Consider the following 72089-nt stretch of genomic DNA (forward strand, 5'->3'; position numbering starts at 1 on the left):
GGTGCAAGGACAATCCATTTGGTTAGAGTTGAACAGCAAAAAGATCATGATCATGACACTGGGGGTGTTCTATAGGTCTCCAAATATTGAGAACAAGATGGAGAAGAGAATCTGCAGGGAAATCACAGAGATGTGCAAGAACTATAGAGTGGTGATATTGTGGGACTTCAATTACCCATATATCGATTTGGATAATTTTACAGTAATGGGTAAGGAGGCAGAGGAATTTTGGAAATGTGTTCAGGAGAACTTCCTTGACTAGTTTGTTCTCGGCTCAATAAGGAAGAAGGCATTGCCGGATCTGGTGCTGGGAAAGAGGTGGGCTAAGTGGAAAAGTGCCCGTCGGATACACTTGGGTAAGAATGATCATCATGTCATAAGTTTTAGAAGAGTAATGAAGAGCAAGGGACAATCTAAAGTAGAACTTCTAAATTTAAAGAGGGCTAACTTCAATGGGATGAGAGGGGATCCAGTCAGGGTAAAATAGAACCAAAGATCGACAGGAAAAACTGTAATGGAACATAGAGCATAGAACAGTACAGCACAGTGCAGGCCCTTCGGCCCACGATGTTGTGCCGACCCTTTAACCTACTCTAAGATCAAACTAACTGCCTACCCGTCATTCTACTATCATCCATGTACCTATCCAAGAGTCGCTTAAATGTCCCTAATGTATCTGCTTCTGCTACCACTGCTGGCAGCGCATTCCACGCACCCACCACTCTCTGTGGAAAGAACCTACCTCTGACATCTCCCCGAAACCTTCCTCCAGTCACCTTAAAATTATGCCCCCTGATGATAGCCCTTTCCGCCCTGGGAAAAAGTCTCTGGCTATCCACTCTATCTATGCCTCTCATCATCTTGTACCCCTCTATCAAGTCATCTCTCATCATTCTTCGCTCCAATGAGAAAAGCTCTAGCTCCCTCAATCTTTCTTCGTAAGACATGCCCTCCAGTCCAGGCAGCATCCTGGTAAATCTCCTCTGCACCCTCTCTAAAGCTTCCACATCCTTCCTATAATGAGGCGACCAGAACTGAACACAATATTCCAAATGTGGTCGAACCAGGGCCTTATCGAGCCGCAGCATAACCTCGCGGCTCTTAAACTCAAACCCCCTGTTAATGAAAGCCAACACACCATACGCCTTCTTAACAACCGTATCAACTTGGGTGGCAACTTTGAGCAATCTATGGACATGGACCCCAAGATCCCTCTGTTCCTCCACACTGCCAAGAATCCTGTCTTTAAGCCTGTATTCTGCATTCAAATTCGACCTTCCAAAATGAATCACTTCACACTTTTCCAGGTTGAACTCCATCTGCCACTTCTCAGCCCAGCTCTGCATCCTGTCAATGTCCTGTTGCAACCTACAATCCACAACTCCAGCAACCTTTGTGTCATCGGCAAACTTGCTAACCCAGCCTTCCACTTCCTCATCCAAGTCATTTATAAAAATCACAAAGAGCAGAGGTCCCAGAACAGATCCCTGCGGAACACCACTGGTCACTGAGCTCCATGCTGAATACTTTCCATCTACTACCATCCTCTGTCTTCTATGGGCCAGCCAATTTTGTATCCAGACAGCCAACTTTCCATCTATCCCATGCCTCCTCACTTTCTGAATGAGCCTACCATGGGGAACCTTATCAAACGCCTTGCTAAAATCCATATACACCACATCCACTGCTCTTCCTTCATCAATGTGTTTTATCACATCTTCAAAGAATTCAATAAGGCTTGTGAGGCATGACCTGGCCCTCACAAAGCCATGCTGACTGTCTCTAATCAAACCATGCTTTTCCAAATAATCATAAATCCTGTCTCTCAGAATCCTCTCCAATAATTTGCCCACTACTGACGTAAGACTGACTGGTCTATAATTCCCAGGGTTATCCCTATTCCCTTTCTTGAACAAGGGAATAACATTTGCCACCCTCCAATCATCCGGTACTACTCCAGTGGACAGTGAGGATGCAAAGATCATCGCCAAAGGCACAGCAATCTCTTCCCTCGCTTCCCATAAAATCCTTGGGTATATCCCATCTGGCCCCGGGGACTTATCTGTCCTCATGTCATTCAAAATTTCCAGCATATCCTCCCTCTTAACCTCAACCTGTTCGAGCATATCAGCCTGTTTCACGCTGTCCTCACAAACGACCAGGTCCCTCTCACTAGTAAATACTGAAGCAAAGTATTCATTTAGGACCTCCCCTACCTCCTCCGACTCCAGGCACAAGTTCCCTCCACTATCCCTGATCGGCCCTACCCTCACTCTGGCCATCCTCTTGTTCCTCACATAAGTGTAGAACGCCTTGGGATTTTCCTTAATCCTACCCGCCAAGACTTTTTCATGTCCCCTTCTAGCTCTCCTAAGTCCATTCTTCAGTTCCTTCCTGGCTACCTTGTAACCCTCTAGAGCCCTGTCTGATCCTTGCTTCCTCAACCTTAAGTAAGCTTCCTTCTTCCTCTTGACTAGCTGTTCCACATCTCTTGTCATCCAAGGTTCCTTCACCCTACCATCCCTTCCTTGCCTCATCGGGACAAACCGATCCAGCAGTCGCAGCAAGTGCTCCCTAAACAACCTCCACATTTCTGTCGTGCATTTCCCTGAGAACATCTGTTCCCAGTTTATGCTCCCCAGTTCCTGCCTAATCGCATTGTAATTCCCCCTGCCCCAATTAAATATTTTCCCATCCCGTCTGCTCCTGTCCCTCTCCATGACTATAGTAAAGGTCAGGGAGTTGTGATCACTATCACCGAAATGCTCTCCCACCGAGAGATCTGCCACCTGGCCTGGTTCGTTGCCAAGCACCAAGTCCAACATAGCCACCCCTCCAGTCAGCCTATCTACATATTGAGTCAGGAAACCTTCCTGGACACACCTGACAAAAACTGCTCCATCCAAACTATTTGCACTAAGGAGGTTTCAAACAATATTAGGGAAGTTGAAGTCACCCATGACAACAACCCTGTTACTTCTGCACCTTTCCAAATCTGCCTCCCAATCTGTTCCTCCATGTCTCTGTTGCTATTGGGGGTTCTATAGAAAACTCCCAACAAAGTGATTGTTCCTTTCCTGTTTCTGATTTCCACCCATAATGACTCAGTAGCAAACCCTCCTCGACGACCTCCCTTTCTGCAACTCTGATGCTATCCCTGATTAGCAATGCCACTCCCCCACCTCTTTCAACTCCCTCCCTATTCCTTTTGAAACATCTAAACCCCGTAACATCCAACATCCATTCCTGCCCCTGTGATAGCCAAGTCTCCGTAATGGCCACAACATCGTAGCTCCAAGTACTGATCCATGCTCTCAGTTCATCACCCTTATTTCTGACACTTCTTGCGTTAAAATGGACACACTTCAACCCATCACACTGGCTGAAACTTTGTCGTGTCAATTGTCTAACCTGCCTCACAGACTCTCTGCACTCGGTATCTGCCTGTTCAACAGCTACCCCATCCACTGATCCATAGCTCCGGTTCCCATCCCCCTGCCAAACTAGTTTAAACCCTCCCGAAGAGCTCCAGCAAACCTCCTGCCCAGGATATTGGTGCCCCTCCAGTTCAGATGCAACCCGTCCTTCTTGTACAGGTCCCACCTTCCCCAGAAGGTATCCCAATGATCCACATATCTGAATCCTTCCCTGCTACACCAGTTCTGTAGCCATGTATTCAGCTGCACTCGCTCCCTGTTTCTATCCTCACGAGCACGTGGCACCGGTAACAATTACTACTCTGCTCATCCTGCCTTTCAGCTTCCAACCGAACTCTCTATATTCGCTTTTCAGGTCCTCATCCCTTTTCCTAGCTATGTCATTGGTACCGATATGTACCACGACCTCTGGCTGCTCCCCCTCCCACTTAAGAATCCTGTAGACTCGATCCGAGACATCCCTGACCCTGGCACCCGGGAGGCAACATACCATCCGGGAGTCTCGTTCGCGACCACAGAATCTCCTGTCTGTTCCTCTAACCATTGAATCTCCTATCACTATCTCTCTCCTTTTCTCCCCCCTTCCCTTCTGAGCCACAGAGCCGGCTCAGTGCCAGAGACCTGGCCACTGTGGCTTTCCTCTGGTAGGTCCCCCCATCACAACCGTATCCAAAACGGTATACGTATTATTGAGGGGAACGGCCACAGGGGATCCCTGCACTGTGCGACTATTCCCTTTCCCTCCCCTGACGGTCACCCAGCTACCTTTATCCTGTAACTTCAGGGTCACTACTTCCCTATAACTGCTCTCTATCACACCCTCAGCATCCTGAATGATCCGAAGTTCATCCAGCTCCAGTTCCCTAACGCGGTCTGCGAGGAGCTGGAGTTGGGTGCACTTCTCACAGGTGAAGTCAGCAGGGACACAAGTGTTGAACCTCACCTCCCACATCCTGCAAGAGGAGCATGCAACAGCCCTAGCTTCCATCCCCTCTGCTCTAAATTGACAACAGAGATTTAAAAAAAAAGGAAAACCTTACCTTACCAAACCCTCCACACAAGAGTCCTTTTTTTTTGGTTAGAGGAGGAGGATGGGTGGGAGACACTACACGTGCAGTGTTTCAGGTTTAGCCACTGCCCGAATATATAGGTTTACTTACCCAGCTATCCCCGTGACCGCCGAATCACGAGATAAGTTAACTTAAACTGAAACTCACCTTCCCAGCTGCCACCTCGCTCGCACGATCGCTGCTTCAAAAAAAAGCTGCCGAAACAAAAGGTAAGTTAATTTAACAATGGGAGATCTTTAAGGAAATGTTTCAGGTGCAGGCTTGGTACATTCCAACAGGAAGGAAAGGTAGGGGAACCAAAGCCAGACCTCCTTGGGTGACGAGGGAGGTAGACAAGATGATGACATAAACAAAGAGGTTGTGTGATACATGCCAGGTGAATTCTTCAACCGAGAAGCAGGCCAAATTCAGTAAGTTGAGAAGAGAAGTGAAGAGGAAAACAAGATTGGCAAAGAGAGAACATGAGAATAGAATAGCAGTCAACATAAAAGGGAATCCAAAAATACTCGACTGGCATGTCAATTGTAAGCAGGTGGTAAGAGGCAGGGTAGGGCCTATTAGGGACAAAGAGGGTGATATATACTCAGAGGCACAGGGCAAGGTGAGAATACTCAATGAGTACTTTGCATCGTGTTTACTAAGGAAGAGGATGCTGACAAAATATCGGTAGATGCGGAGATGGTAGTGGCAATGTGTGGGGTGAGAATTGAACAGCAGGATGTACTGGAAAGGTTGGCGTCAGTGTGGTGCATCCCTGAGGTTGAGAGCTTCATGGAGAGCATGTTTATAGATGTGGTCACCCCACAGCTTAAGAGTATGCAGAAAGAGAGGGAATGGATGAACACCAGACAGTCAAGAAAAAACAGGCTGGAGACCCCTGAGTGCATCTCACTGTCCAGTTCTGAATAATGAGGAAAGTGATGGATTATCTGGGGAGTGCAACCAGAGGCAAGGCCAGTGTACCACAGGTGGCTCAGCTACACAGGGGGGCAGGAAGATGACTGCAAGAGCAATAGCGATAGAAGATTTGATAGTTAGGGGAATAGACAGGCATTTCTGCAGCCGCAGACGTGAATCCAGGATGGTAAGTTACCTCCCTGGTGCCAGGGTAAAGGATGTCAATGAACAGCTGCAGAGAGGGCAGGAAGAACAGCCATGAGTTATGGTCCACATCGGTACCAAGGGCATCGTCAAAATTTAGGGATCTAGGTGGGAAATTAGCGAGCAGGACTTCAAAAGTAGCAATGTCCAGATTACTCCCGGTACCACACACAAGTGAGTATAGAAATTGAAGGATAAAGCAGATGACTGTATGGCTGGAAAGATGGTGCAGGAGGGAGGGCTTTAGATTCCTGGAACATTAGACCAGCTCTGTGGTAGATGGGTTTTGTACAGGTCAGATGGGTTGCACCTAAACACAGCCAGGACCAATTTCCTTGTGGGGCAATTTGCTGGTGCTATTGGGGAGGGTTTGAACTCACTTCACAGGAATGTAGCAACCAGGAGGTAATACCAGAGAGGAATACCAAGGTGCAGAGAATACTGGGAGAGACAGATAGCACTAGAGTAGGGAATAGTAAGTTATTAGGTGGGTTCAGAGTAAGGAGGAAAATAATAACATCGAAATTAGGGTTATTGTGCATGTATGTGAATGTGCAGAGTGTGGTAAACAAGGTTGGTGAGTTGCAGATACAGGTAACCACGTGGAAATATAATGTTATAGCTATAATGGAGATTTGGCTCAAAGAAGGGCATGTTGGGTATGTCGAACATTTCTGAACATTCCTTGTTCCTGTCCTACTCAGGCCCCCTCCCCCAACTCTTTTTCCAGTACATTGATGACTGTATCGGTGCCGTTTCCTGCTCTTGCCCCGAACTGGAAAATTTCATCAACTTTGCTCCCAATTTTCACCCTTCTCTCACCTTCATATGGTCCATCTCAGACACTTCCCTTCACTTCCTCAACTGCACTGTCTCCATCTCTGGGGATAGACTGTCTACTAATATTCATTATAAGCCCACCGACTCCCACAGCTACATCAAATACACTTTCTCACACCCTGCTTCCTGTGAGGACTCCATTCCATTCTCCCAGTTTCTCCGTCTCCGACGCATCTATTCTATGATGCAACGTTCCACAACAGCGCTTCTGATATGTCTTCCTTTTTCCTCAACCGTGGATTCCCTCCACTGTGGTTGACAGGGCCCTCAACCATGTTCGGCCCATTTCACACACTTCTGCTCTTACCCCTTCCCCTCCCTCCCAGAGCTGTGACAGGATTCCCCTTGTCCTCACTTTCCACCCCATTAGCCTCCACATCCAGAGGATCATCCTCTGCCGTTTCCACCACCTCCAGCGTGATGCAACTTGCAAACGCATCTTCCCCTCCCCGTCAGCATTCCAAAGGGATCGTTCCCTCCACGACACCCTGTGCACTCCTCCATTATCCCGAACACCTCGTCCCCTCCCCACGGCACCTTCCCATGCAATCGCAGGAGGTGTAATACCTGCCCTTTTACCTACTCTCTCCTCACTATCCAAGGCCCCCAAACACTCCATTCAGGTGAAGCAGCAATTTACTTGTACTTCTTTCAAAGTAGTATACTGTATTCACTGCTCACAGTGTGGTCTCCTCTACAGTGGGGAGACCAAACGCAGATTGGTGATCGCTTTGCGGAACACCTCCACTCAGTCGGCAGGCATGACCCCGAGCTTCCGGTCGCCGGCCATTTCAACACACCCCCCCTGCTCTCATGCCCACATGTCTGTCCTTGCCCTGTTGCACTGATCCAGTGAACATCAACACAAGCTCAAGCAACAGCACCTCATTTTACAATTAGGCATTCTACAGCCTTCCAGACTGAACGTTGAGTTCAATAATTTCATAGCATGACTACACCCTTCTTTATTGGTTTTTTTTGTTTTATCTTTTTTTAACCATTTGCCTGTATTAAACTGGGTTTTTTATGTTTGTCCTTTTGGCCAGAGCTCTTCATTATTCTGTCATTAACACTCTTTCTGCACGAATGCTTTGTCTTTTACCACACCATTAGCACACTCTCTTTGCCTTTGCTCCATGTCCTTCTTGTCAGTTCATCTCTCCGGCCTTCTGTCCTTTCACACACCTTCCCTTTTGTACACTTTTTCCCTCCACCCTCACTTAACTTGCTTAAAACCTATTACATTTCTAACCTTTGCCAGTTCTGATGAAAGGTCACTGACCTGAAATGTTAACTCTGCTTCTCTCTCCAACAACACTCAAGAAGCCCGACACCATCCAGGACAAAGCTGCCCGCTTGATTGGCACCCCATCTACAAACATTCACTCCCTCCACCACCGGCGCACATTGGCAGCAGTGTGTTCTAGCTACAAGATGCACTGCAGCAATGCACCAAGGCACCTTAAACAGCACCTTCCAAACCTGCGACCTCGACCAACAAGAAGGACAAGGGCAGCAGATGCATGGGAACACCACCACCAGAAAGTTTCACTCCAAGTCACATGCCATCCTGACTTGAAACTATATCGCTGTTCCTTCACTGTCACTGGGTCAAAATCCTGGAACTCCTTTCTTAACAGCACTGTGGGTGTACCCACCCCACATGGACTGCAGCGGTTCAAGAAGACAGCTCACCACGACCTTCTCACGGGCAATTCGGGATGGGCAATAAATGCTGGCCTGGCCAGCGATGCCCACATCCCATGAATGAATTACAAAAAAGATGCTGCCAGACCGACTGAGTATTTCCAGCACTTTCTGTCTTTATATCAAAGATGGGCAGGACTGGTTATAAATATTCCTGGGTATAAGGTGCTCAGAAAAGATAGGAAAGGAAGGAAAGGGGTAGGAGTGGCAATATTGATTAAGGAGAACATTGCAGTGCTGGAAAGAGAGAGAGAGGATGTCCCAGAGAGGTCAAGGACATAATCTATTTGGCCAGAGCTAAGGAATGAAAAAGGTGTGATTACATTGCTCGGTGTAGCCTATAGGCTAGAGACCTGCTTTAGATCGGGAAAAAGAACCCGACCCGAACCCAAGCGAACCACAGTGGACCCGCGCATGACCTGGCCCGAGTCCCTCCGATTTTGCCTCAAGCCCGACCCGAACCGAACCTGCCACGACTCAACCTGACCTGACCATCCCTTTACTTACCTTCCTGACACCGAACCTGCAAGAAGCTGCAGCACATGCGCAAGGACGTCATAGTGACTCTCAGCTCAGGTAAGTTTTTTCATTTTTAATACTTACCAGCAGAGGACTTACCGTGTGTGTCCGGCCCGACCCCACCCAACTCGACCTGGACTCGGCCCGACCCGAGCCAAGCCCGAAAGCTGCCCCGGAAGATGTGCAGGCTGAAAAGGGAACCCTGGACACCTTTCTCACCTGTTTGTAACAGGTGGCATATAAATAGTTAAAGGGTCAATTAGGGACCAAAAAGCGGGATTCATGCATGGAGGCAGGAGGCATAGCTGAGGTATTAAATGAATACTTTGCATCTGTCTTTACCAAGGAAGAAAATGCTATCAAGGTCACGGTGAAAGAGGAGGTAATTAATATACTAGAAGTATTTAAAATTGATAAGGAGGAGGTATTGAATAGGCTGTCTGTACTTAAAGTTGATAAGGCACCAGGACCGGATGAGATGCAAGGCTACTAAAGGGTGGCACAGTGGTGCAGTGGTTATCACTGCAGGCTCACAGCTCCAGCGATCCAGGTTCAGTTCTGTGTACTGCCTGTGTGGAGTTTGCAAGTTCTCCCTGTGACTGTGTGGGTTTCCACCGGGTGCTCTGGTTTCCTGCCACAGCCAAAGACTTGAAAGTTGGTAGTTAAATTGGCTATTGTAAATTACCCCTAGTGTAGGAAGATGGGAGGGAATATGGGATTAATGTTGGATTAGGATAAATGGGTGGTTGTTGGTTGGCACAGACTCGGCGGGCCGAAGGGCCTGTTTCAGTGCTGTATCTCAAAAAAAAAAGTGAGAGTGGAGATTGTGCAGGCACTGGTCATAATTTTACAATCATCCTTAGGCTCGGGGGTGGTGTCAGAGGATTAGATAATTGCAAATGTAACACCTTGGTTCAAAAAAGATAAGCTCAGCAAATACAGGCCAGTTAGTTTAAGACAGTGGGTCAGCCCCTGGACACCATGGGTCACCGGGGGGGGGGGTAAAATTCTGCTGGGAGAGGCCCTCCTCGACTCCCAATGTTGAAAAGGGCCCACTGCATATTACCGATGGCAGGGGGACCTCGGTGTGGCCCACCCCCACCCCGCCACTGCTCAGTGGAAGCACCCCAATTATCATATGTAATGCACTACTTACCTCTCCTGGTTATACATCCTGCCACCTCTCACTCCACACTTCCGCATTTTATGGTAAACAGGCGACCGTCACGTGCCATCCTGTTCATGGACAGAAAAGCTGACGGGACATGGAAAGCAGGAGTACTCGACAGTAATGGTAAGTCCAAATATACAGGGATCTCAAATCTTCTTAAAGGGAGGAGGGAGGGATGGGATTAAATGGGTTCGGTCTGCAGACATGTAGGGAGCCACTGCGATTCTGCCCTCCGTAATGACTGGCAGCATTGTGCCATTGATTGGCTCAGTGAAGGAGCAATGGTACTCGAGTCACCCTGTATGTGGGGAGAGTGCCAGAAACAGTAGGCGTGTGAAGCTTATATGTCTGGTCAGCCAATCGATGCAGCCTGTGCAACCTTTATGTGGTCATGCAGTGCCACTCTTAGAGGGAGGTAAGACGGGCAATGCCATAGCTGTTGCATGATGTCCCACTCGACATCAATCTGTGCCCTGTCAGGAACATTGGAAGAAGTGAATGAACCCAGTTTGGAGATGGGGATGGTTCACCCTATATTAGTTGATCCACTTCTTGTAAGGACATATATGGCGCAGTGGCACAGTGGTTAGCACCGCAGCCTCACAGCTCCAGCAATCTGGGTTCAATTCTGGGTACTGCCTGTGCAGAGTTTGCAAGTTCTCCCTGTGTCTGCGTGGGTTTTCGCCGGGTGCTCCGGTTTCCTCCCACAGCCAAAGACTTGCAGTTTGATAGGTAAATTGGCCATTATCAATTGCCGCTAGTATCGGTAGATGGTAGGGAAATTGTGGGGATGTGGTAGAAATATGGGATTACTGTAGGATTAGTATAAATGGGTGGTTGATGGTCAGCACAATGGGCCGCCACCTCCTCAATGAATGACTCCAGGTGCCCATATGCCTGGGACATGGCAGCAGTCATGGCCTGGATGGACTCTCCGCTCAAGGCTGTGCATGGCCTGTGGAATCTCTGCCTGCAGTTGCCATAACTTATTCAACAGCTCTGGCCTGCCCTGGTCTGTCAACAGCAGAAGAACATCAGTAGCCTGGGGCTGAGCATGGACCCAGCCATTCACAGGCCTCCGACTGTCAGGGTCTATGTCTGTCTTAGCCTCAGTCAGCTGATCGGGTGTGTGTGCTGTGCTCTCACCAGATTCTAACCCACACTCTTAGGCCGGACGGATACCCACCAAAGTGACAGTATTTGCACTGGTGGAAGGTGCGTCAGTGTCCGAGGGTGTTACTTCCTCGGAGTCTGGCTCTTCCTCCGAGGTGGTGGAAGTCAACCGTGCAGCCGGGGTCGGCTCTGTTCTTGCACCTGGAAGACACACTGGGAAGAGGACATTGTCAGTCTTGATGTAGCACATTTCACAATGTCAGCAGCATTGCATTACAGAACATTCCATAGTGCCCATCTTTAATATTAATTGGACGTCTGCTCACCTTGGACCCCGATGTCAATTTGGCGAAATGAATGGAGCTGCTGTTGTGATGCCAGCTGTAGAACCTCCTCTTCAGCATAGTTCATAGAACATAGAACATGGAACAGTACAGCACAGTACAGGCCCTTCGGCCCACGATGTTGTGCCGAACCTTTAACCTACTCTAAGATCAAACTACCTACATACCCTTCATTCTACTATCATCCATGTACCTATCGAAGAGTCACTTAAATGTCCCTAATGTATCTGCTTCTACTACCACCGCTGGCAGTGCATTCCACGCACCCACCACTCTCTGTGTAAAGAACCTACCTCTGACATCTCCCCTAAACCTTCCTCCAATCACCTTAAAATTATGCCCCCTAGTGATAGCCCTTTCCGCCCTGGGAAAAAGTCTCTGGCTATGCCTCTCATGATATTGTACACCTCTATCAAGTCACCTCTCATCCTTCTTTGCTCCAGTGAGAAAAGCCCTAGCTCCCTCAACCTTTCTTCATAAGACATGCCCTCCAGTCCAGGCAGCATCCTGGTAAATCTCCTCTGCACCCTCTCGAAAGCTTCCACATCCTTCCTATAATGAGGCGACCAGAACTGAACACAATATTCCAAGTGTGGTCTAACCAGGGCTTTATAGAGCTGCAGCATAACCTCGCGGCTCTTAAACTCAATCCCCCTGTTAATGAAAGCTGGGATCTGTCAGCGTTTACATCTGTGGAGGACCTCCACCGGTGCGGGATGACTCCTTCGAATTGTGGGCCCTCTTCTCCTGGAGGGGCAAGGAGGCAGATATTCACAATGACATGTGAACAGGACTATATGTCAAAAAAGGGTTGCTGGCTACAAAGGTGGGGGGGGCTTGGTGTGCACTACTGAGTGAGCTACTCATGTAGGTGCCATTCCCAGAGCACCGGACAAGTGTAAGCTCTGTCATACATTGCACCATTCATGTCGCTTCTTCCCTGCCTGCCCAACCTCCCATTCTTCAGCACGGCAGTGGCACACATATGCCACTCTGTGTGGATGCACACAGTTTCAGTGGAGCCCTGATAGACATTGGCTCTTACTCTCGCGCTTCTTAGCAGGTCATTCATCCGTGTGCAGCACTGCACCCAGTTGCGGTGGATGGCATCACAGCTACTGACCTCCTGTGCCACCTCCAGCCAGGCTGCCTTGGTCATGTGAGAGGGCCTCGTCCTACCCTTGCTGGGGAAGAGGACGCCCTGCCTTGCTCGGACAGCCTGAAGGAGTGTGGTCAGGGAGGCATCACTAAACCATGGTCCCACACTGGTACACCCCTCTCTCTCCAATCAGATAGATGTCTTGATAGAAAACAGTTTCACTTCCAGGGATCCTCGTGGGTGCAAGCATAGCTGCTGTACTGGCTTCCCTTTTAATAGGGCCCCAGCACATGATTCTCAGCTGTGTTGGCTTCCAACACGGCACCGGATGTCCCCACCATACCCAACCCCCCCCCCCCAAAAACGTAACATGGGGGGAGCTGCCTGTAGCCTCTGTGATAATGAGCCCCTGCATGTAATATCACAGGGGCTCTGAAGCAGACGCTGAGTGCGGGCACACTGCCGAGTTCAATGCACACCACAGTGAAGTGCAGCGCATTAATAAAATTCAGCCCCATGATTGAAGGAAGGTCATTGATGAAGCAGTTGAAGATGGTTGGGCCTAGGACACTACCCAGAGGAACTCCTGCAGTGATATCCTGGAGCTGAGATGATTGACCTCCAACAAACACAATCATTTTCCTTTGTGATAGGTACGGCTCCAACCAGCAGAGAGATTTCCCCCTGATTCCCATTGACTCCAGTTTAGCTTGGACTCCTTGATGCTGTAATTGATGAAATGCTGCCTTGATGTCAAGGGCCGTCACTCTCACCTCACCTCTGGAATTCAGCTCTCTTTATCCATGTTTGAACCAAGGCTTGAAAATTTAAAGAGAGAGGAGAAGGCAAGACAACAAGGCTGAAATAAAGAAATTGATAATCTGAGCGTGGCAGGAAGGGACACAGCATACAAACCTAAGAGTATGTCAGCAGATAGGTCTAAAGGTTGTGAATATAATAAAAGGACAGAATTAAAGGCACTCTTTCGAAATGCATGCAGCATTTGCAACAGGGAGATGAATTGACAGCCTTGCAGGTTATGGCACTTGAGGTGCGTATCCAGGCTCCTTTTAGATGAGTTGAGGATGTCTGTCTCGACTACCCTTTTAGGCAGTGAGTTCCAGACCCCCACCACCCCTGGGTGCAAAAAATATTTCCTCATCTCCCCTCTAATCTTCCTACCAATCACTTGAAATATCTGTCCCCTATTCACTGACGTCTCAGCGATGGTAAATAAGCCCTTCACCTCCACTCTATCCAGGCCCTGCACAATTTTGCACATTTCAATCAGATCTCCCCTCAGCCTTCTCTATTCCAAGGTGAATGACCCCAGACTATCCAATCTTTCCTCATAGCCGTATTTTCCCAATCCTAACAACACCCTCATAAATCTCCTCTCTACCCTCCCTCGTGTAATTATATATTTTCTATTAGGAGATGACCAGAACTGCACACAGTTATAAAGTTGTGGCCTCACCAATGAGTTGTACAGTTCCAGAATAAACTCCCTGTTCTTATATTCTATACCTTGACTAATAAAGGAAATGATTCAATATGCCGTCTTAACCACCTTATCAACCTATCCTGTTACCTTCAGGGATCTGTGGACATTCACGCCAGTTTAAACACTGTCTCTCCAATTTAAACCTCTCAGTTCAAACTCTGCGATAGCCAGTTAGTCATGTGACTACTGGTCTGACTACGTCGGTTTGTGGATTGTATTGGAGCAGTGGATAGCTCCTTTGTTCCCAAAGCACATTCTGATAATATGCAAAAATGTCTTTCTAGCCAGGGGCCTCGCAACCCCTTGTAATAGGCCTTCTCTTCTTCCCAGCAACAATTTGAAATTTAATGTCCATGTCATGGAATTCTTGTGCCTCATCCTTGGCAGGTTGCCTGCTTGTTACACTTCCCTGCATTCCATAAGCTTTTATTTTTTAGACCAGTCTACCAGGTGGGACCTTGTCAAAACCTTTGCTAAAATCCATATAGATCACATCAACTGCACTACCCTTGTCAATCCTCTTTGTTACTTCTTCAAAAAATGCAATCAAATTAGTCAAACAAGATCCTCTCTTAACAAATCCATGCTGATTATCCTTGATTAAAATGTGCCCTTTGAAGTGACAGTTTATCCTGTTTCTCAGAATTGATTCCCATAATTTGCCCACTACTGAGGTTAGACTGACTGGCCTGAAATTATTCAGTCTTTCCTTTGCTCCCTTTGTAAACAAAGGTACAACATTAGCAATCCTCCAATCCTCCAGCACCACACCTGTATCCAGTGAGGACTGAAAAATGATGGACAGACCTTCCACTACATCCTCCCTGGCCTGAGGTACATTTCATCCATCCCTGGTGATTTATCTATTTTCAAGGATGCTAATCCCATGAATAATTCTTCTCTCCCTATGTTTATCACATCCAATACTTCACACTCCTTTATAACCTCAACACCTGCATCAACCCTCTCTTTTGTGAGGACAGATGCAATGCATTCATTAAGAACCATACCAACACTTTCCGTCCCTACACATAGGGCTTTTATGTCTCCTACTCTTTCCTTAGTTATCCTCTTATTCTTAATGTATTGATAAAATATCTTTGGATTCACCTTGATTTTGCATGCCAATATTCTTTCATGCCCTCTCTTTGCTTTCCTAACTTCATTTTCATTTCACCCTCCACTTTCTACACTCCTCTCGGCTTTCTGTCGCATTGAGTTCTCAGTGTTGGACATAAGCTTTTCTCTTCAGCCTTACCTGAGCCTGTAAACACCTTGACACCCATGAGGCTCTAGATTTGGCCATACCATCTTTTTTCTTTGTGGGAACATGTTTACTCTGAACCCCTTGAATCTCCCCTTTGAATGCCTCCCACTGCTCTGACACTGATTTACCTTCAAGTAGCTGTTTCCAGTCCACTTTCACTAAATCAATCCTCAGCTGAGTAAAATTTGCCTTACTCCAATTGGGAACTCGAACTCTTGTTCTATCCTTGTCCTCTTCCATAATTATGTTAAAACTGACTGAATTATAATCACTAGAACCAAAATGCTCTCCCATTGCCACTCCTTCCACCTGCCCAGCCTCATTTCCTTAAAATAAGTCCAAAACTGCACTCTCTCTTGTTGAACTTGCTACATACTGACCAAAAGGTTCTCCTGAACGCACCTCAAGAATTCTGTCCCCTTAATTCCTTTCACAAAAGAACTATCCCAGTTAATGTTGGGGTAGTTAAAATCCCATAATATTACTGCCCTCTTTTTATAGGCCACCAACTGTACTGCTAATGTAGGGCACAGTATAAATCAGGAAATTAGAGGTGTATGTAACAAGGGTAATACAGTAATCATGGGGGAACTCAGTCTACATATAGACAGGGTAAACCTATTAGGACTAACGCTATGGAGGATGAAATCCTGGAATGCATACAAGTTGCTTTTCGAGGCGAGGCCAGCATTTATCACCCATCCATAATTACCCTTAGGATGTGGTGGTGATCTACCTTCTTGAATCGCTGGAGTCCATGTGGGGTAGGTACACCTACAGAACTGTTAAGAAGGGAGTTCCAGAATTTTGAACCAGTGACAGTGAAGGAATGGCGATATAGTTCCAAGTCAGGATGCTGTGTGGCTTGGAGGGGAACTTGCAGGTGTTGGTGTTCCCATGAATCTGCTGCCCTTGTCCTTCGAAGTGGTAGAGGTCGTGGGTTTGGAAGGTGCTGTCGAAGAACACTTGGTGCATTGCTACAGTGCATCTTGTAGATGGTACACACTGCTGCCACTGTGCATCAGTGGTGGAGGGAATGAATGTTTGTTGATGGGGTTCCAATCAAGCGGGCTGCTTTGTCCTGGATGGTGTCGAGCTTCTTGAGTGTTGTTAAAGCTGCACTCATCCAGGCAAGTGGAGAGTATTCCATCACACTCCTGCCTTGTGCATTGTAGATGGTGGACAGGCTTTGGGGAGTCAGGACGTGTGTCACTCACCGCTGGATTCCTAGCCTCTGACCTGCTCTTGTAGCCATGGTATTTATATGGCTGCTCCAGTTCAGTTTCAGGTCAATAGCAATTCCAGCATGTTGATAGTGGGAGATTCAGCAATCTTAATGCCATAGAATGTCAAGGGGAGATGGTTCGATTTTCTCTTGTTAGAGATGATCATTGCCAGGCACTTATGTGGCATGAATGTTACTTGCCACTTATCAGCCCAAGCTGATATCCAAGTCTTGCTGCATTTCAACACAGACTGCTTCAGTATCTGAAGAGTCACGAATGGTGCTGAACATTGTGCAATCATCAGCAACATCCCCACTTCTGACCTTATGATTGAAGGACAGTCATTGATGAAGCAGCTGAAGATGGGTGGGCCTGGGACACTACCCTGAGGAACTCCTGCAGTGATGTTCTGAAGCTGAAATGATTGACCTCCAACAACCACAACCATCTCCCTTTGCGACACCAACCAGCAGAGAGATTTTCCCCCTGATTCCCATTGACTTCAGTCTTGCTAGTGCCCTTGATGCCAAAATCGGTCAAATGCTGCCTTGATGTCAAGGGCACTCACTCTTACCTCACCTCTTGAGTTCAGCTCTTTTCTCCATGTTTGAACCAAGGCTGTAATGAGGTCAGGAGCTGAGTGGCCCTGGCGGAACCCAAATTGAGCGTCACTGAGCAGGTTATTCCTAAGCAAGTGCTGCTTGATAGCATTGTCGATGACACCTTCCATCACTGTACTCATGATTGAGAGTAGACTGATGGGGCGGTAATTGACACAAAACTAGGTGGAAGGGTGAGTTGTGAGGTGGATCCAAAGACAGTTCAAGGGGATTTGGAGAGTCGAAGTGAGTGGGCAAAAATGTGGCAGATGAAATACAATGTTGAGAAATATGAGGTTATCCACTTTCGTCGGAAAAACAGAAACACGGAGTATTTCTTGAACGGTGATTGGCTGGGAAGTGTTGAACTTCAAAAGGACTTGGGTGTCCTTGTTCGTGAGGCACTGAAAGCTAACATGCAGGTGCAGCAAGCAATGAAGAATGAAAATGGTATGTTGGCCTTTATTACAAGAGGATTTGCGGATAGGAGTAAAGATGTCTTACTGCAATTATATAGAGCCCTGGTGAGGCTGCACCTGGAGTAATGTGTGTAGTTTTGGTCTCCTTACCCAAAAAAATATATACTTGCCATGGAGGGAGTGCAATGATGGATCATAAAACTAATTCCTGGGATGGAGAAATTTTCATATGAGAAAAGATTAAATAGACTGGGCCTTTATTCTCTAGAGTTCAGAAATCATTGCAGTGTCATCTGTGTATCTCAAGTTGTTAATGTTCAACCCACCAATATTACAACCTGGTAGATATTCTATGTCTCTGAAGATAGTTTCAGTGTAAAGTTTGAAAAGTTTTGGTAGCATAACACATCCTGACACACTCCTCTTTTATTTGGGAAACTGTCTGACGAGCCGCTATCAATTCTCATCACTGCTGATTGCTTCTAATATAGATTCTGAATTATCCTTTTATCATTTCTGTCAATTTCTAGTTTGTTTTTGCACTCCATTATTTTCTGATAGTAGACTCTATCAAATGCCACCTCATTGTCTATCAAGCATACATACACAGTTTTTTGTCCTTCCAGGTATCTTTCGATCATTACTCTCAAGTTAAAGATGCCCTCTCTTGTTCCTTTCTTTGGTCTGAATCCTGACTGAATGTCTTCTATCTCTGCTTCTGTTGACTAGTCATTTCTTTCCAAAGTGATTATTAAAATCATTTTCATCACATGGCTCATGAGGCTTATTGTCCTGTGTTCTGACTACTCTCGGCTTTTGGTTTCTTTGGGAGTTTAATAGACACTGACTGCATAAGATCCACAGATATAAATCTGTTCTGTAAATTTTGTTACAGGAGGTCTGTCAGTTTCCCAATGTCAACAGGATTTCAGGCATTCTGTTGGTATCTCATCAATTCCAGGTGCTTTCTTTGCTTTCATCTTTTTGATCGCTGCACTGACTTCTGCCTCTGACTATGAACAAACCAAAACTGCAATTCTAAATGCAGATGAGTTCATACCCAAAGCCTATTAACAGAAACTTTGACACACTGGGAAAAGATCCACCAGAGTTCCATTGAATTTGAAAGAATTAAACATATGGATTTCAATTGCTGGATAAGATCTCTCAAGCTGGAACACTCAGATGAAAATTTGAGAGAAGTGATGTTGCTGGAAGAGTTTAAAAATAGCATCCCAGTTAATATAAGAACCCATATTGAAGAGCAAAGAGTAAGAGAATCAGCAGAAATGGCCGACTATGGGTTAACACACAGACACCTAACTCAGAATAAATTTGAGTCTAATAATTCTTACAGGCTAGGGAGAGATAGGAGGGATGCAGATGAAGCAGAAATGAGCTCGAGAGAACAGAAGAGTAAGGAAGGAAAACCAGATAAGTCTGCAACTTTTAAAAGAAAGAACCCAGATAATAAACTAGTAGGGGCATGCCCGATGTGTTTCAAGTGAGGAAATCGGGGCATGTCAAGGAAGATTGTTGACAAATAAACAGTGTCTGTAGCTATGAATGTAGTGAGCATGTGCTCCAACATAACACAGGATCAGAATACCTGCAAAAACATTGTCCAGAAGGGAAACTGACTCCTTTTGTATCCCAGGCACCAGACAAGGAGATAGCCATCCTCAGTGATATTGTTTTTTTTTCAAACACTACTCGTAGCAAACTTTACAGAAATGCCTCCCGAAAGCAGAACAAATACCACAGTATTCGTAAAAGAGCTTACTGGAAAATGCTTAAAGCTTCCCTTAGTTGAAATTTATTTGCAAAGTAAGTTGGTCACCAAGGTAATGATGGTCGGGGCCATTCCAAGCTTACCAGTGCAGGGAGTCAGCCTATTGTTGGGCAATGACTCAGCAGGAGCAGAGTATTGCATCCAGAGGGTCCAGAACAGTCCATGGAGACTGGAGAAACTGAGGGGGACAAACAAAATTCTGCACAGCTGCAGAGGGCTGAGGAAGTCCATAAAATCCTACATGGGACGATAGGGCCAGTAAAGATTAAAGAGCATAAAGGAAAGTCAGTAGAATTTTAAAAAAACAAAATGGAGCCAGTAGAATTTAAAAAGGCCAAGATATCACCTGTGAGCAGTAATGCCCCAGAGGACATGGGGCAGATTGGGGGAGGAAATCATCTCCGAAGTAAAGGAAATAGGGAAGGTAAAATATCCTCAGGTAAACAACACTTGTGAAAGCCACAAGAAAAATAAAAGTGAGGTCAATGCGGATGTGCCCACTGAAGAATCAAAGGCTCAGGTTCTAAATCCAAAGCTAACTTAACAGAGCAAAACAGATACAGTACCCACTAAGGACAAAGTGCAGAAGGAGAACCCAGATGCCTCACAGGTGTGAAAAAAACCAATTTATCATGCACTGTGTTACGACCGAGCAACGCACTGTCAATTCAGTCCCATCACGTCACAGGTAATAGCATATTATTAAAGTTTTTCTGCCTACCAGAAAACAGCTAAATTAAACGCTTTATTAACCCTCAGAATTAAATACACCAAACCAGGTATCTTTAAACAACAACACATTAACTATTTATTAATAAACTAAATCTTAAACACGATTTTGATCAATTTATATCTAAAGACCTTATAACTTCATATTATCCTAACCTCCATGCACACACAAATACATTTAAAAACCTATGGTTATCCAGTTTGAAAAAATGACATTTCTTAGGAATAAATAAGTAGCTGGGTTGTTAGTCCTGGAGATTTATGTTCCCTGTTGATGAGATGTCCCAGAGTAGAATAAGGAAATGCCACTCGTAGTCTCCAGGCGATTTTGATAGGATCTTTAAGGGATAGACATTCAAAGCACTTCAGTTGCAACAGGCATCACACAGTTCTTTCAACAAGGAGTATAACAACAGAACTATTTGTATTCTAAAATTGGTAGTCTTTCAGCAGAAACTTTACTGAAAATTCCAGCAAACACAAAAGACAACAGATAGTCACTCCTGAAGCAGAGATTTCTTAGCATTTGGAAGTGACAGAGGAATTTACTACTTCCAACAATGCAAATGTCCTTTTCCAGGGTTTTTCTCTCCTTAGCCAGTACACAGCCTGGAGATAAATGCAGATGTTTCTGCTAAGGGAGAAGGATCCTTCCTTTCAGTCAGCACACTTCACTGAACTCTAGATCAGACTGGTTTTAGCTAGTCTTTGCACACAGTCAAAGTGATACATTACAGAACGTGGCTTTCTCTCTCCTGCTGTTTCCTAGGAAACAAGCTTGCTGCTAGCACACTGTTTTTAAACAGAGTCTTAAAGGCACAATGTTTTATACAGAGGGAAAAAAAACAATAAAATAAAAGCAAAATACTGCGAATGCTGGAAATCACAAATAAAAACAAAAAGTGCTGGAATTACTCAGCAGGTCAGGCAGCATCTGTGGAGATAGAAACGGAGTTAACGGTTCAGGTCTGTGATCTTTCATCAGAACTGGAAAAAGTTAGAAAAAAATTAGGTTCTGAGCATGTGGCAGCAGTGCGGGGGGTGGGGTGGGGGCGGGGGGAAGATATGGGGGGAGTGGTGCAGCAACATGGGGAAGAGAACAAAGGGAAAGGTGTTTGATAGGGAAGAGGGCAGGAAAGATTAAACAACAAAGCTGTCCTGCGACAAAGGCAAAGAGAAAGAAAAAATAGTTCCATGACAACTGTCACCCTAGAGTTAAGAATTATCAAGGTACCAGAACCTGAACGATTAAATCCACGTGCGGTTGAAGCAGCTATAAAGAGGCTGAACTTGTTCTCACATTGAACAACTTCTCCTTCAACACCACTCACCTCCTTCAAGTAAAATGTGTTGCTATTGGTACCCACATGGGCCCTAGTTATAGCTGACTTTTTGTCGGATATGTCGAACATTCCTTGTTCCAGTCCTCCTCAGGCCCCCTGCCCCAACTCTTTTTCTGGTGCATTGATGACTGCATCAGTGTCATTCCCTCCCCTCACCCCAAACTGGAAAACTTTATCAACTTTGTTTCCAAAATCCACCCTTATCTCACCTTCACATGGTCCATCTCCAACACTTCTCTTCCCTTCCTTCACTTGGCTGTCTCCAGCTCCGGGGATAGGCTATCTATTAATATTCATTATAAGCCCACCACCTCCCAGAGCTACCTCGACTACACTTCTTCACACCCTGCCTCCTGTAAGGACTCCATTCCATTCTCCCACTTTCTCCGTCTCCGATGCATCTCCTCTGATGATGCAACCTTCCACAACAGCACCTCTGATATGTCTTCCTTTTCCCTCAACTGGGGATTCCCCTCCACTGTGGTTGACAGGGCCGTCAATCATGTCTGGCCCCTTTCCCGCATTTTTGCCCTCACACTTTCCTCTCCCTCCCAGAACTGCGACAGGTTTCCCCTTGTCCTCACATTCTCCCCCACCAGGCATCACATCCAAAGGATCATCTTCCACCATTTCCGCCATGTCCAGTGTGATGTCACCACAAAATGCATCTTCCCCTCCCCTCCCCTGTCAGCATTCCAAAGGGACTGTTCCCTCCGTGACACCCTAGTCCATTCCTCTATTACCCTTGACACCTCGTTCCCTTCCCATGGCACCTTCCCTTGCTATCACAAGATGTTCCAGGTCCCGTTTACTGCACGTTGGAAGCACCCCTCCACCGCCTTTGTTCGGTAGAGAGTTTCATCTGTTGACTATTTTTTATTAAAACAGAACCATCCAGTTTGTATATTTGTCCGTTTACCTCCTCTCTCCTCACTATTGAAGGCCCAAAACACTCCTTTCAGATGAAGCGGTGATTTACTTGTACTTCCTTCAATTTAGTATTCTGTATTCGCTGCTCACAATGTGGTCTCCTCTGCATTGGGCAGATTGGTTGACCACTTTGCTGAACTCCGAAAGCACGACAATGAGCTTCTTGTTGCTTGTCATTTCAACACAGCTCCCTGCTCTCATGCTCCAGTGTTCCGGTGAACATCAATGCAAGCTCGAGGAGCAGCCCCTGATCTTTTGATTAGGCATTCTACAGCCTTCCAGACTGAACATTGAGTTCAATAACTTCAGAGCATGACTGGCTTGTTTTAAAATATTTTATTTTTTAACCATGTGCCTGTTTTTCATGCAGTCAGAGTTGCTCATTATTCCGCAAGTAACATTCCCTCTGGACTAATTCTTTGTCTTTCACCACAAGCATTAACACATTCTTTGCCTTTGTTTCAGGACAGCTTTGTTATTTAATCTCTCCTGCCCTTTCAAACACCTTTCCCTTTGTTCTCTACCCCACCCCCTCCCCTTCACTTGCTTAAAACTGATTCTTTTCTAACCTTTGTTAGTTCTGATGAAAGGTCACAGACCTGAAACATTAACTTTGCTTCTCTCTCCACAGATGCTGCCTGACCTGCTGGGTATTTCCAGCACTTTTGTTTTTGTTTCAGATTTGCAGCATCTGCAGTATTTTGCTTTTATTAAAGGGGTTAAGGTTGAACAAGCAGTGAAATTTGCCCATAGCCTAATGGTCAACAGGCAGAAACAATGCAGTAACGGAAATTCTCATTTTGCAAATCTTGGAACAGAAAAGTTGTCTCTCCAGGTATCTTGTGAAGTATTGCAAATAGATGAAATAGAAAACCAACCCCATTCAACACCACATGACTGGGATTTAAAAGTGGGAAATGAATAGAAAACACCAAATTTTCAAAACAGAAGTTTTACTGGGGCAAAACTTCAACACCCAAAAAAGAAATCCAATTATAACTCTGCCTCATCGAAAGAAAGGATGATGAAAATCTCAAACTTGAACAAAAAATGTTTGTTAACAGACAATTCCAGCTTTAGCAGTTGTAAGATTGAGGTGTGTGTATCAGGAGTACAGAATATGTCCAGTGGTGTGACCTTGTCACTTTCTGAACCAAAAAAAACATAAAAATGAAATCCAAGGAACATCTTTTTTCCCCTTTTGGGGGAGGTGTCATGCTCACGAGAAGTGCAGCAATGTAAATACAGAACCACACTAAAAAAAAATACAAAAGTATCTTTTCCTTTTAAAACGTGGACAATGTGCTGCAAAGTGGTTGCCGGTGGTCAGGCTGACTGGGTCTGTATACACAAACTGTCTCACTGCCTGTTAAGGACAAAAGCATGCATTCCAAGTTAAGAGGTGTCAATTACACCCATCCTGAAACCATCAAGAGGCATTCCTTAAATCATTGGGTTCTTCTGCAACAAAGAAGGTGTGAAGCAACCACATCCTGGTTTACTGTTGGTCAACATATGAAGGGAGCCACGTGTCTCCTAACAGAGGCAACATGTGAGAGATTTCTACCTTTAAAAGTATCTCTCTGGAGAGAGAGGGTAGAGATCACAACAACATCACAAAAAGCCTGTCCAGCTGAGAGCTGTAAGGGATCCAGCAAAAACCAAAGACGAACTCTGCTGCAAATTTTACCCATCTTGCTGCCTCAGAGAACTAAAAGTGACCACCACCTCCAGACTGAAGTCCAACCACCAGAAAATTTATAAACAACCCAGGCCTGAAACGTTAAAAAAGAAACTCTCCTCTGAGAAGATTCAACAGGTTTCCTGTGAATGCTGCACATCTACCTCACTTCAAACAACCTACCCTATTTCTCTTTATCTGATTTTGGGCATGTGCATGTGAGTGAATACAAGCTTGGGTGAGCTTGTGACCATTTCAGGAATGAATATTGTTCAATAAATAGTTAATTTTATGGTTTAAGCCTACAAGAAAGTCTATCACTGTCTGTTTATTTGACAAGTAAAACATAAAGGGGTTAAAACCCGAGTAACAAAAAGACCTTCAAAAGTATCTCTCTGGAGAGAGACGGTAGAGATCACAACAACATCACAAAAAGCCTGTCCAGCTTACCACAAAGAACAAAGAACAGTATAGCACAGGAACAGGCCATTCGGCCCGCCAAGCCTGCGCCGATCCTGATGCCCTTCTAAACTAAAACCTTCTGCACTTCCAGGGTCCGTATTCCTCTATTCCCATCCGATTCATGTATCTGTCAAGATGCCTCTTGAACATCACTATCGTACCAGTTTCCACCACCTCCCCCGGCAGCAGGTTCCAGGCACTCACCACCCTCTGTCTAAAAACGTGCATCGCACATCCCCTCTAAACTTTGCCCCTCGTACCTTAAACTTATGTCCCCTCATAACTGACTCTTCCACCCCGGGAAAAAGCTTCTGACTATCCACTCTGTCCATGATGCTCATAACTTTGTAAACCTCTATCATGTCACCCCTCCACCTCTGTCATTCCAGTGAAAACAATCCGAGTTTATCCAACGTCTCCTCATGGGTCATACCCTCCAGACCTGGCAACATCCTGGTCAATTTCTTCTGTACCCTCTCCAAAGCCTCCACATCCTTCTGGTACTGTGGCGACCAGAATTGTACGCAATATTCCACGTGTGGCCTAACTAAGGTTCTGTACAGCTGTAGCATGACTTACCAATTTTTATACTCTATTCCCAGACATAATCATTGGTTTATGCAAGGTTCGGTTAATGTCCTTGCTTTTGGACTCTATATAGAATGCCAAGATCCGTTTTTGCATCCTTATCAGCTTACCCTACGATCTTCAAATATATGAGCATGTCAGTCTCCAGATCTCTCTATTTCAGCACCACCTTTAAAATTGCACATTTTGTTCATATTGTGTCTCCTTATTCTAATTCTAAAAATCCATTGCTTTATTGTGCTGATGTTACCAGTCTGCCTATGTTCCCCTGAAGTCTGCTGCTATAATCCATGTATTACATTTCTGAACTTTGTTTCATCTAAAGGTTTTGAAATTATGTCCTGTGGACTCAGATGTATTTCATTAATATACATCAAAAACAGCAGGAATGCTAATTCCACCCTGGGGGTATACACCTGTCAACTTCTCTTCAGCCTGAAAAACAAACATTCTATACTACTATTTGCTTTTTACCACACCACCTGTTTCCTCTGCACACTGCCACTTTAATGCTATTGGCTGCAAATTCAGTAATAGGTCTAATATGAAGCATTTTATCAAAAGCCTTTTCAAAGTCAATTTCCACAACATTAACTGCATTACTCTCATCTTCCATGTCCTTACTTTTTTAACTAACTGAGTAAAGTTTATCAAACACCATTTGCCTTTAACAAATCAGCTCTTGTTTTTATTTTTGAACACATAATTTCCAAGTGATCATATATATTATTATGGATTATTATTGCTATAACTTTTCCCTGCCATCTCGATTCGGTTCACTGGCCTTGCTTTCTGGGTTTAGCCCTCTGTCTTTTTCTGAGCAGGGGTATGACATTTAAATCCATCCTGTCCTCTGCCACTACTCTCGGATCTAAGAAGGACTGGGAGATTTTGGCTAGAGCCTCCATTATTTCCACACTCACTTATCTCAACAACTTCAGATGCATCCCATCCAGACGACGAGCAATCTCTACTGTCAGTTGCCAACCTTTTAAACACTTCCCTTTCATTTAGTTTATTTTGTGACATTAGCAGCAGCAGCTTCTTATTTTGTGAGGACAGGTCCAAAGTACTAATTATAAGTGATCATAACATGATAGATGTTCACATTCAGTTTGCGGGTGAGAAATGTGGGTACAAACCTTGTGCCTTAAACTTAAATAAAGACAATTACAAGTGTATTGTCACGCTGGCGCAATGACAAATTATGAACTATAAAATGAACTGATGAGTTGAACTCAAAACGGACACCTTTTGCTGCAAAACAAGATGAATTAAGAGGTCAGGTGACCTCTCATGTACTGCAAGTATGCCTGGTAACTGCTGGAACTCTGAATCAATTGTCATGTCTGATCAAGTGTTGAAGAAAGCATTAGAAATGTAAATGGTCCATTCAGTGTTAATGGATACCCCTCTTCTACAAAATGATCTAACAATGACTTGGCAGAGATAAAGACTCCAGACTCAAACTCAAGATAAAGGTTCTGAAAAAACACCACTTTATCAAGATGGCATAGAGATGAGCAATGTCCAAGCCCATTGTCTCACAATGGACACACCATCAAACACCATTTATGAAGAAACAACAGGAGAGAAACTTTAGTCACCTGACAGAAACCAAGGGCTGTATTTTGTGCAGGAGGCGGGGCTCCTATCTACATGTTTTCAGCCCCCTGGAGTGATCTTCCAGTCATTTGGGGTCAAAGTTTAAGGAGGCGGATTTCCCATCCCTGTGAAGAGGTAATAGAAACTTAGAAACATCGAAAATAGGATCAGGAGAAGGCCATTCAGCCCTTCAAACCAGCTCCGCCATTCAAAAAAGACCATGGCTGATTGCGTAATTCAGTACCTCGCTCCTGCTTTCTCCCCAAATCCCTTGATCCCTTTGACATTAAGAAATATATCTATATCCTTCTTGAATATATTTAATGACTTGGCCTCCACTGTCTTCTGCGGTAGAGAATTCCACAGGTTCACCACCCTCTGAGTGAAGAAATTTCTCCTCATCTCGGTTCTAAATGGCATACCCCATATCCTGAGACTGTGCCCCTGGTTCTGGACTCCCCAGCCATCGGGAACATCCTCCCTGCATCTAGCCTGTCTAGTCCTGTTCGGATTTTATAGGTTTCCATGAGATCCCCTCTCATTCTTTTAAACTCTGGTGAATATAGGCCCAGTCGACCCAATCTCTCCTCATACATCAATCCTGCCATCCCAGCCTAGTAAATCTTCTTTGCACTCCCTCCATGGCAAGAACATCCTTCCTCAGATAAGGAGAGCAAAACTGCACACAATATTCCGGGCGTGATCTCACCAAGGCCCTCTATAACTGCAGTAAGACATCCTTGCTCCTGTACTCAAATCCTCTTGCAATGAAGGCCAACATACCATTCGCCTTCCTAACTGCTTGCTGCACCTGAATGCTTGCTTTCAGCAACTGGTGTACAAGGATACTCGTGTCTCATTGCACCTCCCCCTTTCCCAATCTATCACCATTCAGATTATCCACCTTTGCGTTTTTACAACCAAAGCGAATAACCTCACATTTATCCACATTATACTGCATCTGCCATGCATTTTCCCACTCACCCAACTTGTCCAAATCACAATGGAGCCTCTTTGCATCCTCATCACAGCTCACATTCCTACCCACCCACCGCCTCCCAGCTTTGTGTCATCTGTAAACTTGGAAATGTTACATTTAGTACCCTCACCCAAATCATTAATATATATTGTGAATAGCTGGGGCCCAAGCACTGATCCCTGCGGTACCCCACCCGTCACTTCCTGCCACCAGGAAAAAGACCCATTTATTCCTACTCTCTGTTTCCTGTCTGTCAACCAATTCTCAATCCATGCCAGTATATTACCCCCAATCCCATGTACCGTATTTTTGCACATTGACCTCTTATGCGAGACCTTATCAAAAGCCTTCTGAAAATCCAAACACACCATATGCACTGGTATCCCTTATCTATTCTACTAGTTACATCCTCAAAAAACTCCAGTAGATTTGTTAAACATGTTTTCCCTTTCAGAAACCCATGCTGACTTTGTCCAATCCTGTTTATGCTTTCCAGGTGTCCTGCTATCACGTCCTTGATAATAGACTCTGGCATTTTCCCCATGACTGATGAAAGGTCTGTTGTTCCCTGTTTTGTCTCTCTCTCACTTTTTAAATAATGGGGTTACATTTGCCACCCTCCAATCTGTAGGAACTGCTCCAGAGTCTATAGAATTTTGGAAGATGACCACGAATGCATCCACTACTTCCAGGGCCACTTCCTTTAGTACTCTGGGATGTAGATTATCAGGCCCTGGGGATTTGTCAGCATTTAACCCCATTAATTTCCCTAGCACTTTTTTTTCACTCATACTGATTTCCTTCAGTTCCTCCCTCTCATTAGATCGTTGGTTCCCGAACATTTCTGGGAGGTTATTTGTGTCCTCCTTTATGAAGACAGAGCCAAAGTATGTGTTTAATTGTTCTGCCATTTCTTTGTTCCACCGCAGCCTCACAGCTCCAGTGACCCGGGTTCAATTCTGGGTACTGCCTGTGTGGAGTTTGCAAGTTCTCCCTGTGTCTGCGTGGGTTTCCTCCGGGTGCTCCGGTTTCCTCCCACATACCAAAGACTTGCAGGTTGAGAGGTAAATTGGCCATTAGCAATTGCCCCTAATATAGGTAGGTGGTAGGGAAATATAGGGACAGGTGGGGATGTTTGGTAGGAATATGGGGTTCGTGTAGGATTAGTATAAATGGGTGGTTGATGGTCGGCACAGACTCGTTGGGCCGAAGGGCCTGTTTCAGTGCTGTATCTCTAATCTAATCTGAAAAGAACTAGGAGCAGGTGTAGGCCATCCGGCCCCTCGAGCCTGCTCCGTCATTCAATAAGATCATGGCTGATCTTTTCGTGGACTCAGATCCACTTACCCGCTCTCTCACCGTATCCCTTAATTCCTTTATTTTTCAGAAAGATATCTACCTTAGCTTTAAAAACGTTTACTGAAGAAGCGTCAACTACTTCACTGGGCAAGGAATGCCATAGATTAACAACCCTCTGGGTGAAGAAGTTCCTTCTTAATTCAGTCCTAAATCTGCTCCCTCTAATCTTGAGGCTATGCCCTCTTGTCCTAGCTTCACCTGCCGGTGGAAACATCCTCTCTACTTGTATCTTATCTATTCCCTTCATAATTTTATATGTTTCTATAAGATCCCCCCACATTCTTCTGAATTCCAATGAATATAATCCCAATCGACTCAGTCTCTCCTCATAAGCCAACCCCCTCAACACCGGAATCAACCTAGTGAACCACCTCTGCACCCTCTCCAGTGCCAGTACATCCTTTCTCAAGTGAGGAGACCAAAACTGCACACAGTACTCCAGGTGCGGCCTCACCAGTACCTTATACAGCTGCAACATAACCTCTCTGCTTTTAAACTCAATCCCTTTAGCAATGAAGGACAAAATTCCATTTGCCTTCCTAATTACTTGCTGTACCTGCAGACCAACCTTCTGCGATTCATGCACAAGGACACCCAGGTCCCTCTGCATAGCAGCATGCTGCAACTCTTTACCATTCAAGATTTCAGATTGAAGGTGACAGACACTTCCAGTTCTCTGCTGCACAATGTTGAAGTGTAGCATTTGCAGCAGGCCTCCTTCCTTGTTTTGGCTGGATCTTTCCACAGCCCCTGGCTCAATTGCCTTCTGTGATGTTGCTGTGTTCTCTCCCTGTGTTCCTCAAAATGATGACCTGATAAGGTGAACTTCACAAGGGTTGTCTTCGCCCATTTGACTTCAGGTTTCAGTCCAAGTTGGGCTAAATAATGACCTTGAAACTGGCCCCATTCTGAACTCAGGGTGGTTCACATTCCATTGTAATGGAGGATATTAGGAAATGGGAAGTCTGAGAAAAGTATTGTCTCATTGTTTTTGAGTACAGCTCACATCCAAGTGTGATTATCTGTCACATTTCAATGCAGACAGGGCTTAATTATTCTTCAGTTTTAGTAGACAAGGATGTGGATGAGTGCAAGAGATGCTGAGGGTCATGTGTCTTGTCCTCCCTTTTGTTGACAGCACATGTACCAGTCTCTTTAAAATTGTTACAAATTTTTATAACTCTTCAGTTTGATTCTGTATTTCCATCGCTGCACTTCTCATCAGCATGACAATATAAATGACTTGGATGAAAAAACTGAATGTATTGTCGCCAAATTTGCTGATGATATAAAAATACGTGGGAACACAAGTTGTGAGGAGGACACAAAGAGTTTGTAAAGGAATATAGATAGGTTAAGTCAGTGGGCAACAATTTGGCAGATAGCCGATATTGTGGGAAAATGTGAGGTTGTCCACTTTGGCGGGAAGAATGGAAAAGCAGAATATTATTTAAATGGGAGAAACTGCAGAATGTTGAGGTACAGAGGGACGTGAGAGGATGTTTCCCCTCATGGGAGAATCTAGAACTTGCAGGCACAGTTTCAGAGTAAGGGCTGTCCCATTTAAGATGATGATGAGGAATTTCTTCACTCTGAGGGTGTTTAATCTTTGAAATTCTCTACCTCAGAGAGCAGTGGAGGCTGGGTCATTAATTATATTTGAGGCTGAGTTGGACAGATTTTGATCTACAAGGGAGTCGACGGTTATCGGGGCAGGCAAGAAAGTGGAGTTAAGGCCACAATCAGATCAGTAATTGACTGGTGGAACAGACTCGATGGGCCAGATGGCCTACTCCTTCTCCTATTTCTAATATTCTTATGATCAGGAGAGACTTCTTTACCCAGGGAATGGTTAGAATGTGATACTTGCTACCACAAACCAGATAATCTGTTCTTCTGATGTTGATTGAGGGATTGGCATTAGCCAGGGCACCATGGATAACTCCCCTGCTCTTCTTCAGAATAGTGCCACGGGATATTTTCCAGCCATCTGAGAGGGCAGATGGGGCCTTGCTTTAGCATCTCATCCAAAGTACAGCACTGCCGATGGTGCAGCACTCCCTCAGTGCTGCACTGGAGTATCAGCCTCGATTTTTGTGCTCGGGTCCTGGAGTGCAACCTGAGCCCACAGCCTTCAAACTCAGAGGCAGGCCTGCTCCAAACTTAGACACAGATAAGTTAGATAAAGACATACTGGGGAGAAAGGAATGGAAGGATTTGTTGATGGGATCAGATGAAGTATGGTGAGAGAAGCATAAACACTGGCATGTACCTGTTCATCAGAAACAATAAGGGTTAGTTAGTCATTTAGGACTGAGATGAGGAGAAATTTCTTCATTCAAAGGGCTGTGAATCTTTAGAATTCTCTTCCCCAGATTTTTGTGTATGAAGGAAATTAAAGGATATGGGGACAGTGCGGGAAGGTGGAATTGAGTTTCAATATCAGCCATGAACTTACTGGAAGGTGGAGCAGGGTCAAGGGGCCGAATGGCTGACTCTAGTTCCTTTTTCTTATTACCTCAGCCACATTCTCCACTCTCAATAAGATTTCCTTTTAGGTGCCAAAATAAACCTTTTTTACTTTGCCTGTTGATAAAAAACGTCAGTGTTCATTTTTAATGATACCGACTAATCGTTTCCAATAACATCTCATTGTCCCTCTTATTTCCTTTATAAATTCTCCTCTGTTCTTTTTGTATTGTTCTTGGCTCTGTACTGTATTTGACCCTGAAATTTATCAGAAACTAATTTTCCTGTTTCAAGTTAATCTCGTCATCCACAGAACTGTAGCGTTGGGTGACCATTTTTCCCCTCATGGAATGTACCTAATCTGTACTCCAACAGTCTTTACTTTGGAGGCTTCCCATTGCTCATTTACTCTTTATCTGTTCATGTTGTTTTTCAACTTGTTTATTTAAGTAATAATGATAATAATAAAAATGAAACAATGTTCCATTGGAACAGTTGTGATAGTTGATGAAGGTTGAAGCAGCATGAGGTTTATTTTTTGGCGCCCATTTCCCTCTCCCTCAGTTTGCCTAATGATGATAAATGACTAGAATTCAAACTGATTTCTGAATATTCACTAAATTGAAAGTAAAATACTGCGGATGCTGGAAATGTGAATTAAAAACAAGAAATGCTGGAAATATTCAGCAGGTCTGGCAGCATCTGTGGAGAGAGAAACAGAGTTACTCCTTTGGGTGCATGGTTTATAAAAAGACCATCATATCAATTGAGAGTATTATGTTTTTTTCCGTTATTGCCACTAAATCATAATTCCATGTGGCTATGTGTTGCTGCAGCCCTCTAACCTTATTGGCCACGCTGCATGTATTTGCAGACACTCTCTAAAATTATTTCGGTTTATCTCACACACCTCCGCCATTCACCACTTTCTGATGCTTCCTCTTTCTGAACTAATCTTTATTTTAATGCTGTTTGCCTCTATCAGATCTGTTTGTTCAAATGACTGGAAGTAATGCCAAAGATCACCCAAACTAAATGTGTCCCTGGAGGATTTATTCTGTCTGTATAAATGCTCCTTTAGATGATCACAGTCTCAGTTGAAGTCATTGCTTTAATCTGAACATGAAATATCCATTCAGTGCGCTACCGATACTCGCTGATGTTGAGATCATTTACTGTCCTGTGCTTGGGGCCATCGGAGTGCCCAGTAAGTAATTAATATCTGTTCATTGCTGTCATTGACCAAGTGTTTCTGCTTTGAGCACAATCGGCAATCTGGTTACAAATTGTGCTCAAAATTATGCCAGTTTGAGAAATGCTTTTTTTCCCTCTCAACTTTCATTCAAACTCATTTGTATGTCTCTGAATATCAAATCTGCAACTCTTGGGACCAGCCCAATTGATCAGCATTTTAGCATCTAATGATGTAAAGATTTTACTTATGATATCCCTTGATATATTTAAGAATGATAATCTCATGTAGTTTTAATGTGTCCAGTCCTTCACCTTTGTGTAAACATATTTTAAAAATTGAACATAACATAAAAATAATTACACTGGTGTACAATAGTCAATTTCTTCGTAATTTAAAAAAAATGATGTTTAATGCTTTTAAAACATGCCTCTTAGAGTCCTTGCGCCTAAACAAAAACAAAGCTTAATTTTCGGCACCTCCTTGAAGGCTCACAAATAGGTGCAATTAGTGGAATCGCTCCATGATGATTAATTAGATCAGGAAAGGGGGCCAGTTCTGTGGACAGGGTCAATATCTAGTGCAATAGTTTTAAAACTAAAACAAAAGATGGGAGAAATCCTTTTTGCGCTTAACACAATTTGTGCTGAGAATTCCATGATCTTTTGCAATTGTTTGGCCGATTTCAGGTGAATTGTCCTGAAAAACCAGTGCCACTGTCAAGCAATTCTTGCCAATGTCTTTACTATTTGTTTTATTTCTGGAGGTTTGATAATGTGGCACTGTGTCTAATATCTTCATAACACAGTCACATATTTTTGGTGAGTATGTACTGCACATGTGGTATTTACTCAGTGATTTTTATCTCAGTAATATTGGTTGTGGAATCCCACTGTGGGATGTTTGATTTCATGTGTTACCTCACCTTCCTCGATCTGCTCTTTTAGCAAATACTTAGATGGTCAATGAGAGGATTGTAAAGGGGGAAGGGGCACCTGAGCCTTACTGGAGATTTATGGACAAGATATGTTGTGGATTCAACAATGATCCATCAAAAGTAATAGGTGCGATGCAATGCAAATAGGCAGAAAACAAACCTGATTGAGTTCTTTGATGAAGTAATGGAGAGGGTTGATGAGGGTAGCACAGTTGATGTTATGTACATGTATTTTGGAAAGATGGCTGATAAAGTAACACAATTGTTAAAGACCTGATAGCAAAATGAAAATCTATGGGATTAAAGGGACAGTAGTTGTGTCAATACGAAATTGGCTAAGGGACAGAAAGCAGAGAGTTTTGGTGAATGATTGTTTCTCAGACTGAAGGGTGGTATACAGTGGCATCTGCTAGCTTTAAAATTTGGACTATTGCTCTTTTTGACAGATCTGTATTAATGACATGGTGTTGGGGATACAGTGCATCATTTTAAAGTTTACAGGTGACACAAAACTTGGAAATGACAGACTTCAGAACGACATAGATTGGTGAAATGGGCAGACACAAGACAGATGAAATTTAATGCAGTGAAATGTGATGTGATTAAGTTTGGTAGAAAGAATGAGGATGGATGTACATCTTTTTGAAGATGGCACTGCAAGTTGAGAAAACAGTCAAAAAGGCATTTGGTGTTTCTTGGCTTTACGAAGACATGTTTAGAACAAATAAACAACAACATTTTGCTAACCGTTTCTTAAACACTGTTTAGGTCTGAGCTACAATATTCTGGGCAATTCCACACACCATATTTTCGGAATAAAGCCAAGGATTTAAAGAGAGCACAGATGCGATTTACTAGAATGGTCCCAGGGATGAATTGCATCAGTTACTTGAACAGACTGGAGAAGCTGGGGGTTTGTTCAGTCTGGAACAGAGAAGTTTAGCTGGAGATTTGATCGAGGCATTCAAAATCATGAAGGGGTTCAATAGATTAAATAAGGCAAAACTGTTACCAGTGGGACAAGGTAACTAGAGGACACAGATTTAAGATAATTGACAAAAGAACCAGAGATGACATGAGGGGACTTTTTATCAGCACGTTCTTGTGATCTGGGATGCACTGCCTGAAAGAGCAGTGGAAGCAGATTCAATAATAAAACAGAATTGGATAAACACGTGAAGGGGAAAAAAATTTGGAGTTTTATGTGGAAAGAGCAAGGGAGTGGGACTAATTGGATAGCTTTGTCAAAGAACTAGCACTAACACAACAGATCAGGTGGCCTCCTTCTGTATTGTATTATTAGATGATGTTATAAAAGCGTGTTTATTTTAGAAATGCTGGTGTAATTGTCAAGTATAATCCCAGAGTTCTAGAAGACCTGCTGTCCAGTTGCTGAATCACTGTGCAGCAATATTCACCAAAATAAATTGAAATTGAATCATGTATTTATAACATTGGAAATAAAATGAAGGAGCAATGCTCAAACTGAGCACTCAGTCCAGTTCTGGTCCCGAGAATAAAAGGAAGCAGTTTAGAGAACAACTCTAAGAACAAGTTGTGAAGGACAATTGATAAATCCTGGGCTTTTGAGCCTTGAAAGGAATGGCTGAAAGATGTATTTACTGATGTGAAAAGGCAATAACGATAAGCATACTGGGCACTATTTCAGACCAAGCCATGACAATGGGTCAAGTGGATACAGTTACAAACTGGATATTGACAAATTTACAACAGATTTCAGGAAGTTCTTCAAATAAAAAGTCATCAAGCCATATGGACTGGACTTTGGTTTGGATATTATAACAGATACCCTGGTGCCTGTGAGAAACTATTGAATACTCTCCTGTGTGGAGAGTGGCTACATTATGGGGTTATTCTGGATGTTGGAATTGAAGGTAAATCCAATGGTCCTTTTTTTTTAATCTATTTTCTGACCTTGATCCAGATTTGGTTGGGAAGCACTATAAGATATCCCAAGGCCCTGAAAGTCATGATTTAAATGCAAGTTCCTTCTTACACACGAAGCTCCATTCATCTACCATTCCTGTCATTACTGTGATCTACTGGCTCCCGTTCTCCATTCATTAATTTGAAGTACTTGTCTATAAATCCCTGGATCCTACCTTCTGAATCTCATCTTCCACCCTAACTTTCACCCATCTCTGTCCTGTCCTGTGAAATTCTCTTCTATTTTGTTTCTTCTGTCTCTTTTTGCTTTGGCTTTTCCAGGATTGGCTTCTCCCTCACTCCCCATTCACGTCTAAATTCCATTCTTGACATCGTGACGTCACATGCTTGAACTTGTTTATGTTGAAATTTTAGTGTGATATTGTATCATTTCTGAGTTTGTATTTGTGAATTCGATGCAGGATGGGGCATGGCTAGTTATGGATCACCAAGCAAGTATAAAAAGTAAATGTATTCCCTGCCAGTTCTATTCCCTCCTCTCTCAAACTGTTGCCTGGTTGCAGCAGTTGGGTTCATTTGCACACTTTGCCCCTAATATCTCACGTATTATTTATGTATAAGTCTTGAAAGCCACTGTTAATACACCTCCACAATTCAAAGGAGCTCCTTTTAAACCAGGTGAACAATGTGCAGTTCCAGTCAATATCAGGCAATAGCAATCAGGTAGATTTCCCTCTATCTAATATGTAGATAGCATGTATTTAATTCTTCAGTGTTCAACATTCAACAAGTCATGAAAAACGGTTAAATTGAGCTGTGACGTCTGAATCAGTTGCCTCCGGCCCCGAAAACAAACTCTGCAACCTTGACAACCAATTCATCCTGAACTCGAGCTCTTGCCTCAAGTTGAAACTGATCGTTCACAACCTCAGCATTCTATTTCACCTTGAGTTAACCATCTGATCCCACATTTACCATCACCTCCACAACATGAACAGCCTCTGCCCCAACTCATTTCACCGTCTGCTGAAACCCACCGCCATGCTTCCAATGCTCTCCTGGTCAGCCTCCCATCCTCCCCCTCCACAAACTTCAGCACATCGAATACTCCACTGTCCATAACCTATCCCACACAAAATCCAACTCACCCCTCGCCATGTGTGCAGTCAGTTTCATTTACTCCTGGTTCCTCCAAAGCCTCCAAATTAAAATCCTCAAGCTCCTGTTTAAATTATTTCATACCCTTGCCCCCTCCCTATCTTCCGAAACTCCTCCAGCCCTTCCAACCCCTCTGATCTCTCCATTCCACTGACACTGTCCATTTGTGCATCACTTCACTCCACTCCACTATTGTTGGTCATTCTTGCAGCTACCTGCATTCCATGCTCTCGAATTTGCTCCCCAATCCTTCTGCTACCTCTTTCTCCTCCTTTTTTAAGGCCTTCCTTAAAACAACTTTTGGTCACCACTCTGAATATCTCAATGTTTGATTCAGTGCCTATTTTTTCAAGAGATACAGCACTGAAACAGGCCCTTCAGCCCACCGAGTTTGTGCCGACCAACAACCACCCATTTATCCTAAACCCTACAGTAATCCCATATTCCCGACCTATACTAGGGACAATTTATAATGGATAATTTACATATCAACCAGCAAGTCTTCGGCTGTGGGAGGAAACCGGAGCATCCAGCATAAACCCACGCGGTCACAGGGAGAACTTGCAAATTCTGCACAGGCAGTACCCAGAATCGAACCCAGGTCACTGGAGCTGTGAGGTAGCAGTGGTAACCACTGCGTCACTGTGTCGCCCTTGCTAACCACTGCGCCACTGTGCTGCCCTATTGTGCCCTGAGAAATGTCTCTCTCTTAACAGCAACTAACAGTTATACACCACTTTTAATGTAATAAAACGTCCGAACACGCTTCACAGGAGCATTTATAAAACAAAATATGACACTGAGTAACATAAGGATCTACCAGGTCAGATGACAAAAAGATTGGTCAAAGAGGTAGGTTTTAAGAGTATCTTAAAGGAGGAAAGCAATGTAGAGAGAAGGAGACTGGTGGTCACCCTGCAGTTTAATGATATTCAGGCAGAGAGAGAATTGGTGACTGCCAGAGATTCAAGAAGGACCAGGCAGATAATTCAGGAGATCCCTGAGTTCATCCCACTCACGAACCAGTATTCTGTTCTGAATACTGGTGAGAGTGATGGTTCCTCTGAGGTGTGCAGCCAGAATCTAGTCCACAACCTCATGGATGGCTCAGCTGTACAGAGGGGCAGGAGGAAGATTGGAAAAGCAAAAATGCAAGGGGACGCTATAGTTAGGGGAAGAGACAAGTGGCAAATACAGGATAGTATGTTGCCTCCCTGGTGCCAGAGACAAGGATGTCACAGAGCAGCTGCATAGTCCTCTAAGGGGGGAGCTGAACAGCCATCAGTCACGGCTCATATCGAAATATGTTGAAAGAGGAATGTGATCCGGCAGGCATAGTTTAGGGAGCTAGGAAAGAAACGAGCAAACAGGATCTCAAAGGTGGTAATCTCCATATATCCCCAGTACCATGAACTGCGGGGTGTGCGGAGATGGGGAGTGAAGAGATAGAAAGGGGGGGACACAGAGTGAGCGGGGGGACACAGAGTGAGAGGGTGTGGACATAGAGTGATGGGGGGGACACAGAGTGAGGGGGACACAGAGTGAGAGGTGGGACACAGAGTGAGAGGTGGGACACAGAGTGAGAAAGGGGACAGAGTGAGAGAAGAGCACAGAGAGAAAGGGGGGGGGGCAGAGAGAGGGGGGGACAGAGAGAGGGGGGACAGAGAGAGAGAGAGAGAGTGGGGTCAGAGATAGAGAGAGAGAAGGCGTATGGGGGGCAGAGCGAGAAGGAGACGGACAGAGAGAGGGTGGAACAGAGCAGGAGAGGGGCGACAGAGGGAGATTTGGGATGGGGGGACAAAGGGATAGGGGGTACAGAGGGAGAGGGAGGTACAGAGGGAGGAGGGGGTGTGCAGAGAGGCAAAGGTGAAGTGTGGGGGAGGGAAGAGAAAGAGAGAGAGAGAATGATCAAGATCACTCCTGACAGATGGATATCTAACCAGGATACTCTGCATCGCTACCAGAAGTGTGCAGGCAAACATTGACTACTTTTGCGAGCAAATTAAAAATGCCAGGTGTCTCTCTAAATCAGTATCTAACATAGTGATGAGAAAGTAAGTCATTAAATTAATCCTTTCATTTAAAGCTTCTTCACAAAATTACACATTTGTTGTTGTTTTGATTTAAAGCAAGATTAATTGTTAAAGCCTTTATCTTTCCAAAATTGTCTCACCGGCCCCCTATGTAAGACAAAAAATGTACTGTGGCCCCCTCCCACGTGTAAAGGTTGGACAACCCTGGTTTAAGCTAATTTGGCAGGGGTCCGGGAAACAGTAGATAATATTTGAGAGGAAAATCAAGGTGCAGAGAGAATTGAGAGAAACAGAGTAGGAAATGCGAAGGCATTAGGTGGGGTCAGTATAAGAGGGGTGTAATGCGATGTAAATTAGGGTTACTGTGAATATATATGAATGTGTGTGTTGTATGTTTGTTTGGTACGTTGCCACCTTAGTCTCGCTCAGAGATTCTTCTGTCTGGAGCAATTAGAACATTAACCTTATTACATACTAACTATGTACAGCTTCACACCAGTCTCTCCTCTAAAGCTACGCTGCATCTATCTTGAAGTCTCTCTCACGTGATCCCTTACATCACCATGGTAGGAGGAATTCTTTACACTGTCTCAATATTAACCCTTTCAGACCCTTATACTACAGGCTGGATTCTGTTATCCCGCCAATCATGGCCGCGGCTGTGCAAAATGGCAGTGGTCCCATGATATTTTTGGACGCGCCACCACAATTAAAGGCAGGTGGTCACGTAGCATAATGATGTACCGGGGATTGCACTGGCATCGCTAATTACGCTGTCTCCTGATGTTGGATTGCAGGGTTCAAACTCCCCCCTTAACAGTACCTCCCTTGCAGAGCTCCCCCGCTCCCCTCCGGCAGTATCCACTTGGAGAATCTTTCCCTTCCACACCCCCAACACTTGCAAAGTCCCCCCTCCCCTCACATCTGCAGATTGACCTTACTGGCAATGTCCGATGTTAAAAATAATCAGCAAGATAACAACAAATTACTTCCCTAACTTTAGCAGACACCGAGGACTCTCGCCTCAGTGGCACTAGCTTTTCCAAGATGGGAAAGTGAAGGCACGTGAGTGCAGCACATTAGAAGATTGTGAACTCCTGGCAGGATCGTGGTGAATTAGATACTAATGCATGGAAAACAGTATTTTACCCCAACTCCTCCCAAATCTCTGACTTCACAGATTCAAGCTGTCAGGAGGCTTCATAACTCTCCGTGATCTTGTTGTTATCAGATACAGAAGATAGGTGGCCTTTCTCTGAACTCTTGTTTCTTGACTTGGGCAGCCTTCATTGAAGTTTGTCGTTTCCGGTGCTTTCTGAATTTCAGGTTCAGCTTTTGATTTGTCCAAATGTTTGACTGACTGACGTCTTTGATGAATAGGAATACGATTCCTTCAGTTTCTTCATAAAGTACCTTCTAAAGTTCAACAAAATAAGAAAGCTGCTGATTCTCCTCTCTATGGACAATTACTCCTTCTCTGCTTTGGTCTCATACCCCTACCTTCTGCCTTTCTGACATTTCAATAGGTTCCTGGTATGGTATTTACTGTTATAATAATGGGCTTATTTCTTTCGGTAAGACTTTACTCTGTCTTGAACTCTCAGATAATCTGGATTTGTAGCCCTGGAAGTAATTTTTTGAGTAGGATTGGAAGTTGGTTTCGATGTTTTCTTCCCATTAACAGTTCGGATGGTGCTAATCCACATGACAATGGAGTATGTCTGTAGTTTAGAAGTGTTGATTTTTCTTTAACAGTGCTTTAATAGTTCTGACTCTTTGTTCAGCTTCTCTATTAGATTGTGGATACCGAGGGGAACTTGTTTAATGTATCAATCCACTGATTTCCACAAAGCGCTTGAAGTAGTCGTTTCAAAATTGTGGTCCGTTATTGGAGACTATCTGATCAGGTAGACCGTGTGTTGCAAAGTTTTTACCCTCCTCCCTTGTCCCCCCCACACTATTAACACTAGAACCTATTCCCTCGTTGTTCCCCTGGTCATATGTCCAGAACTCATGCCTGTTTTTAAGATTAATGCTTCTTTTATTTCTCTCAGTTGATTCACAATTTGTTTTATTTTACAACCCGTTTCCTGCTGAACACACTGGTACAATTTTCAAATACAGGATGCAGTAAATTCAACAGAACGTCCTGTTTAACTGATGCTTTGAACTTGACCAGTAATTCCTCCCTTGTTTTTTTGCAGTTAACTTGCTGGCGATTGTGATCCTGTCTCGGGGAAACTGCGGTCTCTCCAAATGTGTCACTCATTACCTGGTAGCCATGGCAGCGGCCGATCTCATGGTTGTCATGACTGATGTGATTCTGAGGTGGCTGATTGTTTATTTCCCAGTTTCTTTCCTGGATATTACTCCTGTATGTAGTTTGGTTATGGTGCTCATTCCTGCTACGACAATGAGTTCTGTCTGGTTTACAGTTGCTTTCACCTTTGATCGATTTGTGGCCATTTGTTGCCAGAAGCTGAAAACTAAATATTGCACTGAGAAAACTGCAAGGGTGATTATTGGAGCAGTGACCATGCTGAGCTGTTTGGAAAGTATTCCCTGGTTCTTCAAATTTAAAGCTCAGTACATCTTCAATAACTTGGAATGGTTTTGCATCACAATACCAGAGTATTACACTTCAATCTTGTGGGCAGCATACGGGATTCTTCATCGCCTTCTATCCCCTTTGCTCCCATTCGTTTTGATTCTGCTCCTCAACACTCTGACCGTCAGACACATTTTAATAGCTAGTAGAGCCCGCCGGAGACTCCAGGCGGACAGTGATAGAGTGAGTCCCAGTGACTCTGAGATGGACAAACGCAGAAAATCCATCATTTTACTCTTCACTATCTCAGGCAGTTTTATTGTTTTATGGATGACCTATGTTACGTGTTACCTGTATCAGCGAATTGAATTCATGTCTGATTCCTATACCCCTTCAGCCACGGCAAATACCATCGGATACCTGCTCCAGCTCCTCAGTACCTGCACAAACACCTGTATCTACACAGTGACTCAGAGCAAATTCCGAGAGCAGCTGAAAAAGGTTGTGAAATATCCTTTCACTGTGATTCACAGATTCATCAAACAGTGAACAAAAAGATTTGTCAGCATTAGAATTCAGTTCCATCTCATAAAGAAGGCTATATCCCGATGAGCAGTGCTAAATTCAGAGCTCAGAGGAGCAGGAATGTATCAGAGCCCAAATCCCAGAGCTCCGAGCAGCTCAGCATTAATTCCCTTACAATATTTATCCAATTCCCTTCTGAAATTTTCTATTGTTTCTGCTTCCACCACCCTATCAGGAAGTGCATTCCAGATCATAACTCACTGACTAAATGTTTTTATTCCCATCTCCCCTCTGGTTCTTTTGCCAATTGCATTCAATCTGTGTCCTCTGGTTCCTGACACTACTGCCAGTACAAACATTTCCTCCACATGATGTTGAAGACTTTTATTAAATCACCTCTTAACCTTCTCCATGAAGAAATATCTCAGCTTCTGCAGTCTCGCCACATATAGTCCTTCATCCCTGGTACATACCCTAGTACTCCTCTGCAATCTCACTGATGTCTTCACATCCCTCCTAAAATGTGATGCTCACATTGGACACAAAACTCCCACTGAGGCCCAAAAAGCTATTTAGAACATTTTACCATAACTTCCTTGTTTGTGTACTCTGTGCCTCATTTATAAAGCCAAGGATCCCAAAGGCTTTTTAACAGCCTTCTCAATATGTCATGCACGTTCTAAGATTTATGTATGTGAACCCCCAGGTCTCTCTGTTTTATTCTGTCTCTCTGTGTTTCACACCCTTTAAAATTGTACCTTTTAATCAATATTGTCTCTCTTCCTTTTTTCTTCCAGCATGTAAAAATAAAACTGAAATAAACTGAATCTGATAGAATTCAGTGATAGCAGTGCAGCATATGATGTTTGTGATGACTACACAATGGAACTTTATGATAATTGATAATGGCTGTGATTTACATTATTGCAAAATATTCTGGACTGTGAATCTGTCGTTCTAACAGAGCAACATGACAGGAAATTATGCATTTCACTGTGTTGTGCCGGGCTAATTTGGGAGGTTGGAGATGTTGGCAAGGAGGAGGCTAAAGTGTGTGCATTATAACAGATTACAGGCAACTTTCAAAGTAAATAGGATATAAAACTTGGCCTTGAGCAGAGATAAAAATTGGGCAAGTTCTGAACTGAGTGAATGAACCATCGGTGTTGCACCGAGAAGGTCTACCTCACTGTTTACACCTCACACTCTGTCAGTGTTACAGCAAGACAATCTATCCCACTGTTTATCCAATCAATCCTCTGTGCTACACTGAGACAGTCTACCCAACTACTTATAACACACAACATAAATTAATAATGGAATAAAAGCACAACCTACTCCGAAACCACTACCCATCTCCCAGCAGCTGGAAAGAGAAATTGTAATTTAATGTTTAAAAACTCTGAAATATGACAATCGAGCAAACACCAATGTGGTGAATGAATACTTCATCTGCTTTTTGTGATGTTAGTTGAGGGATTAATGTTAGGAAGATAGGAACAAAGAAACACGAGAGGCCATTTCATGTTTTGAGCCTGTTCTGTCATTTAATGAGATTATGGCTTATCTGTGACCGAACTTCATATGTGCATCTTTGCCCCATTTCCCTAATACCTTTGAATAACAAAAATATATCAATCTTACATTTAAGATGAACAATTAATATATCAGTAGCTGCTTTCAGAAGATAGTCATTGGGCAGGATTTTATCGAGCCCTCGATGCCTGGATCCGTTGTGGGGGGGTGGGGCATGAAGATTGCCCCAGACGAGGCCCACAATGGACTTTGACACCGGCCCGATCCTGACAGCAGTGACGAGGCCTCGTGGCGGCCTCCCCGCTGCTCAGCGACAGGACCTCAATTTTAATATGGAAATAAATTTACTTACCTGACTTAATGATTGTTCCGTCACCTCCTGATGAGCTGCCGTGATCTTCAATCTGGTGGCTGGAATTGACGCCCCTTCATTTCCCCGTCCAGGGAAATGAGACACTGCAACTGTGGGGAGGGGGGAGGAGGTCATTTTCTCAGTGCGGGAGGGGAGAGCAGTGTAAAAATCCTTGGATTGGTTGGGAGGGGGAGATGGTGGGAAAGGTTTGAGGGTTACAGTTTATGAACTTGGTTGTGGGGGAAGGTCGCGTAGTCAAGGTAAGTATTTGTGGGTGTGCTGAGTGGGCAAGGAATTAAATGTGAGGCCTTGCGGGGGCAGAGTAGGAGAGGGGATGGAAAGAGTAATTATTTTCAATACTTTTTGAACGCACTATGACTTTATGTCATTTAGGGTTCTCAGCCCTATACAAATGGTGCCAGTGCCTGCGCTTTGGCACCTGATGCTGTTGCCAGGGACAGTTCTCCTGCCCCCTCCATGTCATCGGAGATGGGGGCTAACACCCCAGCCCTGTTCATATCGCGGTTCCTCCGCAGAGTGAAAGCCGCATATTGGGTCCGCCATCTTTTAAGGTTGCCGCCACACTCAGCGGTGGCCACATAAAATGCAGCCCATAGAGTCAGAGACATTTACAGCACAGAAGAGGCCATTCAGTCCATCGTGTCCATCCCAGCTCTCTGCAGAGCAAACCTGTCAGTCCGACTCCTCTGGTCAATCCTCGTATTCCTGTAAGTTTATTTCCTTCAAGTATACATCCAATTTCCTTTTGAAATCATTGATTGTCTCTGCTTCTACCAACCTCGTAGGCAGCCAGTTCCAGGTCATTACCACTCACTGCATTAAAAAGTTCTTCCTCATATTCCCCCTGCAACTCTTGCCCAAACCCCTAGTCCTTGTACCATCAGTTAATGGGAACAGTTTTTCCTTGTCTAACTTTTCGAAGCCTGTCATAATCTTGTACACTTTAGTTTAGTTTAGTTTAGAGATACAGCACTGAAACAGGCCCTTCAGCCCACCGAGTCTGTGCTGACCATCAACCACCCATTTATACTAATCCTACACTAATTCCATATTCCTACCACATCCCCACCTGTCCCTATATTTCCCTACCACCTACCTATACTCGGGGCAATTGCGAATGGCCAATTTACCTATCAACCTGCAAGTCTTTTGCATGTGGGAGGAAACCGGAGCACCCGGAGAAAACCCACGCAGACACAGGGAGAACTTGCAAACTCCGCACAGGCAGTACCCAGAATTGAACCCGGGTCGCTGGAGCTGTGAGGCTGCGGTGCTAACCACTGCGCCACTGTGCCGCCCACAATGGGTATAACTTCTGTTATAGCTGCCCTCAATTCCCTTTGCTCCAAGGAGAAAAACCCAGCTTTTCCACCCTAACCGTGTAATTAAAACACCCATCGCTGGAACCATTCTGGTAAATCTCTACTGCACCCTCTCAAGGACCCTCACATATTTCCTAAAGTGTGGTGACCAGAACTGGATGCAATACTGTCCTTGGTACCTAACCAGAGCTTTATAAAGGTTTAGCATCGCTTCCCTGCTTTTGTACTCTATGTCTCTAATTATGAAGCCCAAGATCCCATAGGCTTTAACTAACTAACCACTGACTCAGTATGTCCTGCCACATTCAAAGATCGATGCACACGCATCCCCAGGTCTCTCTATTCCTGCGCACTCTTTAGAACTGTGTCATTAAGTTGATATTGTCTCACCCTATCCCTGCTGACAAAATGCATCACGTCACACTTATCTGTATTAGATTCCATCTGCTACTTGTCTGCCCATTGTGTTGGCCTATCTATGTCCTGTTGCAGGCAGTTCATATCATGCTCACTGTTTGCCACTCCTCCAATTTTGTATCATTGGCAAATTTTGAAATTTGACTCTGTATTCCAAGATCCAAGTCATTTATATATAGTGATCTGAGCACTGACCCTTGGGGAACACCACTGTCTACCATGCTGCAGTCTGAAAAACAGCCATTTACCGTGATTCACAACTTTTCGTCCTTCAGACAATTTTTTATCCAATTGGACACTGACCTGCCTATTCCATGAGCCTCGATATTGTTAACCAGCCTTTTATGTGGTACTTTATCAAATGCTTTCTTATAATTTAGTGAACCTTCGCTGCACAGCCTCCAATGCAAATATATCCTTTCTTAAATGTGGAGACCAAAACTGCACACAGTACTTCTGATGTGTTCTCACAAAAACCCAGCACAATTGTAGCAAGACTTCTTTATTCCTGACTGCCAATCCTCTTGCAAGAAAGGCCAAAATGCCATTTACCTTCCTAATTGCTTGCTGCACTGCATGTTAACTTTTGTATTCCTTGTGTGAGCACACCCCAGTCTCTTTAAACAGCAACACTTTCATGTTTCACACCTTGTATAAATATTTTGCCTTTCTATTATTATGACCAGAGAGAATAAATTCACACTTCACTATATTATGCTCCATCTGCCATCTTATTGCCCACAAATAAACCTGTCGATGGCCAGAATTTTACCTGCACAAAAAGGGCGTCCTCCAAGGTGGCTGAGGCAGAAAATGGCGAGTGATGACACCGGGCCGGGTCTCCGACGTCACGCTGCCCAATTCCCAATTTTGCAGAGGTCGGACAACAGGCGGGCGAGATCGAGATCAACGCACTGTCCGCCATCTGCTTTGCAACAATTAAGGACCAATTGAGGTCATCTAAAATTCAATTGACAGGCATTTTACGTCGTCTGTCACATTTTACGTCTGTCAAACAAGTCGAAGGGGCAGTCAGGAACCCGGCAGCTTTAAAAGAGCAGCAACCAGTATATCTGTGAAGGAGTTGGAGGTACTGTATTTTTCATTACTCTGATACATTTGTGCACTGTTTTGAAGGTTGGGGCTGTTTTTGATTCAGGATTCACCTGAGTGTTTCAAACTTCTGGTCGGGCCACAGCGTCACTGATTTATTCTGTGTAGGGGAGGGGAGTTATGAGCACCTGTCCTTACAGTAGGTTGCAAATACCTGTCCTCATAACATCTCTGGGACACTGTAGCCAGGGAATTGTCTGTTCTGGAGGTGGCTTGTCTACTGAGGAAGACTAAGCCACAAGGAGGGACAGGAGGACAACTGGCCAGGGAAATTAGTAACTTGCTGGCCAAGTGCAGCCTGGTAATGAGGGAGGGGCAGATGGTTACAGAGTGCGCTGTGAGCAATCAGCAGTGAGGAGGCGAGCCTACTCAATAGGCAGGGTCTACCGCCCACAATTGAGCTTTCTGCAAATGTCAGAGCACCAGTACCGAAGAAGACTGCGCCTATCACGGGAGACAGCCACATCTCTGTGTGAGGTGATGGCAGCGGAGGTCGCTTCCAACTGTGTGGGTGGCCATCCAATACTGGTCATACTGAAGTGAACAGTCACTCTGAACGTCTACGCATCAGGCTCCTTCCCGACTTCATCAGGAGACATGTGATGACTCTCACAGTCATCAGTGCAGCACTGCATTAAGGTGGTAACTGATGCCATATTCAGACATGCCAACCTGTTCATCAACTTTCAGACAGACTCCGCCAGTCAGGCCAAGAGAACCAGAGGCGTCAGTGTTGTCGCTGGGTTCCCCATGGTCCAAGGTGTAATTCAATGCACACATGTGGCCATTAGAGCACGTGCAGGTCTGTCAGTGGCCTTCATTAATTGAAAGGTCTGCTGAAAATGAGATTTAGCTGTCTCAATCACGCAGGTGGTGCCCTATAGTATTCGACAGGAAGGGTATCTCGCATTGCTGTCATCTGCTGCTCCTTACATAACCTGGAGCTGCAGAGGAGGGAGGCCCTGGAGGATGAGGATATTGTTCAGCGCGAGGCATCCTCAGATGAGGATGATGAAACGGCTGAGGATGAGGAAGAGGGGCACAGCTGCATGATTGGTGAGGGGAGGGAGCTGGAGGTTGGCAGGAGTTGAGTGCAAGGGAGGCCCTAATACTCAGGCATTTCTCCTGAACGGAGGCTCATCACCCAGGGATTGACATATCAGTCTGAAACGAGGCATTCACATCAGCTGGAAGCACAGAAGTACTCAGCTTCGGGGGAAATCTCAGCTGCAATGGCCTACCTTTCTCTCAAACACCACAAAGTCCGAATGTGCCACCTCCCCTAATATCCTTCTCATGCAGAACAACCAGATCGTCTAAAACATCAGCATTGTCTTGTGACAGATGAAAATGAACATGCCAAGTGACAAATGTAGAAATTTTTGGTGAGTAATAACAGCAAATAAATATTTACAAATCACACCAGTGACCCCGTAGTGCAGTTATTGTGATTGTTTGAACCGTTTGCGAGTGCTCACCCATGTGGACGACCCTTCGCCGCCAGCCACGGCAGAGGCTGGTGCCTGTTCAGGATGCACCGTGGCTTTGGATGAATTTAACAGGCATCCTTTGCCTGCCCGAGGCCGTGAGGGCTCCGGCATGTTGAGGTGATCTTGAACAGTCTCAGGACCACCCTCTGACACCGTGAGATTATGAGGAGCTGATGTCACTGGCAGAGAGGACAAGGAGCTGCTGAATGTATCAGAAGTGCCCTGAGAGGAGACCCCATATAAACTCTGCTGCAGCCCCTGTGCCCTTCGAGGCTCAATCGGGCCTCCCTGCTGACCTCAGAGGGATGAGCAGCTTCCGGTTGTCGCAGAAGCCTCATCACTTTCTCTGTGAGTTTCTGCAGGACCTCCAGGATCGGGCCCTCCACAGCAGCCACCAATCTGTCAATGAAGGAAGCCAGATGGACAGAGGACAGGGACTGTGTGGTACTCATGGCCTGGATGGAGATCTCCAAAGTCTGAGCCAGAGCATGCAACATCTCTGGTACCTCTGCCAGATCTTACCACACCGCACACTGCACCTGCAACATCTCCCGTTGAATGTATGTTCGCAGAGGCTCATCATCATCATGGGGCTCAGCACTGGCCTGACCTCCCACAGTCCTCCGAGTGTCAGAGGCTTCGGCTGATACTGCCTCTGCCAGCTGGTCTGGCACTTGTGTGGCACTGGCACCAGATTGTGAGCATGAATTGGAGCAGGCTAACAGCCCAACCGAGGTGACTGCCTCTGTGCTGGTGCTTGGTGCGTGGAGAGGATGACGCTGCACCCTCTGAGGTCCCCTCAACCTCCTCAAAGGTGGACGGATGTGCCCCAGAGACACTGCCTGGCCAGTCCTGTGTTTCACCTGCAGGAGAAAAAGAATCATCAGTTGTGATCAGCACTCCGACTGAAGGACATGTCATTGACTGCAGTGTGGCCACATGTGTGTGATTTTGACCTTGTGAGCAACCTTGAGCCAAGCCCCTAACCCCCCACCTCCCCCTCGAACATACTCTGGGGAACTCACCCTCCTGGCCAGGTGCTCTGGACTCACCATCAGCTACTGAGCATCCTTTGTCCTCCCCTGCAAACGTCAATGCCTCCTCCTCCACTCTGGTGAGAAAGGTGAGGTTGGCCACTCCGCCACCGGTCCTCGGCACTTTCTTGGGCATTCTGTGCCCTCTTCTGTTGGGACACAATTAGTTCATGGCAATTAGTTCAGACCCTTGACTTGCAAGAGCACCCACTCACTCCTCGTGCTGCATGCTGCATCTGGAAACAATGCCATTGAAGTACATGATTGGCACTCCTCTGGACCATTGTGCGTCTCAGATGTGTCCAGTACACGGTGTACGACAGGGCTGCAAAATTCACTGCAGATGGACGGCTTTGACTTTGTAGCATCAGCACACAGTGACCCTCCCGTGTCATTTAAAAGCTGCAATGACTGCGGAATGCCCCTCACCCTGGCAGAGTGCACAAGCATTGACCCACTTGCGGCACTGCAGCCATGTCCTCCTCACTACCCCATGGCTGCTGACGTCCTCCACTACCTCCAGCCATTCTTTCTTGCTGACTTTGGGAGGCCTCCTCCTTCCTTCTGCTGGGAAGACGACCTCCTGCCTTGCCTCAGCCGCTTGGAGCAGGACATGCATGGAGTCTTCAGAGAACCTGGGTGACATGCGGTTGCATCTCTCTGCCATTGCCTCAAGTGGGTTCTGGTATGTTTCAGGTAAATTAATGTTTACTGACGGTGGTGCCCATTTAATTCCTGTGGCACTCCTTTCACACTGAGGCAGCTATATTCCTTTTTCTAATATGCTGCTCCTTAAACTTCCTCCTTGCTGCAGGTAAGCCTCTCCGAGCCACTGAGGTGTTGAAGCCTGTTTTGAGCACCCTCTGCCGGCTCTAACGCTGCCCCCACCAACGCTCACCCTCCTGCCCATGCATGCCCTTTTCTGTCAAAAATATGCCGCCGAGCCCTTCATTGCAGCAGCTTTTTCGGGAGCAGTGAGTGAGCGAGTGAGCAGCTGGGAAGGTCAGTTTGAAAGTAAATTTAATTTCCTTTTGTTTTTCGACGGAGGCCAGGGGGCTGCTGGGTAAGTAAAACACTATATATTTGGGCGGTTTAAAATAACTTTCCCTTCATTGCAGCAGCTTTTTCGGGAGCAGTGAGTGAGCGAGTGAGCAGCTGGGAAGGTCAGTTTGAAAGTAAATTTAATTTCCTTTTGTTTTTCGGCGGAGGCCAGGGGGCTGCTGGGTAAGTAAAACACTATATATTTGGGCGGTTTCTGAACCCGAGACACCACACTTGTCGTGTCTCCCACCCGCCCTCCTCCTCTAACCAAAAAAAAAGGACTCGGTGGGGTGTTTATAAGGTAAGGCTTTTTCGATTTCTCTGGTTTATTGTGATTGGTAAAAACTTTTCGTTCCTTTTTCATTTAACTAAGTTAAGCTTAAGATTAAAAATGGCAGGAGATCTCAGACCCGTGTCATGCTCCTCTTGCTCAATGTGGGAGCTCAGGGACACGGCTGATGTCCCTGACTCCTTCACGTGCAGGAAGTGTGTCCAACTGCAGCTCTTGTTAGACCGCATGACGGCTCTCGAGCTGCGGATGGACTCACTTTGGAGCATGCGCGATGCTGAGGAGGTCGTGGATAGCACGTTTAGTGAATTGGTCACACCGCAGATTAGGATTGCTGAGGGAGAAAGGGAATGGGTGACCAAAAGGCAGAGAAAGAGCAGGAAGGCAGCGCAGGAGTCCCCTGCGGTCATCTCCCTCCAAAACAAGTATACCGTTTTGGATACTGTTGGGGGAGATGGCTCACCAGGGGAAGGCAGCAGTAGCTAGGTGCATGGCACCATGGCTGGCTCTTCTGTTCAGAAGGGCGGGAAAAAGAGTGGAAGGGCTATAGTCGTAGGGGATTCGATTGTAAGGGGAGTAGATAGGCGGTTCTGTGGTCGAAAACGAGGCTCCCGAATGGTATGTTGCCTCCCAGGTGCACGGGTCAGGGATGTCTCAGATCGGCTGCAGAACATTCTAAAGGGGGAGGGTGAACAGCCAGTTGTCATTGTGCACATAGGCACTAATGATATAGGTAAAAAACGGGATGAGGTCCTACAAGCAGAGTTTAGGGAGTTAGGAGCCAAGTTAAAAAGTAGGACCTCAGAGGTAGTAATCTCAGGATTACTACCAGTGCCACGTGATAGTCAGAGTAAAAATGAAAGAATAGTCAGGATGAATGCGTGGCTTGAGAGATGGTGCAGGAAGGAGGGGTTCAGATTTTTGGGACATTGGGACCGGTTCTGGGGGAGGTGGGACTATTACAAATTGGACGGTCTACACCTGGGCCGGACTGGAACCAATGTCCTTGGAGGTGCTTTTGCTAACGCTGTTGGGGAGGGTTTAAACTAATGTGGCAGGGGGATGGGAACCAATTGAGGTCAGTTGACAGTAAGGAGGTAGTAACAAAAGCCTGTAAGGAACTAGATAATGAAGTCAGTGTGACTAAGGGGAAGAACAGGCAGGGAGCAGATGATGAATATAAAGGGACTGGTGGTCTGAGGTGCATTTGTTTTAATGCAAGAAGTGTAGTAGGTAAGGCAGATGAACTTAGGGCTTGGATTAGTACCTGGGAGTATGATGTTATTGCTATTACTGAGACTTGGTTGAGGGAAGGGCATGATTGGCAACTAAATATCCCAGGATATCGATGCTTCAGGCGGGATAGAGAGGGAGGTAAAAGGGGTGGAGGAGTTGCATTACTGGTCAAAGAGGATATCACAGCTGTGCTGAAGGAGGGCACTATGGAGGACTCGAGCAGTGAGGCAATATGGACAGAACTCAGAAATAGGAAGGGTGCGGTAACAATGTTGGGGCTGTACTACAGGCCTCCCAACAGCGAGCGTGAGATAGAGGTACAAATATGTAAACAGATTATGGAAAGATGTAGGAGCAACAGGGTGGTGGTGATAGGAGATTTTAATTTTCCCAACATTGACTGGGATTCGCTTAGTGTTAGAGGTCCAGATGGAGCAGAATTTGTAAGGAGCATCCAGGAAGGTTTTCTAGAGCAGTATGTAAATAGTCCAACTCGGGAAGGGGCCATACTGGACCTGGTGTTGGGGAATGAGCCCGGCCAGGTTGTTGAAGTTTCAGTAGGGGACTACTTTGGGAATAGTGATCACAATTCCGTAAGCTTTAAAATACTCATGGACAAAGACGAGAGTGGTCCTAAAGGTAGAGTGCTAAATTGGGGGAAGGCCAACTATACCAAAATTCGGCAGGAGCTGGGAAATGTAGATTGGGAGCAGCTGTTTGAAGGTAAATCCACATGTGATATGTGGGAGGCTTTTAAAGAGAGGTTGATTAGCGTTCAGGAGAGACATGTTCCTGTGAAAATGAGGGATAGAAATGGCAAGATTAGGGAACCATGGATGACAGGTGAAATTGTGAGACTAGCTAAGAGGAAAAAGGAAGCATACATAAGGTGTAGGCGGCTGATGAAAGACGAAGCTTTGAAAGAATATCGGGAATGTAGGACCAATCTGAAACGAGGAATTAAGAGGGCTAAAAGGGGTCATGAAATATCTTTAGCAAACAGGGTTAAGGAAAATCCCAAAGCCTTTTATTCATATATAAGGAGAAAGAGGGTAACTAGAGAAAGGATTGGCCCACTAAAGGACAAAGGAGGAATGTTATGCTTGGACTCAGAGAAAATGGGTGAGATTCTAAACGAGTACTTTGCATCGGTATTCACCGAGGAGAGGGACATGACGGATGTTGAGGTTAGGAACAGATGTTTGATTACTCTAGGTCAAGTCGGCATAAGGAGGGAGGAAGTGTTGGGTATTCTAAAGGGCATTAAGGTGGACAAGTCCCCAGGTCCGGATGGGATCTATCCCAGGTTCTGAGGGAAGCGAGAGAGGAAATAGCTGGGGCCTTAACAGATATCTTTGCAGCATCCTTAAACACGGGTGAGGTCCCGGAGGACTGGAGAATTGCTAATGTTGTCCCCTTGTTTAAGAAGGGTAGCAGAGATAATCCAGGTAATTATAGACCGGTGAGCCTGACGTCAGTGGTAGGGAAGCTGCTGGAGAAGATACTGAGGGATAGGATCTATTCCCATTTGGAAGAAAATGGGCTCATCAGTGATAGGCAACATGGTTTTGTGCAGGGAAGGTCATGTCTTACCAACTTAATAGAATTCTTTGAGGAAGTGACAAAGTTGATTGATGAGGGAAGGGCTGTCGATGTCATATACATGGACTTCAGTAAGGCGTTTGATAAGGTTCCCCATGGCAGGCTGATGGAGAAAGTGAAGGCGCTTGGGGTCCAAGGTGTACTAGCTAGATGGATAAAGAACTGGCTGGGCAACAGGAGACAGAGAGTAGCAGTAGAGGGGAGTTTCTCAAAATGGAGACGTGTGACCAGTGGTGTTCCACAGGGATCCGTGCTGGGACCACTGTTGTTTGTGATATACATTAATGATTTGGAGGAAAGTATAGGTGGACTGATTAGCAAGTTTGCAGACGACACTAAGATTGGTGGAGTAGCAGATAGTGAAGGGGACTGTCAGAGAATACAGCAGAATATAGATATATTAGAGAGTTGGGCAGAGAAATGGCAGATGGAGTTCAATCAGGGCAAATGCGAGGTGATGCATTTTGGAAGATCCAATTCAAGAGTGAACTATACAGTAAATGGAAAAGTCCTGGGGAAAATTGATGTACAGAGAGATTTGGGTGTTCAGGTCCACTGTTCCCTGAAGGTGGCAACGCACGTAAATAGAGTGGTCAAGAAGGCATACGGCATGCTTTCCTTCATCGGACGGGGCATTGAGTACAAGAGTTGGCAGGTCATGTTACAGTTGTATAGGACTTTGGTTCGGCCACATTTGGAATACTGCGTACAGTTCTGGTCGCCACATTATCAAAAGGATGTGGATGCTTTGGAGAGGGTGCAGAGGAGGTTCACCAGGATGTTGTCTGGTATGGAGGGCGCTAGCTATGAAGAGAAATTGAGTAGATTAGGATTATTTTCATTAGAAAGACGGAGGTTGAGGGGGGACCTGATTGAGGTGTACAAAATCATGAGAGGTATAGACAGGGTGGACAGCAAGAGGCTTTTTCCCAGAGTGGGGGTTTCAATTACGAGAGGACACGAGTTCAAAGTGAAAGGGGAAATGTTTAGCGGGGATATGCGTGGAAAGTTCTTTACGCAGAGGGTGGTGGGCACCTGGAACGCGTTGCCAGCGGAGGTGGTAGACGCGGGCACGATGGAGTCTTTTAAGATGTATCTAGACAGATACATGAATGGGCAGGAAGAAAAGAGATACAGAACCTTAGAAAATAGGCGACATGGTTAGAGAGAGGATCTGGATCGGCGCAGGCTTGGAGGGCCGAAGGGCCTGTTCCTGTGCTGTAATTATCTTTGTTCTTTGTCCTTTGTTCTTTGAGCCACTGATTGGACACTTAGCACTGAATTGCGGTGGCAGCTGAGCACGGAGCAGGAGCGACTGCGGAACCCACTTCCACCTCCGGGACTGTGGATCCGCTGGGCAAGGTAACATTCTTTATCTCTTTGCAGCCTCTCTGTGACCTCCCCACAGTCTACTTTTCCACCTATCTTTGTATCGTCAGAAACTTAGATACATTAGTCTCGATCTCTTCATCTCAGTCATCTAACTAAATAGCTGAGGCTCCAGCTATTTATTAATGCGGCACAGTGGTGCAGTGGTTAGCACCGCAGTCTCACAGCTCCAGTGACCCGGGTTCAATTCTGGGTACTGCCTGTGTGGAGTTTGCAAGTTCTCCCTGTGTCTGCGTGGGTTTCCTCCGGGTGCTCCGGTTTCCTCCCAAACGCCAAAGACTTGCTGGTTGATAGGTAAATTGGCCATTATTAATTGCCCCTAGTATAGGTAGGTGGTAGGGAAATATAGGGACAGGTGGGGATGTGGTAGGAATATGGGATTAGTGTAGGATTAGTATAAATGGGTGGTTGATGGTCGGCACAGACTCGGTGGGCTGAAGGGCCTGTTTCAGTGCTGTATCTCTAAAAAAAAAACTAAGAAAAAACACTGATCCTTGCGGCACTCCACTATTGACTGCCTGCAAACTTGAAAATGCTCTGTTTATGCTCACTCTTTGCTTCCTGTCTGTTACCCAATCCTCTATGTAGGCTAATATATGTCCATGAGTCCTTAACTTGCCTATTAACATTTTGTGTAGCACCTAATTGAATGCCTTTTGGAAATCTAGGTTTACGACATTTACTGGTTCTCCTTTATCTACCCTGTTAGGCAGATTCTCAAAAAACTCTAATAAATTTGTCAAACAGGCTTTTCCTTTAGTAAAACCATGCAGACTTGTTCTAATCATACTGTGCTTTACAAATGCATTATTAAGATTTCCTTAATAATAGCTTCCAGCGTTTTTCCAACAACTGATGTTAGGCTAACAGGCCTGCAGTTCATGGTTTTATTTCTCCCTCCTTTCTTGAAAAGTGGTGTAACATTTGCCAACTTCCAATCTGATGGACCATTCCTGAATCTAAAGAATTTTGGAAAATAATAACTAGCGCACACACTATCTCTGCATCCCAAGGATGTTGGCCATTGGGTCCCAGGGATTTGCCAGATTTTACTCCCTCAGGTTTCTCAAATAATTTTACTCTGCTGATATTAATTTCCTCATTCTTTTTAGCTCCTTGGTTACCTTCTATTTCTGGCATGGAACTTGTGTCTTCTACTGTGAAGTCAGTGACAAAATATTTGTTCAATGTCTCTGCCATTTCCTCATTCCCCATGATAATTTCTTCTGTCTCTGTTGACTTTAGCTATTCTCTTCCTTTTTATATACTTATAAAAGCTCTTACAAATCTGTCCCCTATTTTTTGCCCTTGTTTGAATGTACCTAGCCTGTACCTGAGGTACGCCTTCCTAAAAGATAACCCATTGTTCTGTTACAGTTTTCCTATCAGTCTTTGGTTTTATTTTATCCTGGCTAGATCCCTCCTCATGGTATTGAAATTAGCCCTCTTCCAATCGAGATATTCGACCTCATATTCTTCCCTGCTTTTCTGCATTACTAGTCTAAACTTTGATACAATGATCACTCTCACCCAAGTGCTTCCTACAGACACTTGTCCACTTGGCCGACTTCATTCTGCAGAACCAGATCCTCCGCTATCAACAATCTGGGGGTTACCATTGACTGGAAACTGAACTGGAGTAGCCATATATAAATACAGTGGCTACAAGAGCAGGTCAGAGGCTAGGAATCCTGTGGTGAGTAACTCACCTCTCGACTCCCCAAAGCCTGGCTACGATCCACAAGGCACAAGTTAGGAATGTGATGGAATACTCTCCAGTTGCCTGGATGGGAAAAGCTTCAAAAATACTCAAGAAGCTCGACACCATCGAAAAAAAAGCACCCCGCTTGATTGGCACTCCATCTACAAACACTGACTCCCTCCAGCACCGACGCACAGTGGCAGCAGTGTGTACCATCTACAAGATGCACTGCAGCAACTCATCAAGGCTCATGAGACAGCACCTTCCAATCCCACGACCTCTACCATCTAAAAGAACAAGGGTAGCAGATAAATGGGAACACCACCACCTGCAAGTTCCCCTCCAAGCCACACACCATCCTGACTTGGAACTATATCGCTGTTCCTTCACTGTCGCTGGGTCAAAATCCCAGAACTCCCTTCCTAAAAGCACTGTGGGTGTCCCTACCCCACATGGACTGCAGCAGTTCAATAAGGCAGCTCACCACCACCTTCTCAAGGGCAATTAGGGATGGTCAATAAATGCTGTCCTCGCCAGAGATGTCCACATCCCAGGAATGAATTTTATAAAATACTGATCAAGGAAGTTCTCCTGAACACATTTCAGAAATTCCTCCCCAAACGTTCACCTCATTTTGTGAGAAGAAATGTTTCCTAATTTACTCCTGAAAGGTCTGGCTCTAATTTTTTGATTGTGCCCCCAAGTACTAGACTCCTCAACAAGTGAATATAGTTTCTCTCTATCAACCACACTCTTGTATTCTAGTCCACTAGATGTAAAGTCCAGCATTCCATTAGCCCTTTGATTTTAACACCAGGACCCAGGGAAAACTTCACAAACAAATATAGGATATTTTATATACATCTAAATATGCAGAATAGGTCTCAGTTCAACATCTCAAAAGAAACAGGATGTTATTTATCATAATTATCTTCTTCAGCTCTATTATTCATCCACTGAACTTCACACCGATACTTTAACAAAACCCAAAGTCTTTTCCATACCTCGAGCATTCAGATCCAAGGAAAATGCCAGTGAATACACTGCACTCTCAGGGCTTAACTTTATGGAGCCAGCAGAGTACCTGATGCCAGGCCGAAAAGGCAAGGAGACCACCACCTTGGCCCTTTGGAGGCCCACCGGCTCAATTTAACGGTGTTCAGGCAGTTAACTGCCCAATGCCATGGCCCTCATCCTTTTTCAGCACGAGGATCCAGCCTCCAAGAGCTGCTGGCCAGTCAGGGCACCACTGGGAGTGGTTGCCATAGCTGGTAGTACAAGAGGCCCGATACTGGGTCCACCGCTGAAGCTCTGGACCCCAGGTAAGTGAGGCAGAGTCGATGGGGCCAGTCCAGTAGGCGCTGGTGAGATGGGGGCTGGTGATCTTTGAAGTTGGGGTGGGGTTAGCAGAGGGGCAGTTTTTGCCACTGGAGGCCCATTGTGGGCCACAGATTGCCTATGGAGGAGGACCCTCCCCCACCGTCCACCGTACCCCCGCCCCCCTCACAAGCCTGCAGTGAGGCTGCCTTCGTTTAATAACATCAACCTGCATCTAACTCAGCAGGAACAAAGACCCGAGGCAACCACGGAAATGGGGAAACGGAAGAGAAACTTCCCCAGAAAAGAACCACATGTTTATTGGGATGCCAAAAAAGGGGCGATTTTACGAAGTTTCTCATGAGCCTTTAAATGAAATGCTCTTTTCTCAAATCGCATTTCATTCCGTTGGGTGCGGAGGTGTCATGCTAGTCCCCCACCTGCCAAAAATGAGGCACATGAATTTTGTCATGAACATTGATTTCAAACTGTTACTGGAGTGAAGAAAGGATTTGTTAAACAGATCAGCCGTGGCTGGAAAGACATTTGCTTATGAACCGGCAATGTTTGAAAGGACAAAGCAGCCATTCCCTGACACATTCAAACACAATGGACTTTTGATCACCAGACGTTGAAGGTGGGGGAGCTCGTATTCCAGGATGACTGCTAAGATGGTCGAATATACAAATGGATATTGTCAAACCAGCTAGTCACATGACTAACCTGCTGGGCAACCTGAGTTTTTTGAAATTGTACAAACAGTTTGGGCAGAAAGCAAAATGCTCATGGACTGAGAAGTTCTCTCCTGGCTGGCTCGCCACAGCCTCTCCTGTTTGCCTGCTCCCATCTCTTTTTCACAGTACTCCAAATCCACTGAAGACACATGAACCCCAAAACAGATACATCTCTTACAGTGAACAAGGTTTAAGAAGAATACTAGGCCCCAACGAAAAGCAAGATCTACCTACAATAAAAGGACACGACAGTGAGCTCGAACAATCGTAACACAGAAAACGTCCTCAGATGTTGCCTTAAACTTTTCCACTTTATTTCTTTGGTTTTCTTTCTGTCTCTATCTGCGTGTATGTATCACATGTGCATGTTAGCATGGGTGTGTCATGCATCCATAGGCGTTAATGGAATTACAGTTTAGGTTTCTTCTTCTTTGGCCTCCTTATCTCGGGAGACAATGGGTAAGCGCCTGGAGGTGGTCAGTGGTGTGTGGATCAGCGCCTGGAGTGACTTGTGATCAATGTCACAGGACTTTGTCGCGTTTGCAGATGTCTTTAAAGCGGAGACATGGACGGCTGGTGGGTCTGATACCAATGGCGAGCTCGCTGTGCAATGTGTCTTTGGGGATCCTGCCATCTTCCATGCGGCTCACATGGCCAAGCCATCTCAAGTGCCGCTGACTCAGTAATGTGTATAAGCTGGGGATGTTGGCCGCCTCGAGGACTTCTATGTCGGAGATACGGTCCTGCCACCTGATGCCAAGTATTCTCCGGAGGCAGCGAAGATGGAATGAATTGAGACGTCGCTCTTGGCTGACATACGTTGTCCAGGCCTCGCTGCCATAGAGAAAGGTACTGAGGACACAGGCTTGATACACTTGGACTTTTGTGTTCCGTGTCAGTGCGCCATTTTCCCACACTCTCTTGGCCAGTCTGGACATAGCAGTGGAAGCCTTTCCCATGCGCTTGTTTAATTCTGCATCGAGAGACAGGTTACTGGTGATAGTTGAGCCCAGGTAGGTGAACTCTTGAACTACTTCCAGAGCGTGGTCGCCAATATTGATGGATGGAGCATTTCTGATGTCCTGTCCCATGATGTTCGTTTTCTTGAGACTGATGGTTAGGCCAAATTCATTGCAGGCAGCCGCAAACCTGTCGATGAGACTCTGCAGACACTCTTCAGTGCGAAATGTTAAAGCAGCATCGTCAGCAAAGAGGAGTTCCCTGATGAGGACTTTCTGTACTTTGGACTTCGCTCTTATACGGGCAAGGTTGAACAACGTGCACCCTGATCTTGTGTGGAGGAAAATTCCTTCTTCTGAAGACTTGAATGCATGTGAGAGCAGCAGGGAGAAGAAAATCCCAAAAGGTGTGGGTGCGAGAACACAGCCTGTTTCACGCCACTCAGGATCGGTAAGGGCTCTGATGAGGAGCCACCATGTTGAATTGTGCCTTTCATATTGTCATGGAATGAGGTGATGATACTTAGTAGCTTTAGTGGACATCCAATCTTATCTAGTAGTCTGAAGAGACCACGTCTGCTGACGAGGTCAAAGGCTTTGGTGAGATCAATGAAAGCAATGTAGGGGGCATCTGTTGTTTGCGGCATTTCTCCTGTATCTGACGAAGGGAGAACAGCATGTCAATGGTCGATCTCTCTGCACGAAAGCCACACTGTGCCTCAGGGTAGACGCACTCGGCCAGCTTCTGGAGCCTGTTTAAAGCGACTCGAGCAAAGACTTTCCGTACTATGCTGAGCAGGGAGTTTCCACGTTAGATGTTGCAGTCGCCACGGTCACCTTTGTTTTTATAGAGGGTGATGATATTGGCATCGCGCATGTCCTGAGGTACTGCTCCCTCGTCCCAGCACAGGCAAAGCAGTTCATGTAGTGCTGAGAGTGTAGCAGGCTTGGCACTCTTGATTATTTCAGGGGTAATGCTGTCCTTCCCAGGGGCTTTTCCGCTGGCTAGAGAATCAATGGCATCACTGAGTTCCAATTTTGTTGGCTGGACGTCCAGCTCATCCATGATTGTTAGAGGCTGGGTGGCATTGAGGGCAGTCTCAGTGACAACATTCTCCCTGGAGTACAGTTCTAGGTAGTACTCAACCCAGCAGTCCATTTGCTTGCGTTGGTCAGTGATCATGTCCCCTGATTTAGATTTGAGGGGGGCGATCTTCTTGATGGTTGGCCCAAAAACTCTCTTAATGCCATCATACATTCCTCTGATGTTTCCAGTGTCTAAGGGCAGCTGCATATGACTGCATAGGTGTTGCCAGTCGTCATTTGCGCAGCACCTGGCTGTTCTTTGTGCAGTGCTTCTGGCTGCTTTCAGTGATACGGATGTTAACTCGCTGGGGTCTTTCTTGTAGTTCAACAGTGCAATGCGCTTAGCAGCTATGACAAGTTCCAGCTCTTCAGTATGAGATTGAAACCAGTCTGCATTCCTCTTCGTAAATCCTAACAGAAAATCCAGAGAGGAACCCCGTAGGCGGTCATGTGTCACCCTTGGCATGTTTCCGGCAATTCCTGCAGCCATACCAGTGCCAAACGTCGTGCTCTGCACTCCTTTGGACCCCACCAGAAAGGCCGAGAGGGGGATTTTGCCGCTTGGGCAACTCTCAACCTCCATACATTCGCCCAGGCATGCGCCATGGAGAGGTCACTCCATAGTCGCCTCACAGCGACTGAAACAACACGGAAGGCAGCAGTTACGGGTTATAAGTCCAGCTCAATTGGCGTAGAGATTGGGCGCCACGGGTTGCCTTAGTCGGTGGGAGAGGTCATCGCACCTCACTGGACAGCTACTGCCCGCCTCAAATCGGGCAACCCCCGGTCAATAAGGTTCTGTCACGCCACAGTCCGCCTGCTTCAATGGGTGCTTGGAGCTCAGGGTCATTGCCCGAAAAGTGGACTGCAACACCGCACCAAACAACATGAAAAAAGGAAAGAAGGTACCAGCCCTTCGCTTTGCAAGCTGGAACGGCAGAACGATGTGTCCTGGCCTGTCGGAAGACCTTACACAAATCAACAATTCTCGGAAGACCGCCATCATTAACAACGAGCTCAGTAGACTCAATGTAGACATTGCAGCACTTCAGGAGACACGCCTCCCCACGGGTGGATCTCCAGCAGAGCAAGACTTCTGGCAGGGTAGGGATCCTGAAGAACCAAGACAGCATGGAGTGGGCTTCACCATCAGAAACTCCTTGCTCAGCATGATAGAGCCTCCCTCAAATGGCTCGGAACGCATACTGTCCATCCGACTGCTCACCACCTCTGGTCCAGTACACCTACTCAGCATCTATGCTCCAACACTCTGCTCCCCTCCTGAAGCTAAAGAACCAGTTCTATGAGGAACTCCATAATATCATTAGTAGCATCCCCAACACCGAACACCTATTCCTGCTGGGAGACTTTAATGCCAGGGTTGGGGCTGACCATGACTCATGGCCCTCCTGCCTTGGGCGCTATGGCGTTGGAAGGATGAATGAGAATGGACAGAGACTGCTTGAGTTGTGTACCTATCATAACCTCTGCATCACCAACTCGTTATTTTACACTAAACCCTGTCACCAGGTTTCATGGAGCCACCAAGATCGCGTCGATGGCACCAGCTGGACCTCATCATCACAAGGCGAGCCTCCTTGAACAGTGTTCAAATCACACGCAGCTTCCACAGTGCGGACTGTGACACCGACCTCTTCCAACAGACCAAGAAACCCTTGACAAGATCAAGCAGTTATAAATCTCCCACAATAGCCAAACGGGCTGCGAATAACGAGAGAGGAAAGTTCTTGATAATCTAGCAATCTCCCACAAAAGCTAGACTAAAAAGAATATGAAGAATATTTGGGGCAGCACAGTGGCACAGTGGTTAGCACCACAGCCTCACAGCTCCAGCGACCCGGGTCAATTCTGGGTACTGCCTGTGTGGAGTTTGCAAGTTCTCCCTGCGTCTGCGTGGGTTTCCTCCGGGTGCTCCGGTTTCCTCCCACGGCCAAAAGACTTGCAGGTTGATAGGTAAATCGGCCATTATAATTTGCCCCTAGTATAGGTAGGTGGTAGGGGAATATAGGGACAGGTGAGGATGTGGTAGGAATATGGGATTAGTGTAGGATTAGTATAAATGGGTGGTTAATGGTCGGCACAGACTCGGTGGGCTGAAGGGCCTGTTTAAGTGCTGTATCTCTAAATCTAAATAAAAAAATCTAGATTCCAAGCAGAAGGGCCACCCGCGCATCAACACGAGCAGAATTTCTCATCCACAGCTGTTACAAAAATTTCTAAATTCACTTATAACAGCCCTTCAAAACACTCCCACAGGGGATGCTGAGACCAAGTGGGCCCACATCAGAGACGCCATCTTTGAGTCAGCTTTGACCAGCTACAGCAAACGTGCGAAGTTTAAGTTTAATAAAATACAACTTTTCTTCTTTAAATCTAAGGAAGCCTGTTTGTGCTGGTTTCTTTGCCTTATAATTCGAAAACGCTAACAAGGATTCAACAAGGGGGAGCTAAAAACAGTGCGTTTAAAATTAAATCCTGTTTACAGTCAGACCAGGTGAAGGCTGAAAGCGAACCCTACACTTCTTTCCCACCTGGTTGTAACAGGAATTTGGGTGCTAGTGTCTCGAATTGACCCACAGACAAATGAGAGAAATTGGAAGTGGGAAGCCAAATTGTTCCCAGTCAAAAAAGAGCAAGATTTCAAAACAGGTTTGCTTGTGGTTGTGTGTGCTTGAATGCGAACATGTCTGCAGCTGAAGCCAGTAGCTCTCCAAGCCAGGGTGAAGTAACTTGGGTTAAGTTAAAAGCACTGTCGATGGAGGAGTTGAGGAAAATGGCTGAGCAGTGTGTGATCACTGTACATGGCAAGGCTAGGAAATCGGAACTCCTAAGACCAGTGGCCAACCATTGAATCTGAAGAAAGAGAAACAGGGTTAGAAGCAGACTCTGACAGGGTATTGCTGACAAAGATACAATTGGAACAGAGGAAACTTGAATTTGAGGAAACAGAGAGGGAGAAAGAAAGCACCTTCCAGAAGGAACGTGAAGAAAATGAAAGACAGAAGAAGGAACGAGGGAGAGGGGAGAGAAAAAGAGAAAGAATATTCCAGAAAGAATGTGAAGAAAGAGAGCTGAAGCAGCTTGAGCTAACTAGGGGGCGACAGAGTAACCCCAGTGAAAGCATGGCCAATATGGAGGAGCATAATTCAGGGCTAGATACAGAATTGTTCAAACTAGCTCAGCTTATTCCAAAATTCAATGAGGACGATGTAGAAGACGTTTTGTGTCCTTTGAGAAACTGGTAAGGCAGCTAAAATGGCCAGCTGAGACCTGGCCTCTTTTGCTATGAAGCAAGCTAACTGGAAAAGCCCATGAGGTTTATTTCCTGTTGCCAGATGAAAGATCATCAAATTATGAACTGACCAAAAATGCTCTTCTCGGGGCAGTTGAATTAGTACCCAAAGCCTATCGCCAAAAGTTTAGAACCCTTAAGAAGCAAGTTAATTAAACTTATCTGGAGTTTGAAAGAAGCAAGCAGCTTTCTGTTGACCAGTGCCTGAGGGCTCTTAAAGCTCAGCTATGAGAATCTCATGGGAGTAGTTTTGTTGCAGGAATTTAAAAACTCTCTCCCACTCTCCATAAAGACCCATGTAGAGGAGCAGCAGGTCCAGAGAGCCCAGCAAGTGGCTGTTCTGCCTGATGAGTTTGCTTTAATTTATAAGTTGGTTTCCCGGGGAGAACCTTTTCCCAGTCACCCGCACAAATCCGAAAAGGACAAAGGGTGGGAAGGTGATAGGAGCCCCAGCAGTCCTGGGAGAGAAAGAAAAGCAAGAGACATGGGAGCCCTCCTCTAGCCAAGAAGAAAGGTGCTCTTGTCCATAGATCACTGAAGGCAGCAGCCCAGGTAGATAAGGTGATTAGGAAGACATATGGAATACTTGCCTTTATTAGCTGAGGCATAGAATATATGAGCAGGGAGGTTATGATGGAGCTGTATAAAATGGTAGTTAGACCACAGCTGGAGTACTGTGTACAGTTCTGTGCACCACACTATAGGAAGGATGTGATTGCACTGGAGTGGGTGCAGAGGAGATTCACCAGGATGTTGCCTGGGCTGGAGCATTTCAGCTATGAAGAGAGACTGAAAAGGCTAGGATTGTTTTCCTGAGAGCAGAGAAGGATGAGGGGGGATATGATTGAGGTATACAAAATTATGAGGGGCATTGATAGGTTAGATCGGAAGAAACGTTTTCCCTCAGTAGAGGGGTCAATAACCAGGAGGCAGAGATTTAAGGTAAGGGGCAGGAGGTTTAGAGGGGGAAGGAGGTTTCGAGGGGATTTGAGAAAAATATTTTCACCCAGAGGGTGGTTGGAATCTGGAACACACTGCCTGAAGGGGTGGTAGAGGCAGAACCCTCACAACATTTAAGAAGTATTTAGATGAGTACTTGAAATGTCATTCCGTACAAGGCTACAGGTCAAGTGCTGGAAAATGGGATTAGAATAGTTAAGTACTTGATGGCTGGCACAAACACGATGGGCCGAAGGGCCTGTATCTGTGCTGTATAACTCTATGACTCTAACCCCATACCCCTTGAGTGGGGCAAGCAAGCCCATAGTAATAGAATGCAGTAAATGAGACGGCAACCAATAAAACAGTGTGTTTAAAATGAAACCCTGTTGTGATAAGACCAGGTGAAGGCAGAAAGGGAACCCCAGACATCTTTCTCACCCGGTCTTAACAATTCTGAGTAGTTCTGACAGAGTAAACAAAAGTTGTTTCCACTTGTAGGTGAATCGGTGCCCAGAGATCACAAATTTTACATAATTGCCAAAGGAGCCGGAAAAGTTGAAAAGAATTTGTATTACACAGCAAGTTATGATGATCTGGAATGCACGACATGAAAGTTTAGTGGAAGTACATTCAATATACCTTTCAAAAGGTAATTAGATGTATATTGGAAAAGGAAGATAAATTACATCACAAAGGAGAAAGATCAGGAGAGTGGCACTAATTGGATTGGTCTTTCAGAGCCCAGGCAGACACGATGTACCGAATGGCCTCATTCTGTGCTGTATGATTATGTTTTACAGAGATCGTTGTGAAGCTGTGGGAGCCCTATCATCACTCGGGACCCAATTTTGCTGCCTTCATGAAGACCCAGTGATAATCCCAATTCCACCTTTGATACAACACACCCATCTTAGTTTGAACTGTTAGAACAGTGGGCCAGATACGGGTGGAACAAATGAAATGTGAGTCACAACTTTGTCAGAGAGAATAACATGACATTCTTCATCATGCAGTGAAGTTATTTCGTGCATCCTGTAATCCAAGTGATGAAGGTGCCAGTATGACATCTTTGCTTTTCTCTATTACATTGCAGCCTTATTGTCCCCTTTCATGTCGGCAGAGCTCTATTTTTGGATGCTGCTCTCACCAAACATGTTCCTATCACTACACTTTCCTTTTCTGTTGACATTCTCATATATGTCACACTTCCACCCACATAAATTAATTTTCTGTCTTTCGATAAGCAGACAATTTGGTTTACTCTATGTGATATCACGAAACGACTGAAGGCACTGGATAATGGGCCTTGACAACATCCCGACTGGAGTACTGAAGAGTGCTGCTTCAGAATTAGCTGTGCCATTAGCCAAGCTATTCCAGTATGGCTGCAACACAGGCAACTGGAAAATTCCCCAGGTAAGTGCTATCCAGAAAGAGCAGGACAATTCCAATCTAGACAATTACTGCCCCATCAGTCTACTCTCAATCAACAGCAAAATGGTGGAAGATGTTGTTGACAGTGCTAGCAAGTGGCAACAACAACCTGCTCACTGATGCATAGCTTGTGTTCCCCAGGACCACTTAGTTTCAGACCTCATTACAGCCTTGGTCCTAACATGGACTAAGAGTTGAATCCCAAATGTGAACTGAGAGTGACAGCCCTTGACATTAAGGCAGCATTTGACCCAAAAGTGGAATTAAGCAGCCCTGGAAAAATTGAAGTCAATTGGAAACAGTGGGGGGGGGGGGGGGGGGGGGGAGGGGAAATGCTATCATTGGGAAATGCTAGAATCTATTATTAAAGAGTGAGTAGCAAGACAACTAGAAAATCGCAGTACCATCAGGCAGAGTCAATATGGTTTTGTGAAAGGGAAATCGTGTTTGACAAATTTATTAGAGTTCTTTGGGGATGTAACAAGCAGGGTGGATAAAGGGAAATCAGTAGATGTAGTGCATTTGGATTTCCAAAAGACATTTGATAAGGCGCTCTATAAAAGGTTACTACACAAGATATGAACACATGGTGTTGGGGGTGATATATTAGCATGAGAACTGAATATTCAAGGATATTTGACATTTCAGAAGGTTGGGGGAAAAGGAAAAGGAGTTGGGATAGGTCTGGTAATAAATGATGAGATCAGTACAACTGTGAAAAATGATCTTGATTCAGAAGTTCATGGAGTAGAATCAGTTTGGGTGGAGATAAGAAGAAGCAAAGGAAAGAAGTCACTGGTGGGAGTAGTTTATGAGCCCCCTAACAGTAGCTACAAAGTAGGACAGAGTATACATCAAGAAATATTGGGGGATTGCAAGAAAGTTACGGCAATAATCGTGCGTGACTTTTATCTTCACATTGATTGGACAAATCAAATTGGCAAAGATAGCCTGGAGGAGGAGTTCATGGAGCGTATTTGGGACTGTTTCTTGAAACAATAAGTTCTGGAACCTACCAGGGTCCAGGCTATTTAGGCCTGGTATTATGTAAAAAGACAGGATGTCAGAAAGGTACAGCGATATTCCTGAGGGATTTTAATCTACTTATAGACTGGAATAATCAGATGGGCAAAGGTTGCCTAGATGAGGAGTTCAGAGAATGTTTTGGGGGTTAGTTTCTTAGAACAGTATATTCTGGAGCCAACCAGTTCGCAGGCTATACTAGACCTGGTATTGTGCAATGAGAAAGGATTAATTGATGGAATCCCCTGTGGCTATTCCCCTCTCTAACAAGCATACCGTTTTGGATACTGTTGGGGGTGATGGCCTATCAGGGGAAAACAGCAGCAGCCAGGGCAGTGGCACCACGGCTGGCACTGTTGTTCAGCAGGGAGGGACAAAGCGCAGAAGAGCAATAGTTATAGAGGACTCTATAGTCAGGGGCACAGATAGGCGCTTCTGTGGACGTGAAAGAGACTCCAGGGTGGTATGTTGCCTCCCTGGTGCAAGGGTCAAGGATGTCTCTGAACGGACAGGGGACATTCTGAAGGGGGAGGGTGAACAGCCAGAGGTTGTGGTACACATCGGTACCAACGAAATAGGCAGGAAGAGTGACGAGGTCCTGCAGGGGGAGTTTAGGGAGTTAGGTAGAAAGTTAAAAGACAGGACCTCTCGGGTTGTAATCTCGGGATTACTCCCTCTGCCACATGCCAGTGAGGCTAGAAATAGGAAGATAGTGCAGCTAAACACGTGGCTGAGCAGATGGTGTAGAAGGGAGTGTTTAAGATATCTGGACCATTGGGCTCTCTTCAGGGACAGATGGGACATGTACAAAAAGGACGGGTTGCATCTAAACTGGAGGGGCACTAATATCCTGGCTGCAAGTTTGCTACCGTCACTCGGGAGGGTTTAAACTAGTGTGGCAGGGGGGTGGGAACCAGAGCAGTAGGAGAGCTAGTGAAATAAATGAGGTGGACATAGTAAATAAGGCCAGTAAGACTAAGAGGCAGAGCAGGCAGGGAGATGTTGCTGAACACAGCGGGACTGGTGGTCTGAAGTGCATTTGTTTCAATGCGAGAAGTATAACAGGTAAGGCAGATGAACTTAGAGCTTGGATTAGTACTTGGAAATATGATGTTGTTGCTATTACAGAGGGAAGGGCAGGATTGGCAGCTAAATGTTCCAGGCTTTAGAAGCTTCAGGCGGGATAGAGGGGATGTAAAAGGGGTGGGGGAGTTGCATTACTGGTTAAGGAGAATATCACAGCTGTACTGCAGGAGGACACCTCAGAGGGGTCATGCAGCGAGGCAATATGGGTGGAGCTCAGGAATAGGAAGGGTGCAGTCACGATGTTGGGGGTTTACTACAGGCCTCCCAACAGCCAGCGGGAGGTAGAGGAGCAGATATGTAGACAGATTTTGGCAAGATGTCAAGGTAACAGGGTTGTGGTGGTGGGTGATTTTAACTTCCCCTATATTGACTGGGACTCACTTAATGCTAGGGGCTTGGATGGGGCAGAATTTGTAAGGAGCATCCAGGAGGGCTTCTTGAAGCAGTATGTAGATTGTCCAACTAGGGATGGGGCCATTGTGGACCTGGTATTGGGGAATGAGCCCGGCCAGGTGGTCAAATAATCAGTGGGCGAGCATTTCGGGAGCAGTGACCATAATTCCATAAGTTTTAAGGTGCTTGTGAATAAGGATAAGAGTAGTCCTCGGGTGAAGGTGCTAAATTGGGGGAAGGCTAATTATAACAATATTAGGCAGGAACTGAAGAATTTAGAATGGGGGCGGCTGTTTGAGGGTAAATCAACATCTGATATGTGGGTGTCTTTCAAACGTCAGCTGATTAGAATCCAGGACCAGCATGTTCCTGTGAGAAAGAAAGACAAGTCTGGCAAGTTTCAGGAAGCTTGGATAACACGGGATATTGTGAGCCAAGTCAAAAAGAAAAAGGAAGCATTTGTAAGGGCTGGAAGGCTAGGAACAGAGAAAGCACTTGAGGAATATAAAGACAGTATGAAGGAAATTAAGCAAGGAGTTAAGAGGGCTAAAAGGGGTCATGAAAAGTCATTTGCAAACAGGATTAAGGAAAATCCCAAGGCTTTTTAAAAGTATATAAAGAGCAAGAGGGTAACCAGGGAAAGGGTTGGCCCACTCAAGGACAGAGATGGGAATCTAATTGTGGAGCCAAAGGAATTGGGCGAGGTGCTAAATGAGTACTTTGCATCAGTATTCACCAAAGAGAAGGACATGGTGGATGATGAGCCTAGGGAAGGGAGTGTAGATAGTCTCAGTCATCTCATTATCAAAAAGGAGGAGGTGTTAGGTGTCATGCAAAACATTAAGGTAGATAAGTCCCCAGGGCCTGATGGGATCTACCCTAGAATACTGAGGGAGGCAAGGGAAGAAATTGCTGGGGCCTTGACAGAAATCTTTGCATCCTCATTGGCTACAGGTGAGGTCCCAGAGGACTGGAGAATAGCCAATGTTGTGCCTTTGTTTAAGAAGGGTGGCAAGGATAATCCAGGAAATTATAGGCCGGTGAGCCTTACGTCAGTGGTAGGGAAACTATTAGAGAGGATTATTCGGGGCAGGATTTACTCCCATTTGGAAACAAACAAACTTATTAGCGAGAGACAGCATGGTTTTGTGAAGGGGAGGTCGTGTCTTACTAATTTGATTGAGTTTTTTGAGGAAGTAACAAAGATGATTGATGAAGGAAGGGCAGTGGATGTTATCTATATGGACTTTAGTAAAGCCTTTGACAAGGTCCCGCATGGCAGACTGGTAAAAAAGGTGAAGTCACACGAGATCAGATGTGAGCTGGCAAGATGGATACAGAACAGCCTCGGTCATAGAAGACAGAGGGTATCAGTGGATGGGTGTTTTTCTGAATGGAGGAATGTGACTAGTAGTGTTCCACAGGGATCAGTGCTGGGACCTTTGCTGTTTGTAGTATATATAAATGATTTGGAGGAAAATGTAGCTGGTCTGATTAGTAAGTTTGCGGACGACACAAAAGGTTGGTGGAGTTGCGGATAATAATGAGGATTGTCAGAGGATACAGCAGGATATAGATTGGTTGGAGACTTGGGCGGAGAAATGGCAGATGGAGTTTAATCCGGACAAATGTGAGGTAATGCATTTTGGAAGGTCTAATGCAGGTGGGAGGTATACAGTAAATGGCAGAACCCTTAGGAGTATTGACAGGCAGAGAGATCTGGACGGACAGGTCCACAGGTCACTGAAAGTGGCAACGCAGGTGGATAAGGTAGTCAAGAAGGCATACGGCATGCTTGCCTTCATCGGTCGGGGCATAGAGTATAAAAATAGGCAAGTCATGTTGCAGCTGTACAGAACCTTAGTTAGGCCACACTTAGAATATTGCGTGCAATTCTGGTCGCCACACTACCAGAAGGACGTGGAGGCTTTGGAGAGGGTCCAGAGGAGGTTTACCAGGATGTTGCCTGGTCTGGAGGGCATTAGCTATGAGGAGAGGTTGGAAAAACTCGGATTGTTTTCACTGGAACGATGGAGGTGGAGGACATGATAGAGGTTTACAAAGTTATGAACGGCATGGACAGAGTGGATAGTCAGAACCTTTTTCCCAGGGTGGAAGAGTCAGTTACTAGGGGCCATAGGTTTAAGGTGCGGGGGGCAAACTTTAGAGGGGATGTACGAGGCAAGTTTTTTTACACAGAGGGTGGTGAGTGCCTGGAACTTACTGCCAGGGGAGGTGGTGGAAGCAGATACGACAGTGACGTTTAAGAGACATCTTGACAAATACATGAATAGGAAGGGAATAGAGGGATATGGGCCCCGGAAGTGCAAAAGGTGTTAGTTTAGGCAGGCATCAAGATCGGCGCAGGCTCGAAGGGCCGAATGGCCTCTTCCTGTGCTGCACTGTTCTTTGTTTTTTGATGACCTCACAGTGAAGACGGCACGAGGTAGCATGATTGAATTTTGCATTCAGTTTGAGGGAGAGAAGAATGGGTCCAAGACTAGTATTTTAAGTGTAAATAAGGGCAATTTTGAGAGCATGAAAGCAGAGCTAGCTAAAGTAAACTGGCAAATTCGGTTAAGAGATAAGTCAACAGAGATGCAGTGGCACACACTTAAGGGGATAGTTCAGAATACACAGAATAGAAACATTGCAACGAGAATGAAAAATTCCGAGGGGAGGACCCATTATCCATGGTTAACGAAAAAAATTAGATCACATCAAACTTAAAGAAATAGCATGTAATTGCACAAAGATGGGTGGAACGTCAGATGAATGGGCAGAATATAAAGAACAGCAAAGAATGACTAAAAGATTGATAAGGAGGGAAAACTTATAGAGTACGAGAGAAAGCTAGCTAGAAATATAAAGACAGGTAGTAAGAGTTTCTATAGATATTTAAAAAAGAAAAGAGTTAACAAAGTGACATTGGTTCTATAGAAAGTGAATCTGGGGAACCAGTTAGGGAAAATCAGGAGATGGCAGATGAATTGTACAGGTAGTTTGCATCAGTCTTCATAGAGGATACAAGTAACATTTCAGAAATAGCTGTAAATCAGGAAATGGAAGGGAGGGAGGAACTCAGGAAAATTACAATCACCAGAAAGTGGCACTGAGCAAATTGTTGGAGCTGTGGGCTGACAAGTCCTCAGGACCTGATGGACTTCATTCTTGGGTCCTAAAAGAAGTGGCCTGTGAGATAATCGATGTGTGGGTTTTAATTTTCCAAAATTCCCTAGATTCAGGAAAGGTTCCATTAGATTGGAAAATAGCCAACGTAACTCCTTTATTCAAAAAGTGGGGAGAGACAAAAGCAGGAAACTACAGGCCAGTTAGCTTAACATCTGTTATAGGGAAAATATAAGAAGCTATTATTAAAGACGATATAGCAGGGCACTTAGAAAAATTCAAGGCAATCAGGCAGAGTCAGCATGGTTTTGTGAAAAGGAAACCATGTTTAACCAATTTATTAGAGTTCTTTGAAGAAGTAGTATGTGCTGTGGATAAAGGGGAACCCATGGATGTACTGTACTTAGATTTCCAGAAGGCATTTGATAAGGTGCCACATCATAGGTTCTTGCAGAAAATAAAAGCTCATGGTGCA

The 72089-nt window shown here is 45.2% G+C and overlaps 1 protein-coding gene across 1 annotated transcript; it reads left to right on the forward strand.

Moving 5' to 3' along the window:
• Positions 1-32475: 32475 nt before the first annotated feature.
• LOC137378637 (probable G-protein coupled receptor 139) lies at positions 32476-41678 on the forward strand. Its single transcript, XM_068048929.1, has 2 exons — positions 32476-32560; positions 40786-41678. The coding sequence occupies exons 1-2, from the start codon at positions 32476-32478 to the stop codon at positions 41676-41678; spliced, it is 978 nt and encodes a 325-aa protein (XP_067905030.1).
• Positions 41679-72089: the final 30411 nt, after the last annotated feature.

This window comes from Heterodontus francisci, chromosome 17 (assembly GCF_036365525.1).
Source record: "Heterodontus francisci isolate sHetFra1 chromosome 17, sHetFra1.hap1, whole genome shotgun sequence".
Taxonomy (NCBI): Eukaryota; Metazoa; Chordata; class Chondrichthyes; order Heterodontiformes; family Heterodontidae; genus Heterodontus; species Heterodontus francisci.

Bases quoted from the DNA above. Each gene is read 5' to 3' on its own strand.
- LOC137378637 (XM_068048929.1), top strand. From the start codon at position 32,476: ATGAAATATCCATTCAGTGCGCTACCGATACTCGCTGATGTTGAGATC. The intron at 32,561-40,785 runs GTAAGTAATTAA...GTTTTTTTGCAG, and splicing joins TGGGGCCATCGGAGTGCCCA to TTAACTTGCTGGCGATTGTG.